The sequence below is a fragment of the Sturnus vulgaris genome, chromosome 9 (assembly GCF_052056855.1).
Source record: "Sturnus vulgaris isolate bStuVul1 chromosome 9, bStuVul1.hap1, whole genome shotgun sequence".
Lineage (NCBI taxonomy): Eukaryota > Metazoa > Chordata > Aves > Passeriformes > Sturnidae > Sturnus > Sturnus vulgaris.
In genome coordinates this window covers 8,343,133-8,406,911 of record NC_142251.1, presented here as the reverse complement: position 1 = coordinate 8,406,911, position 63,779 = coordinate 8,343,133, and the positions used below count along the sequence as shown (strand labels likewise).

Here is a 63,779-nt window from a genome sequence, read left to right as displayed (position 1 = left end):
CTAATTTTTGCTTGTGAAATCTTGTGAAAGGGACTTTCCTACTGCACCCAGCAAGGAAGTGTCACAACAGGGCCCCATAATTAGGCCCTGTAAAACAATCTGATGATATTACAGAGGAAAAGGAATGTCTTGTGGATAAGAAAAAGCGAGAGTGAACTTTGTGCTCCCCAAGACCTGCTTCCACATTGTCTGGGAAAGCGTGCAGAGCTCGTCGTGTTTGCTGCCTCCCTGTTGCTTTTCTCTTTGCAAAAGCCCAGCCAAAGCAGCCCGGGTGTTTGGAGCAGGAGGCTTTATCAGCAGATCAGAAGTCCTAGAGAAGCTGCTGCCCCTGGGAAATTCAAGGTCTGAGACATCGTGCTATTGCTGTCCACTCCCTGTCAGCCTGGGGCTGGCTCCTGAGCTTCCTTCTCACGTACTCTGGGTTCTGTTATCACCCCGGGGCTCTGCCCAGCACAGCTCCAGGGACTTTGGGCTGATGTCCCCAAGACAGGGAGGTCTCAAGGATCCACCCACATGCTCTGGTGTGTTGGGGTGATAGGACATGACAGACCAGGCCCTGGGTGAAGGCAGGGTTCCGTGCCTTTCAGACACTGCTCTTGCTGTCATGCTCCAATTGCAAGTTCCCACACACTGACATGAAATTTAAGACAATTCAGTGATTTAATCGTTTGATTAAACGATTGATGAGGCCAGGGAATCACTCAGTGCTTATCTCAAATCTCCCCTGTGCTCCAAAGCATGTTTAGCCCCTGCAGCTATTAGGAAAGTCCCTGCTTTTGTGACAAAGCTCCCGTGGCACCTCCTTGATTGCAAATCCCTGGGTCTGGCCTGGGAGGGGGGGTGAGAAGCTGCAAGACACTGTGGCAGCCTCACTGCAGGGGCAAAGTCTGAATTTTCAACAAATTATTTGCCAGCCAGGTTTTCCTTTTGTCATCCTGGCCGTGGCTTGGGACCTGCAATAACAAACTGTGTTTTATATATTGAAAAAATTATATTTATATTTATATTTATATTTATATTTATATTTATTTTTATATTTATTTTTATATTTATTTTTATTTTTATTTTTATTTTTATTTTTATTTTTTAATATTTATTGTATATTTATAACTTTATATATAAATAAAATTTATATATTTATGCATAAACTATGTATGCTTGTTTGCAAATAAACAAACAATAATAACTGTGTGTTTCTGCTGCAGGGTGCTGGAAATGTTGCTGTCTCTCTCATTTAAGCCTCCAGCATCACCCAGCATGGTGAGACAAAGCCCTACTGGTCCATTTTAGAGCTGAGGGAAACCGAGGCACAGAAGGATAAATCACCCTGGCAGCATTTAGTCAAAGCCAAGTGGGGCCAGAGCCAGCTCAATGCTCTTTCAAGGACCCATGTGAGCAGTTGCTTGTATAACAGATTTTACACAGGGCAGGGATTGGAATTTCAGGCTTCACACTCATATACTCCAAAAATTCGTGATTATTTCCCCTAAAAAATACATAAGTTTTAGGAAAAATTAGTATTTGCTCAAAGCAACATTTCTGGATGTTACATCTCAACACACAGATGCCAGTTTCTCTTTGAAAAACATTGTGAGATTTTGTGTTTTAATGGAAATTCTTTTCTTTCTTCTTCATCTCCTTCACTTCCTTCCTTCCTTCCTTCCTCCTTCCCTCTTTCATCCTCTCCATTTCCTCCCTGTCTCCCAGACAGAGCCATAAAAATAAAAACCTGACAATTCCCTAAAGAAGAGACTGTATTTTTCATAGAACAGTAATTATAAATGTATTACATTTCAATAGCTGCTAAGAAACATTAAAAAATCCACACCAAAAAAAAAAAACCAAAACCAAAACAAAACAAAAAAACCCCAAACAAACAAACAAACAAAAGCATAAATCAAATTTATAATTTCTTGTTTCTTTTGACATCTACTATCCAAACCAAATTTTTTGCTTGTGCCAGAGTTCTCTCATTCCCTGTTGACACTTGTCTCTCAAATCCTGCCTGCTCTGGATGCTGCCAGGAGAGAACCAGGAGCTACGACCACTGTGAAAAGGGCATTTTCTTGGCTCAGTGTGCCAATGTGGGTAAAAGACAGCAGAAAAAGGCAGCTCCTGCTCTGGGTTTTCATCTATCACAGCTCTGTACCCCACTTCTCCTCTTCAAAAATGCCTTTAAACTGACATATATTTTCTTATTTATGTCCTGTTGAAAACCCCAGTGTCAATGGTTTGGCAAAAGGCATCCATGGCCTTCATTTGCCCTTAAGGTCAGCTCAGCAGCACCACTGCTGTATTTCTGTATTGGCCCATGAGTATTTCATGGGGCATTCTGGATGATGTTTTTTACACCAGTTGATTTTAGGATGGATCTCTGGGCAGCGTTCACTCCCTTCACTCCCTGATGCTGCTGCTCCTACACCCAAGGGCAGCTCTGGGGTCTCTCCTCTGTCCATTGTCCCCTCTGAGCTCCCTGCTCCTCTGTCCCTGATGTCAGGGCTCTGACAGCACATTCACATCAGCCTCAGGCACCACAGCCTTGGAAAATTAGGCAGAGAAAACACCTACGTGGTCTGCCCTGCCTTGCCCTGGGCTGGGAGGAATCAAACTAAAAACCCCTGAAACAAGAAGAAACCTCACCTGCCTCTTCTTTGCCTTATTGTTGGGGGATGAGCCTGCATCTGTGATTCCCCCTGGCTTTTCCATCTGCTCAGAGGGAATATTGCACCCCTAATCTCCTCTGAGTGTGGGGGGAAAGCTCTGCTGCCTTGCTGGAGTGGCAGATAGGAAGGTTCCCAATGTGTGATGCTCAGAAAGGGAGAAAGGAGCTGACTTTGCTCTGGATATTCCCTCCTGCCCAGAGATATCGAATGGAATGAATAATTTGCTATCCGATCATCTCTAATCTTCATCCCATAAAATCAGCAGCAAGCTGGGAGGGTTTTTGAAGCCTCCAGCTGCATTTGCTGATAAGACATGAGGCAGGAAAGATTGGAAGCCCATAAAAATGATAATCTCAGGCTTCAGTGTAACTTGGTGGAAGGGTTTTCTCCTGTCCTTTCATTAGGGATGGATTTCATGATCTCCCTTAAATAACAACAAGCCTTCTCACGAGGAATCCCCCACCCGAAAACTGATTGCATCGTCATTAGGAAATAGGAGACCAAGAAGCCACGAAAAAATAGATGGTGCACGGCTGAGCTCAAGGCTAAGGCCAAGGGGTAGGAGGAAAAGAGGGAATTGGAAGTAATTTCTGAGCACAGAGAGAATCTTTAGGCATTGGGGCTCTGCCTCGGAGAGTCAGGCACTGGCACCATGTCAAGCTGCTGGGCACAAGCCTGACCATGAGCCTGGATGTGGAGCAAAGACTCCTCCTCATCTTTCACCTCTTTGATATGAACAGAAATATCACATTTCATTTCAGTGTGATTTAATACAACATCCTCTACACCAGCCCCAAATTCAGTGAATCTGGAGAGAAGAAGGGAAAGGAAAAAAACCCACCTCATCAACCATTTACATGTGAATTTCAACTGTGATGGACAAAAGGAGGAGAAAGGAAAGGCGGCTGGTTTGGTGAGGATGGAAAGTTTCAGGAAATAATTACCTCAGATGCCAGAAAATTAGGAAAAAATATAGGAGAAATAGGAGAAAATTAAAAGTGTAAACTATAATCAGATGTTAAATTGCTTTTCTTCAGCTAATTGAAATTATGTTTTCTCTGCTACCCACCACTCTACCTCTTTCAGATGCTAATCCCTATCAAACATGGACTTACAATTACAAATTCATAGGCATTTTTCCCAGGAGCAGAAATTGCTTTGCCCTGTAACCTCTAAGATGAGGTCTTAATAGGAATTCACGAGCAGTCTCTGGTAAAGCTTCATTAGCTGGAGAGAATAGACAAGGGCAAGTTGCAGCGCTCCCTAACCACTCTAGGGAAAAATTAATTTAAATTACTTTGTAAAGTAACAAGGCCAGATTATGTGTTTCCTTCTTGGATTATTGTTTTCCAACACCCTAATATGCGGGCAGATTAGGTTACTTTGTCTGTCTTGATGGTGGTCCACGCTAAATTGTAATTTATGGAGTGTAGGAGCCTTTGGAAACACTGACCCCTTGGGCCAGAGCTGGATGGAGCCGGGGCACGGAGCTGGCTGGATCTCACCAGGTGCTTGGGGGCTGTTGGGAGACGGGGGAAGTCACCTCCAACACAATTTCAACACAGCCTGGAAGACAATCTCAGCTATTAAAGGTGGCACTCCAGCGTTTCCCTGCTTGAAAACTGATCCAAGAATCTTGCTGCCTTGGGGCAGCTTTAGTTTTGTTTCCTGGGGGCAATACCCTAAGCAATGCCGAGTTCTGTGTTTCCAAGTGCTGGACCAGCATGGAAAACCTCTTCCAGAAGTCCCTCAGCAAAGCTGCTGCATGGGATTGATTCCCAATCAGCTAAAAACTAAAGTGCACCAAAATATGCTGAAAATCAAGCCTGTAGCCCCAGGAGGGGGAGGCTGTGAATTCATACACCCCCTCCAGCCCTTGCCAAGCCTTCCCAAAAAGAGCTATAATTCTCTTCCCCTGGCACCAGGCTGGGTGCTCTTCATGCTGGTGTGGGTTTATGGAGCTTTGCAGAGAGCCAAACGAGGGGCCATGGGAAGATGTGGTGATAAAGCCTTGGCAGAGAGGCTGTGACTCTCCTCAGCACCCTGGGCTGGCAGCTGGACTTCAAGAGGCACTGCCAGCTCCAGGCATTATTCACCTGAGGCTTGTCACACAGAATGGGCCAGTCTGGCTAAACCCTCATGGGATTCGAGCATCATTCAGGGGGGAGACAAAGGGTTCAAAGGGCCTTTGGGCAATAAACAGCACAGATCATCTCAGCTGATTAAATAGGTTCCCAACTGATGTGGGAGTCCTAGGAGACCAGCCTGAAGCTGGGAAGATTTATGGACAGCTACCTGAATTGGAGAGGGAATGTATTGATTTTATTCCTGGCATCTGAAAGGGATCGCTGCTGTTTCTCAGAGCAAAGAGGGCTGGTGAGAGATGCACCAAGACAGAAGGATAGATAGGTAGGTAGAGGGAACCAGGAACAGAATTCCAACCCACCGAATCATTTTCTTGTCCCCACTTACCTGGGGGAAGATAAAAACCCCATTGCACTACTTTCTGCCATTCTCCCATCCAAAACTGCAACACTTCAAAACAAGACTATAAGCCCCAAGGATGCAGGTTTATATCATCCCAGCTGCTGCAGTCACTTGAATTTTTCTCCTCCCCATCAGCAACGCATTGCTGTCCAAGCTCTGACGAATTCTGGACTACCTTTGCTGGTGACAAGTCCTGTGTTTTGATAGCTCAAGGCACAATTAAATGTCTTAAATTGAGTCTTCTTAACTTTGCTGCCTCACAGCAGGCAGGACCAAGCATCCTGGAAGGTAGAGGAGCATCAGGAAAGGCTATGTCCCATGAGCAGGATGCCCTTGCATGCCTGTCTATGTCCCCAAGGGGTAGAGAAGAGCCTGCATTCAGTGGGGCACCCCTGCTCAGCACCATCTGAGGGAAGTGATTTCCTTCTTCCAGTCCCACAGCCTCACTGGGAAAAAGAAAGGGCCCTGGGCAGAGTGAGGAGCATCCCCAATACAGGAGACCAGCCTGAGCATCCTTGAGCTCTGTGCTGCAATCAACCAGAACTCCGCAGCAGGCACCAGCCCTATCTATTTCCATGGTCAGCAGCAGAGGCAGCAGATTTTGAGGTCCTCTTCCTTCTCAGAACCAGGGCTTTTGCCTGGAACATGAAGGGGCAAAAATAGCAGGACCATCGGCAGTAAATGAAAGGAATCTAATAACCTCCACTTCTTTTCAACGAGCTCCAGTTGTTGCTTTACAAGTGTACTCCAATGCCAAACAAAAGCTCCCCTCTCCTTCTCCCTGCCTGCTAAACAGCCTTTTTTATTTCAGCGAGCTGCATCTGCTGGGTGGCAGCCGTGATTACCATAACACAGGGGTAGGATTTGGCCGGGATGCTTCCCCCTCGACTCTACAACAGGCGAGAGCCTTGGGCTGGTAGAAAAATAAAATGAAAAATAAAGGGCAGGGGAAAAAAGATTGAACGCATGAAGTCACTTTTCTGGCTGCCACCCAAGCAAACAGATGCAGGTAATGGAGGAGAGGGGGAAAATCATGTCCTCATCTCCTCAGAGCACTGACTTCTGTTGCTGGGGAAGGGAGTGGGAGGGACATGGAAAGGCCAGAGGGATTTCATGGGAGTCCAAGACCTGAAAAGGGTATTTCTCAGGGTATATTGAAGTCAGGAGAGCTTTTTGGGAACCTTAACAAGTTCCTGAAGCTTTGGAGGCTGCTGGGGCCCCCAGGATGGTGCTGCAGACACACTGAGTACCGTGAGATGGGGACAGGGATCCAGAGCTCCTCCAAGAGGGACAGGATTGATAAGAATGGGCTGAACCATTCCCAACTGTGACAATGTGCTCCAAACAGGCTCCTTTTGGATCCAGCCCTGAACAGGTTTTGAGGACAAAAGGTGAAGACCCCTGATAGATGGCTTTGCCTGGAACTGAGGAGAAGAGGTTGTTTCCAGGACTAGTGGGACATTAATTAGAACTCAATTAATAGCAGGGCATCGGCACAGCCACCAGTGCTCCACTGGGAAGTGTGAGCCTTCACAGGGTCACCTCACCTCTGCTGAAATCCCAGGAGACTCGGCTGCCTGTGCTCCTCTGGCAGAGCCAATGTGGAGCTGGTGACCACAGGCACAGAACCCACTGTCCCCACGTTCCAGGGAGTGGGAACCTGCAGACAGCACAGAGACCTGCAGGGCCTGGCTGAGCTGGGGGGAGCAGCAGCTGTCCCGAGCTGTCTCTCTACCCTTCTACCGCAGAATACAAAATTCTTCAGGAAAATAGCTGCAGTGTTCAAATATAGCGGGTTTAACACAGCGATTGTCGGTCTGCGGTAGCCCCAGGAAGATCTGTAAAGAAGATCTTCTGGTGGAAGAGGGGAAAAGGAGGGAGAGGAATGGACAAGGGGAGAAAGAGAGAAAGGGAGAATGGGGATAGGAGAGAGGAGAGGAGAAAGGAGAAGGACAAGGCAAAAGGAAGAGTGGAAAGGACAGTCTTTAACACACTTTATTTGGAAAACACCGAGAAAACATTTTTATTTATATTATTATTATTAACGAGCCCCGGGGCGGGCGCTGCTCCCGCGGGGCCTCTCGGGGCGGGTGGCAGCGCCCTCTGGCGGCAGCGGCGGGGACGGCCGGGGTGCGTCCGGTCCGGCCGCGGCTCCGCTTCGGAACCGCCCCGGTGCCGCTCCGGTTCCGGCTCCGATTCAGAACTGCCCCGGTTCCGCTCCGGTTCCGGTTCTGCTCCGGCCGTGACTCCGATTCGGAACCTCCCCGGCTCCGCTCCGGTTCTGCCCCGGCTGGGTCTGGGCCCGGCCCGCGGGCAGGAAGCGTGGTGCTGCGGTGGGTTTGATGTGCTGTTTATCTGCGAGCGAGGCTTCCCCCAGAGCTGTTCAAAGGAGGCGGCGCGGGGAGCGCAGCGCCCGCCCGGGCTCGGTGCGGGGCTCGGGTGGGACCCGCCTGGGACCCGCTGCGGGTTCCCCACGGGACGCGGCACTGGGAAGGCATCGGCTGCGAGCTCCTGCTGGAGAGCGGAGCAGCGAGCAGGGCGTTGGCGTTGGCATTGCCAGCGAGGGGACAGTGTCCCCACTGGAGGGGACAGACACGCTCCCGCTCACACCGCCTTTCTGCCTGTCCCTTGGGGTGTGCGGGTGTAGGGCCTTATCCCCATCCCGCGGCACCTGCACGCAGCGATAGAGAGGAGCAGCTCGGAGCGGGATGGAGCAGCTGGAGGGTGGTCCCAGGGACGGGCAGAGAGCCGAGATAGGAGCAACGGGTGCCGCGGCTCAGCTCAGCCTTGCTGCTGCCCTGGAAACACCCCGGGAAAAACATCCAGTACCGGCTTTAAGTGGTTTGGTGCCACCTGACCCAGAAAGGAAAAAATAGCTCAGGGTTTGCAAGGATGAGGCAGGGAGCAGCTTGTGAGTGATTTCTGCGGATGGCAGCCAAAAGCAAAACCACTCTGGAGTTTTGTCTGATGGGGGCAGCAAGCAGGGCGGCGTGCGAGGGGGGGACACATGTGTGAGCATGTCACGGGCTTGGGTGGCTTGAAGACACATGCCTGCATGTCCACATCCATCCCAACGTGTATTTAGGACTGTCTGCAAATGTGCATCCATGAATGTGCCCACGGAAACGGGATGTGCAAAAAGGAGGGTTTGTGTTTGTGCACCGTTACAGTGCTGTGCATTCGTGAGCAAGTCAGTGCACACTCACCTGTCCTGTGCATGGGCAGGTGTTTGTGGAGTGAGTGTCTGTGAGTCCTTGTCACACAGGTGGCTGTGCCGATGTGTCACTGCTAACCCACCTCAGCGATGTCCCACTCTGGAGCCTCATCCAGGCTTGTTCCTCACCTGCTCCCTGCCTCAGCACCAGTTCACCAATTGCACTCCCGGCAAGCACAGAGCCTTCCCCGCCCGGAGCAGGCACTTCCCACCCACAGCATCCACAGTGGCACACTGCTGACTCCATCCAGGATACCCCGCCAGCCTCCAGCTCCCGTTTCAATGCCATTCCTGGGGATGGAGCAGACTGGATGCTCGGAGCAGTGGTGCTGCAATGCTGGATGGTTGCAAGACACGACTGGGACGGTGTTGATGGGTTTTGTTTCAGCTACAGAGGCGTGTGAAGGGATATTTCAGAGCAAGCAAAGTGCTGTGGAGCTGGGACCGTTTTTGTAAAGCATCCTCTTGCTCCCAATTCCCCCCGGGAGCCTTGGATGGGCAGTAGGTGAGACCATGGCTGAACATTTCAGATATGCAGGATGACTTCTCCTCTGGTTTCTGTAGGCTCTGAGCAAGCCCTGGGCAGCAGGGTCCTATTCCTGCCCTAGGGGCAGGTGCTGACAGTGGTGGAAACAGAACAGCTGCAAGATTGGACACATTCCCTTCCCTTCCCTGGGCTTTGGCCATCTTCCCAGCTATACATCTGGAATGGGGCTCTGTTGTTCCTTGCCACAAACACAGGGTGAACACGGCATGCAGGCAGCCACGCTGCTCTAGCCACTCTAGGCTGTGATGCTTGGCATTCTTGGAACCACTCACTCCCGACAAGCCCAGGTCCCACATGAGGAAGGACCACGGTTTGACAGCCCCTCTCACGAAGACCTGCCAACTCCAGCCTGCTTATTTCACGTGATGCAAGCCAGGATGCTCTGCCATGCCCTTCCTGGACATCCTTGGGCATGTCCTCAAACCTCTCCTAGCCCAGTCACCTCCTTCCCCTCTTTCCAGCATTCCCTGAGCTACACCCCGCCAGCAGAAAGCTGCCTGAGCTGAGGAGCACTTTGCGGCTTTGCCGGCCCCTTTGCCAAAAGCCCTTTGCTGCAGGACTCGTTGCCACCTTGGCACGGCCAGATGAAGCTGGTGCCAGGCGGGATTTACCAGAGGGATGGGCAGGGAGAGAAGCCCCCGACCCCACCGCGTGCTGCCGGTCGGGTTCGGCCACGGCACATCAAAGCTCCGGGGCAGCTTTAACCATGCTCCAGACGCTCCCTCCCATTTCCTGCTGGATTCCCGTCTCGCTCCCTGTGCCCGCATCAGCAAAACAGAGTGTAAAAATAGAGGCTGGGCTTCACCAAAACACAATAGTAAATTGTTCCCCGGAAAGGTCATTGGGGCGGCTGAGAATAGCTCCAAGAGCAGGGGAAAAGGAATGTCTACCGGGGGGACAAGTTTGAAAGTGCCTGTTGGAGCCGCCCCCGGGAGGTTTCCTGGATCCCCATCAGTGGTGCAGGTCCTCGCTGTGGCCCCTGTGGTGTCAAAGCATCCTCATCTTCTCCCATCCACCGCTAGCCCTGCTCTCTCATCCCAGTTTTGGGATGGAAACAAAAAAAAAAGAGGAGTGAGGAATAAGGTGAAAGGAGAGGCAGGAGGACCAGAGAGAAAAAACAGGACTGGGAGGAGAGAAAGGATCCTGCTCGCTGCTCATCTCCTTGCTGCGTGTGACAGCGCAGTGTCCCCTGGGCACCGCTGGCCGGCTGCAGCCTTTGTGTGGCGGTGGGAATGGCAGGGATGAGCCCCGGGATGAAGAGCAGAACGAGCAGTCCCAGAGAGCCATAAATTACTCCCTCCTGTTGTCACTTCGCCTGTCACAGTGAACAGGAGAAGCGTTCTCATCGGCTGCCGGGGTGGGAATGTTTGGGTCCCGTCTTTTCCCTGAGCATATTTGATTCAATTATGTGGGAATGCCCTTAATGAAGCAGGTCCTTGCTCCTGGCTTCGACGGTGTTCCCAGGCAGGGCTGCCAGTGCAGGCTGCCCTCAGCATGGCTTTGTCAGAAAAGATGTAATTAAAAACAGATAATGAGGCTGGAAAATAGTAGCTGCTCAAATTTGTACTGATTTTGGGATTTTGTGTTTCTTGTTTCATCAGTTTGGATTAATGCAATCCTCCCACCTTCTCTCTGGTTTTTAATTCAATTTTATCTCAGTGTCAGTCCCTGCTGTTCTCACTCCCCAATGTCATCCATGCACTTGTGAGGGAAATTTTCTGCCCCTGGAAGCCTGAATGTCACTGAGTTCCTGGAACACATTACAAAACTGGATGAACAAAACACCTTTAAATGCACGTGTTTCAAGTTCATGAAGAAACTGCTATTTGCCAGGAAATTTCCTACCCTACAGACCAGAACGCTCAACACCTTGTAGTGCCACCAGTGAGAGCTGAGCCCCAGCACTGTCCCAGCTGAGGGCAATGCCACCCATGACACCCAGGCTGTTTCTCTCCTGCTGCACCAGTCCCTTCCGTGCAGTGACAACCAGGACTTTAGGGTGCTTTCCCCAGCTTTCTTTTCTGTTTTGCATGAACAGAGAAAGAAACGGGTTGGGTTGTGTTTTTTCCCCATATATTTGAATCCACAGAGCATTGCACATCACCCTTTGAAACACGATTGTGAAAAGAAATTACCATTTGATGAGAAATGAATTAAATTTGCCATTGGAAGACAAGAATGGGAAGGGCTTTCAAAAATTACTTTTCAAAAGAAACATAATGATGAATTATGAATGTCAGCAGGTGAATGTCTGCTACCTTCTGTGACATTTGCATTCTGGTGGCCAAGCAGCAACAAGGTCCAGATGCTCAGGAGAAAAAGATGCTGAAAGAGAGATACTTCTTCCAGCATGGCCAACATGAAGCCACCACCTGGGGACACAACCCTGGAGCCTGTCCCAGCAGAGCAGCACCCAGGGTCTCCCCACCACCGGGGTCAATCAGGAGTGATGCACATTGACCATCCCACATGGAGCAGGTGCCACTGGAAGCGTCTCAGCCCTTTCCATAGATTATAGAACCTATAAATGTGCACAGAGTTGTTTGAAGCCTTCACCCTGCAGGTGTTTTTCCCTTAAGAATGTTTTTTCCTTTGCTGGTTGCAAAATACGTGTGGCCATCAAGGATGTTTTACTCGAAGAAAGCAAAAAAAGCAGAAGGTGAAAGGAGAATTGTCTGGGCAATGGAAGGAGGAAGGGAGAGAGGCAGGAGGTGGGAGCCAGAGATAACCGGTGAGTGAGCTATCAGCTCTTGCTGGGCTGGCAGCAGAACAGGAGACAGGGGTTAAACCAGATGTACAGCCATGATCTCCCAACTCCAGATAAACACCCAGCAGCCACACACTGCTCACTTTGCCCCACGCCTTGTCCCAGTGCCTGGGATGAAACCAGCCCAGTGCTGGCTATGGAGGGGACACCCCCATGTCTCTCCTCTGGTGGAGACCTGGGTGGACAGGGCTCCCTGCACCCCCAGGGTGGAGCCTGAGAAAGGGTCCCCTCTTCCATCTGGGGGAAATTCCACCCAGAAACCTTAAAAGCAAGCATTGGCTCCCAGGCTGCTGGGGAGGAGGGGTTAGCAGCTAAACTCTTGTGGGGAGGCTTTAAAAAACCAAGAGATACTTGAAAGGGTTTGTTTAAATATCAGCAATGACTCTGTAATTAATAGAAATTACAGACAAGAAAATACTTGTGGTACCATTCCTGCTCATCTGCTCTATGCTCTGTATGGTGTCAGCCACCATCAGCAGTACAGTGCTGTTTATATAAATGATATAAATAAGAGATATAGATATGTATAAGATATATATAAACATAAGATAGATAGATAGATAGATAGATAGATAGATAGATAGATAGATAGATAGATAGATAGATAGATAGATATTTAAAAACATACATATGTTCAGGGAATCACTTAGCCTGTTAACACTTCCTAATTAGTGCTGTGTATTTTTAAAAGCACTTATGCACGTGGCTGTGATAATTTCTTTCTAAAAAAAAGAGGAATTACTCTCACTGCCTGTTAAATCATGGCCAAATGCCTGCCATGGTGCAAAGGGAAGTAGCATGGCCCCCAGCAGCCCCTTCCTTTCACAGCCAGCCTCGCCAAAAGAAGGGAAAAGGCCACTGGAGCTTTTGGGGGGACCTGCAAATGACACGGGGGGTACGGTGGGGGTGGCTGGTAACGCTCGCCTGCGGCGGGGCATTGCTTCATCGCCCGCCTTCCTTCCTGCCGGCCCCGAGCCCTTCCTCCCGCCCAGGCTGGACGGTGTGAGTCAAGCAAGAAAAAAAAATACATTAGCAGATCCTTTTGCAACGTTTTTTGCTGCCCGTTTATGTTTTTGGCTGGTTGGGAATGGGCCACCCTGGCTTCTTGCCCCCACAACCCTCAGGGATAAAAAAGCACACTAATGATGGATGCAAGTGGTGAGGTGGGACAGAGGCAGACAGCGAGTGGAGGCTGCTTTGTAAAACTTTATTTAGAAATATTCTTGATATATTCATTATATATATATATTTATATATACACACACATTACAACAAATGTGTTTTCTAAATAGCACATCCACAGTGGGTTGAGACTCAGGGTACCAGGTCTGGTTACTTCATTTCTGCAGAAAAAATGCAGAAATCCAAGGGGAGTGTGGCAGAGAAAGGGATGGGGCCGAAAAAACCAAAATTCGTAAGGCAGGAATTCACTCACACGGTACAACATTGCCCCAGCGCGCTGTTTCCAACAGGAATGATGGTGATGGTCCACACAGCGAGAGATGAAGCAGGCAGGAGGAGAGGTGGGCAGAGGAAATGTACCATTCAAATCACAATTAAAGTACAACTGTACATAGCCCGGGGGACCTGCAGCACTCCCTGCAGGAGTGTGTTTGCCTGGGGGTGTTTGGGGGTGCTGACAAGGTTGTACCATTTTCCCAACTGTTCAACTACTGAGAAGATATAAACAAGAAGTAATGGATATGTGTGGAATGAGGAATTTCTGAGTATCGGTGAATTTTTATTTTTTTCCATGTGACAGTTTAATAGCAAGGGTGTAAAACCCCCACATTCCCCATGCAGGGTTATTTGGGAACCAGGAACGGCTTTATCTGTGTGACAGCACCCCCTTACCCCCCCCGAGGCCCCCCTGGCAGCTCCCTCTGCTTTCCTCTCCTACCCCTGGCACCAGTACCAGTCCAAACCTCTTCCTCAGCATCGCTTCCTCACCTGCCAGCTCCTTCCCTGGCCCAGCCCTCCAGGTACCCCCCTCTAGTAAAAACCCCCGTGCACAGGCAAATCAGACTCAAGAATGTTCCTCCTTTTCCCCAATTTAAGATGAGGGAGATTGGTGCTTTCCAAAAATTTGGGGGCTATGCTGGAAATCCTTGCATGGGCCAGGATCCCTTCCCAGGCGACTAATTCCGCCTAACATGCCAAGCCACATGCCAGACTCTTACCTAATATTTACAAAGAGGCATCAAAACCAAGCAGGGATGGAAATGACAGGGCTCTGAATTAAGCCTGGATGGGCTTGCAGACACCCACTCAAATTCTCTGTGTTCCCTTGTACCTCAGCATCCTTGGGAAGGCACGAGTGTGGTGGAAGATGTGCCCACTCAGAAAGATTTATTCCCTTCCAAAGGATGTTTGTGTGTGGGTTTGGGGGTTTTTCCTACTGTATCACGGTAGAGATTTCTGTGCCTTGGCATCTCTGCAGAGGGAGAGGATGGGTTTGGGGCAGTGTCTCCATCAGGCCTCAGGAGATGGGGTGGTGGGAGGTGGGTCTGACGCAGCAGTGATGGCACAGTGTGGATCTCAGCTCCCAGCCACCACAGCAGCAGCCTCCTGCTCCCCTGTCCTCCTGTTTCCCAAACATCCTCCTGGGGGGCAGCAGGAGCAGAGCATCAGCTCAGTCACAGAGCTCGGTTTTGCAGCAGTTTGAGCACTCAGGAATGGAGGCTAATCCCACCTCTGGTTTTACTGCTTCCCCACAAGATTCAGAGAGGCTGTGGACTCCCACCAGCCTTGACAGGTGAGGGCCTTCCTAACACCAGAATAAATCCAGCACTATTGTCCACACTGTGGGCATTGGCACAGCTGAACCACCATTTTCACACAATAAAACAAAAAAATTCAAAGCATACCATCAAAAAACCTTTTTATAACCCTATGTACACGCACACTGTTGATACATCATTGACTCCTTTTGCCCTTTTTTTTTTTGATTTTTTGAATTTAAAAATCCCCCAGTCCAAAGAGATACTTCACTAGCAAATATTTTCTTCCCTTATCAACTCTGAAATTCATCTTTCTTGAGAGAAGCTCTGGCCCCACAGAAATCACTGGAAAAACTCTAGGCGATCACAGCAGGTTTGAAATTCGCCTGCTGAGTGTTACCAGCAGAAGGATCAGGGACTGGGAGGGTGGTAGAAAACACCTATGTACCTTTTCATTCAGTGGATACTGCATGACAGTGTTAAACAGAAGTAATCCCATGTCATAAATACAAAAAGCCCAAACAATCCAAAATTAGATAGAAGAGAAAGGAAGAAAGGGAAGGGAAAAAAAAAAAGAAAGAAAAAAAGAAAGAAGGAGAGAAAAAAGAAATAGTCTAAATCCTTTTAATAGTTCTTTTGCTGAGGGTATTTTTTCACCTCTTTAAGAAGATACAGTCAAAAGCTCTCAGACAACAGGAATGTGTGGCCAAGCTCCTGCTCAGACCAGCTGGATGTGCCACAGGCTGGAGAAGTGCTGCAGCACTGGTGTGATGCAGCAGCTTCCAGCAACACGTGGAGCTGGAAAGCGCCGGTGGCCTCCGTGGGCAGTGAAAGAGGAGTTCCATGCCTCACCCAGATGACTGTTTGAAAAGAGACGGTCACCAAGTGGTCTGAAAACCCTCTAAACGCTGGAGAGGCGCCAGCCACGTCTCCTTCCCCTCCTCAGAGTCCCATCCCGAGCAGTTCTGTACAACGAAGATGACTTCAGCGCTCTTCTTCTTTGTACGGTCACGTACCTAAACCCCGAACGTCCATCTGGGCTGGTCTTGTCCTCAGCCAGCGGGGCTGGGGAGGGTGGGCAAGGCAGAGTCACAAACCCCACAAGTTCCAGCAGCGGCACAGCCAGCCTGGCCTCTGCCCCGTGGCGCCTCGGGGGCAGTGTGAGGGTCATCACCGCTGTGCCGTGCCTTCTACGGGCAGCATGGCGTGGTGCAGGCTCCGCGTGTGCTTCGAATCCAGAGCCTCGTGCTCTTCCGTGAAGCTGTCCGGGCTCGCCGCTCCGTCCAAAGAGCTTCCACAGCTGGAGTTGGGAGACAACATGTCCTGCAGGAGGTCTTCCTGGACTATCCCCGAGTCTTTGTTCACTTTGCCCCTTTGGTTTCCTTCTTCCTCCTGGTCGTTGAGCAGCTTGGCCAGGAAGTTGATGTATTTCATAGCCAGGCGCAGGATCTCGTTCTTGCTGAGTTTTTTGTCGGGCGGGTGTGTGGGGATGAGCTTGCGCAGCTCTGCGAAGGCCCCGTTGACGTTCTGCTGCCTCCACCTCTCCCGGCTGTTGGTGAAAATGCGACGGACCACTTTCGTGTGAGGACCTGCAATTCCAACCACGCAGAATTAGGAGCTGGGCTCAACAGGCCAGGTATTACTTTGCTGGATAGGTCAGTGCCTTGCAAATTAACGAACTGACTAATTTTAGTGAGGTTTAATCTGCAAGGCAGTGAAACAAAAGTTTCCAGCTAAGTGGAAGCTGACCCCAGGAGCTGAGAAAGCTGTAACTTCTGTTCAATCCAGTGGAAGGGAAAAATGGAGTTGCATCTCTTTGGATATCTCCTCAGATATCTACATTCACCTCTCCAAGGAAGAAGGCCATAATATGTGTGCAGAAGGCTGCTATAATTTTAGGGTATCTCAACTCATTAAGGGTAACTCAGCAACAATGATCCTATTAAAAGTTTATCTCACTACATGGCTTTATTTTCTACCCCAAAATTGTCTAAAGGACACACCATTGGGACGGGAAGAAATTAGCTTGAGCAGAGGCTTTGACAACCCTGAGATTCAGAGGTCTTCCCTGTTGAGAGAAACCATTTCATTCAGCCCTCTGAATGAAATGGAGTGGTGGGATTTGTCCCATAGCAATGAGGACAGGACTGAGCCACAGAGGGAAGGCAGTGTTCTGATGGAAGGCTGATCACAGGTGAGGATGGAACAGTTTCACAGCTGGCCTGAGGGCTGCCTGCTCTCTCTCCTCGTCACTGCCACAGGCCAAAAACTCCCTCTGACACTAATTGGAGAAGAGACTCCAAATTGCTAGAAGTGTCCATTTGACCTAATTACATGTAATCTCCAATTACACCTTGAAAATTTACAGCCTTGAAATTTTGCAGTTTCTGAGAGGGGAATGCTACACAGGATGAAGGCACAAAACACACCAATTCTCCTTTCAGCACATCAGGGCAGCTCCTGGTGTACATGAGGAACGCTTTTCTCTGTGCCAGAAGAGACCCAAAAGCACTTCTACTGAAAAGTACTGTTCTGCAGGAGCAACAGTGCTGCAAATCAGGATTGCAGTCCTGGGGTCCATGGAAACCAGCTCACATGAGGGAACACTACCCTAATATGCTTTTAATATTACATCCTTCCCATCATCTCCTCCAGGAGACACGAACAATGGAAGGTCACATCAATCTCATGAAAGTCTGGAAGAATGACCAGGGTAGAAACTCCCGTGGGATAGGAAGCATCACATACAATGAAAACCATCACAGAGTGGGAAGCAAAGGCTTGCTTCTCATATTGGTGAGATTGATCCCGAAGGACTGTGGAATTCCCATTCTCCCCATGTCTCTCCTGTATTCTCCACTCTGAGACACCTGCCTAACTTCTCCCTCCAGGTGGAAACAGGTCCCTGGCTTTGGTGAGCAGTGTAAATCACAGTTTTAACGTTACCCAGTGGAACCAGCAACCCAGGGCACAATTAAACACCTTTATTCTTTTCTAGAAAAACTCTTGGCTGCCTTGGCTGTGGCACAGGAACCAAAAGGTGTGACTTTTTATAAGTACCCCTGTCGGGCTGTACCACAGCAAATCCCACTTTGCACAACAGGAGAAGTGGAATCCCTTGCTCCAGCTGATCAGATACCATCAAGCTCTCCTCCTTCAGGGGAAGCTGAGTCCCTTCAGGCCAGCACACCACACAGAACACCCTGCACTGCAGGGTTTGCATGGGGACACACTCTCAAGCAGCCAGATTAAAGCTGCCAGCTTCTCCAGTGTGTGAGCAGCCACACAACTCACTCCTCCTCACGGTGTGCTCAGAGATAGGAGTCCCCTAAAACCACAAACAGCCCCTGGGACAAGCTGGGGGATGTAGAAATGACAAACACCTCTCTGACCTCTAAGATTCCAGTGTGATGCTTTAGTAAAGGCAATATTCACCCTTAAACAGCACCTAATTCCCTTTGTATGAATTAATGTGCCAGAGCTCATGCAAAGGGAAGGTTCCTTGTCCCTGATGTGCACAGCCTAGCTATGCCAAGGACTGTGGGGAAGGTGACAGGGACCAAAGGGACCTCAGCAGCATTGCTAATTAAGCAGTGAAGAGTGTGCTACCTCCTACTAAAATACTATGACATTTTTAACACTTTACTGATTTTTGTGCTCTTTCCAGACAAGACAAAGCAACTGGTCTTAAATCCAGAGAGAGATGGAGCTTAAGAGCTATTTACTCCCATAAGGGTATGAGAAATAACCCCATCTTGGACAATGCTCATTAAAAAAAAATCCTCAAGAGACTTTCATTCTTCAAACATGTGTCTCTGTTCACTGAAAGTTGATGACTAAAAGGCATCTATTCATAAATTGGTTAGAAATCAGAAAAAAAACCCAAACCTGTTCATTTTCATCCACGGGCACCCAAATTAAGCTTCAGTATATAAAACAAATTCTTACACCGCTCAAATTCTTGATATCTGCACCAACTGAATTAAACATATCTTCTAGAAAGAGATCAGGTTTTGGCCAAAACATGTCAAGCAATGGAGGAAATTAAAATGCCCCATAGCTGTGTTATAATAGAAAATCTATTTCTCATAAAAATACTTGCACCATAATTAATTCAAGCAATCGGATGAGAATATTTGCCTAGGTTTTGTTCTAATAAATTGACTGATGCTTTTAAAATTGTAATTAGAAATATGAGGAAAATTAATAAAAATATTATCTTCCAAAGTTCCAGGACATACTTTTTTAGAGATACTTTTTTGCATTTTTATCTACACTTCCAACTATTTTTAAATAAGATATTAAATGGGAAAAAATTTCCATAAAATAGATAAAGAACTACTTCCAAAAACCCCACCACTTATTCTCTCACAGAAAAAAACACAAAGTGTCTGACAAGACTTTCCTGCCCTTGTGTAGCCCCCAAGAGCTGAGGACCCTCAAGAGTGATGCTCCTGTGTGCCATGGATGTCACTCAGCAGGTGACATTTAGAGCAATAAGCAAAGTCCCTCAGACCACACAGATGCCTCAGCATGGGATGTACACCCCTACAAATTGTTCCTGTTTAGAAAACACAATCTCATACCCTTTTTCCCCCTAAAAAATTTTGAGTCCAATCCTGGAAATTCACATGAACCAGAACCTGCAAGATTGGGCCCAATCTGTACACCTGCTTCAAACCACATGTTCAAGAACTTGGTTCAACCAAGTATTTCTGTAATCTTTAATACTTAATTTAATAGCAAGTCCAAAGCTTTAGTCAGGCACGGAGGTTTGATGGACTTTTCCCAGTCACTGCTAAGCCTCAGAATCAAAACCCAGACAAAAAGCCCTTCTTGTGCAGGGCTGTAACATCCCCTGTCCCACGGGGCTGCAGTCTGAAAGGACCAGGGGGGCAGACAGTGGGGAGAGACGGGCTGATTAATGCAGATAATACCCTGCCATTTCGGGATGCTGCTTTAGACCGATGCAGGTTATGATTTGATCTTAGATTAGCTGGGTAGAAGGAAAGGGACAGCTAGCTGGAAAAAAGGAAAATTAATTGTCCAGCAATTGAAATACAGTGTTTACAATTGCTAAAGAGAAAACACATTTCAGTGAATCTCATGGGTACAGGCTATCCACTCCAGAGATAAACAGGCCGACCTTGCACGTGCAAATTGTTCTTGCAAGTGTCCCTTTGGGTGGGCAGCATCCAGTGGGCAAATACCCCCTTGCAAATATCCCACACCCCAAGCCTGCTGCCAGGAACAGGCAGCAGATCCTACCCTGCTCTCTCCCTGCCTTCCATTCTCCAAAATCATCCTGCGGCTCCAACAGGGATGCCCGCACCGGGGATCTCTGCTGAAACAACAGAATGCCGCCTTCCACATCTCCTCCCCGGCTGTGCCACGGGATATTTCTCCAGGGCAGACGGGAACAGTGTGTGGATGTATACGGAATTAAGGGACTCGCCACGATCCCCCCGTGCCGCTGCAGAGCTCAGCACAGGGTTAGGTCTTTGCTGCTAGGCGGTTTAAAGGCAAGGTTATCCTTTCTGCCCAAGGCTGTGGTCTGCAGTGCGAACACCTCCTGGCTGAAAGGGTTTATAGATGAGACATCTCATTGCAACGGCCCTGATCTGCACTTCAACAAAGGCTTATATTTATTGTCTTCTTTCGGATTTAATCTCTAAGCAATTTGCAGAATGGGGATGTAATTAGCCGCAGGCTGAACTGCATCACTGGGTGCTGGGTGAAGGCAAACTCACCGAGCACGCTGCTGGGGACTGCTGTGGGCTCCGCTTACCGGAGAGCCGCCCTGACTCCCTGGACATCCTACTCGCGTTTTACGGTTTGGGGGTTTAGTCCTTTTATAATTTGGGGGTTTAGTACCATAGTGTGGCATAGTGCAGGAACTCTCCCTTCTCGGCAGATGGAGACCACCACCCCCCCAAAAGGCGGCGCAGAGGCGAAATTCTCTCACCGTCGGTGATCTCCATCTCGTACGGAGAGGGTCTCCGCTTCACCCGGTTGCTGCCGTACATGGAGAAGGAGTCCGGTTCGCCGAAAAACCCGCTGCAAAGAAAGGCAGACAGGCCGTGAGGACACACCGACATCCCCCCGGCCCTGCCCATCAGGGGGGCTGCGTCCGGGGCCGGAGGGAAGCGGAGCTGCTCCGTGACCTCGCAGCGAGCTCACGGCTCACGAAGCCGAGCCGAGGTCGTGCGGTGACACCACACGCAGCCAGCCGGGGACACGCAGCAAGAGACGCCAGCCCTGTGTGGGCAGGGGAATGTGAGAGGCGTGAGGCGTCCCGACTTGCGGCTTAGGGCAAAATCCCCCCTACTCCCACGACTTTGTGCTCCCCCACAGGTACACCCGGCACGTCGCCCCGGGCTGGGTCCGTAGCGCAGCTTTCCCTGGAGGCGAGGCGGGGTCCGTCCTCGCACACCTCCCGGGCTGGCTCAACCCCTGTCAGAGCCTCTGCTGGCCCTTTCGCTAATTTGCTGGACTCGTCGTGAACAGAGAGAGCCCGGGGAGCTCGGAAGAGCTGAACCGGTTCTCGTCCGTTTATTGTCCTTCGCTCTGCCCAGGACTTTACCACCGCAATTTTTTTTTTTCCTTCGAGGAACGAGTTTTTCGTTTCTTTTTTTGACTTCTCCCCCCGCCTCCCTTTCTCTCTTTGCAAAGTTGCGCGCAAAAACCTGCGATGATTGAGCGACGAGCCCCGCGCAGAGGAAGGGATACTGCTGCTTCTGCCCCCGAATCTGCGCGGGACAGCCCTGGGGGAACTGCTCCGGGATGGGATAGGATGGGATGGGATGGGATGGGATGGGATGGGATGGGATGGGATGGGATGGGATGGGATGGGATGGGATGGCACGGGGGAGACACGGACCTGTTGATGGTGGCCAGCGGCTGGCCCAGGTTGTAGAGCATGGCCCTGCCGGGGGGCTGCAGCGGGAGTGCGGGGGGGCTCAGCTGCACCATGCGGGCCTCGCAGGCGGCCTCGGCGGCGCGGCACGGCTCGGCTCCCGGCGCTCTCTGCATCGCCTCCCCCGCCGCCTCACGGCTTTTTATGTCCAGGGAGCCCCCCCGGCGCACCAGCTCGATGACGGGCACAGGGGCGGCGGGGGGCCCGGGGGAGGGCCGGCCCGCCTCCTTGGCCGCCCCGTTGAGCAGCAGCTGGGGGTCTGCCGGCGCCTCCATGCCCCCGCGGCTGCTCTCCGGCTCGCTCGTGGTCTCCGTTTCCGAGTCGTGCCGCCGGGCGGGGCGGGCATCGCGGGGGTCACTGGGGGGCGGCGGGGCGGGCGGCCTGTCCATCGTCCTGCGGAGAGAGACAGCGCTCAGGGGGGCCCCGCATGGGGACCCGGGGGGGTTTCACCCCTCCGCGAGCACCGTCCCGACGGGGAGAGGGGGGTGGCTTCGGGGCTTAGACCTCGTCGGTGAGAAACGGGGGAGTTCCTGATCACCCCAAATAATTTCGAGTTTGCTGGCGGGACCGGGGTGGGTCTGTGGGTCCACCCTGCCGAGCCGTGCGGTGTCGTGACGTCACGGGGCGCCCCGGCCCTGCCGTGACGTCACGGAGCCTGGCGGAGCGGCGCTTTGACGTCTCCCAGCGCCCCGGTCCCGCATGGTGGGGACGGGACGAACCCCCCCAGGCTCCCGGAGCCTCGTGGGGATTCACATCGGCACCGTCGGCGCGGCTGAGCAGCGAGGGGGCTCGGGTAGCGCCGCCGAGGGCGCGGATTACATCGTGCGGCCAAAATACGGCGGAGGCTCAGCGCACAGCCCCGCTTTTCTCGGGGTGTTTATCCCCGTTTTGGGATCCCCGGCGGTGTTTGCTACCCGGCGGAGCCAGCCCTGTCTCGGCCCGGCCTGCCTGTAGCGGCCTTAGCCTCATGGGCGGCCCCTTCACCTCCTATGATTATCTTTTATTGTTATTTATAAGCTATCGAAATATACCTGAAACCGCTTTTTGGGGGAGAGGGGGTTAAACCAGCCCCTAACGGAGTCAATTCCCTGCGCATTCGCTACCGCAGGAAGGAGGAAGGGGCCCGGCCGCGGCCGCACACAGCATTGTCCCCTTCTCCCACAGAACAAATGCTGTCGCGACAGGGCACCTCGCGCCGAGGGCAGACTGCTACATCGCGATTATTTCTATGCTTTATCTCCCACATATAGCCTCGTTTGTTTTCGGATTTTTTATTTTTGGTTGATTGATTATTCTTTTCTATATAAATAAGGAGCTTAACGGAGCAGAGAGCTGCCACCCATCCTTCTTGCTCCCTTTTTTATTTCATTTTTGATAGGCTGAGTGGCGAGAAAAAAAAAAAAAACCAACATTTTTTTGGGGCCATATCTCACTATCTCGCTGGAAAATAAAATTTAAAAAATTACAACCACCCAACCTAAAGCACAAATTCTCTGCCTTCCCTCCGGCCCCCTTCCCGCCAGTCCTCTAGAAAGAAAAATCGAATTGCCTATTCCGATATTGTATAGGAAGAGATTACTCACATGTGTCATATTTAAGTAGGGACACCGCAAGTCTCTCCTGTTTCAACAAAAGCGCTCTCAGTGTCAGGCTGAATTTACTCCTCCCACCTCAAGGTACTTACGACTTTACAGAGAGGAAGGACACCCGCATCGGGATAAAACTGCTAAATCCTGGGAGGAAGAGAAGGGGGGGAGAAAAAAAAAAAAAAAGGAGAGGGTGGATCTCGTGGGTCCGGATTGCCAGAGATCAGTGGAGGGAGAAAGCTACAGGGGAGAGGGAAGGAGGGGACAGCACCCCGGGGAGGCCCCTGTGAGAGGGGACAGCGGCCACCCCCGGGTCCCCCCCCGCCGCCGCCGGGAGCCGCCGCCTCGCACATGGGGCCACAACGAGCGACGGCCATGGCCTGGCGTGGAAAAATAAATAAACACAGAAAAAAAGGCGTGAAAAAAAGCGCCCTATATTTGGGGCGAATTGGGCGGTTTTTGGACACATTGCAAGCCCGGTCTTCCCGGGAGGAAATCACAGACGGGGCAGGACACGGGGTTGTTTTTCTCCCGATGGGCTCGCACGAAGCGGCGGCGGCGGCGGCGTTTCTCCCACGTCCGGCTGGAAAATTTAATTCCTAAAGGGGCAAATTAAATTCCTCAAGGGGCCGGTTACCGGCCGTGCTCCCGGCCGAGAAATCGCGACAGCGGCACAGGGCCGGCGGCCGAGTGAGCCCGCTCCCCGCCGCCCAGCGACGAGAAGGGGAGGCCGGTTAACCCCGCCAACGAAATCACGAAAAATTAGGTTTTCCCCTTCGTGAAAAAAAAAATAATCCCGATGGTGTCTGTTCCCGTATTTGTTAAAAACGAAATACGCAAAACCGCGAAGATATCAGCAGAATTTTGCCTTAAATTGGGGTGGTTTCGTTTAGAAAAAATGGAGGGGGGGCATTAAATCCCCGCCCGCTGGTTTCTGCTCCGCAAAATCCTTTTGTTTTCCAGCAGCCGATCGGCAGGAAATTTCCAACCCGAAAGTGCACCTTTGCCGCCGGCCCTTTGTAGGGAAATCGCCCCAAAGCGAAGGGGCGGCAGGGAGCGGGATATCGGGGATCCCCTCTCAGGGAGAAGCGCTCAGGTTCTGGCTGTCGGCCGGGCCGTGTGCTGGTGTTTGTCCCTGGGGAGGGGCCGGGGGAGCGGGGCCCGGTGGGCGCTTCGTCCCCAGCGCCCCACAGCCCGTCCCGGCCGCCGCCTCGCTGCCGCAGCCCGAGGGTCCCGGGGCGGCGGGGGTGCCACACCCCACAATTTCAAAGAGTAAAGTGTATTTTCCTCCTCACCGACCCCGCATCAAAGAATAAAAAAGATTAAAACCCAACCGCGGAAAAGATTTTGTGTTTCTTCCCCTGTCTCTCATGTGGGGCAGAAGCCCCCCAGAGCTCGCTCCCTGCCCTCCGGAGCCCCCCAAAACCACATCCTGCCGTCCCCAGCGCCCAGACTTCTGCAGAGCCGATTCCTCTTTACTCACCATTTGCTTTTCATTGGGAAAAGTGAGTGGAGCCATTTTGTGGCCTACGCATCGCGGCTATATTTGTAGTAAGTGTTGGGTGGCTTCAGCTGGGTAGGCTCTAATTCCACATCACGTCCAGTTTCCTATTTAGTATGGAGAGCGGAACACTACTGCAATGTGGCCGAGAGAGATAAAACCCCAGCAGTGGCCCGCCTGCCCTGATAAGCTTCTAAACCCATTATTTATGAAATGATTCATTATTATTTGGCAATTTTATCGAAGGAAAGCGGAAAATTATTGCAGGGATATGCATAGGAATAACTCCGGAATGCATGCCTTCTAGCTTTTTATGTGTGTGTGCTTAGATGCTCTTAAAAAGACACTGCAAAAAAAAAAAAAAAAAAAAAAGTAATAAAAAATTGCACTGTGGCTGCTTGCATCTGAATAGCGATTCTTTATTTTAGTCCTCTTGGAGGTTATTATGCCCCTGGTTGTTGTTTTTTTTTTTTCTTCTTTTTTTTTTTTTTATCATTATTAAATATGGAACACCTACTCCGTTCTTAATTAAATTTAATGAGCCAAAATAAATTGTTGGAGATGTTGAGAGAGGGGGAAAGGGTGTGGGCTGCTTTGGGACAAGAGGAGGTAAATAAAGCACACCGAAAGGAGATGTTTTGGAAAAAAATGGCCCCATCCCCAGCCTTTCTCCCCCGACACTGTGTATTTTTGCTGAAGGGCTGAATTGGGGCGAGCTCCCTGTCTCGTCTCCCGTTCTGGGCTGGGAGGAGACCGAGCATCCCTGCCGAGCTGAGGGATGCTGGGGACTGTGAGCAGAGCGGGTACCGAGCCGGCACCTCTCGTCCTCGAGAAATGTGGGATGTGAGCGGCGGGCCCTGGAGGAGAGAGGCTTGGGGGAGGCAGAAAAGGGCCTTGGCTCGCCCCATAGCAATGCGGGGCAGCCAGCGGGGCTGGAGCTCGGGATCGGATGCGCGCCCCGTCGGGGCAGGAGCTCAGCCAGGCCGTGGCGAGCTCGGGACCGGGCGGACCGGGACGCCCGGCCTGGCCAGAGCCGCCTGCCCCCGGGGCGGATCGTGGGGACGGCAGCGGGCGGTTGCGGGGGTCGCGGTGCCCTGAGCGGGGATCGCAAAGCGACGGGACGCGTGAAACCCTCCCCGAAATGCCAGTGGCTCCCGGCATGCGAAGGGGAGGCAGGAGCCGCTGGAGGGTCCCAGATCCGCTCCTCCGGGCATCCACGGGTAGCGCGGCCCTAAAGGCAGCGGCGGGAGCGGGTTTGGAGAGCTCGGGGATCGGCCAGTGCGGGAACCCGAAAATCAACGAAATCACCCCCGGCATGGAGCGGGATGGAAGGGGCCCGGGTTGAGCTCCTCCCTGGACACCCCCGGTCCCCTCTGCGGGGCTTGGGCCAGGCGGCGGCCCCGGGGCTTGGGGAACAAGCGGCAGCGAGGCCCGGCAGCACCTGCCGTGGAGTGGGGGGACGAGCCGGGGTGCGGGGGTCGCTATTGTCTCCCCGCCACCTGCGCGCCCTCCCGCAGGGGGAAATGCCGGAGCTGTTATTCTTCCTTTCACTCCTTCCCGCTCTGGACGCGGCCGTGGGAGAGGTTTCCACAAGTGCCGGGCGCTGCCCGCGGCGCACGGCCGGGGCCGGGGCCGTGTCCCGGGCGGCAGGAGCCCGCACGATGCCGGCAGCGTGCGTGGGGCGGCGGGGCACGGACGGTCACGACGCGCCGGAGAGCCCGCCGTGCCTCCCGCCAGGAAACACGACCATTTTCGAGCCGGCTCCTCTCACCAACAGGAAGCGTTAAAGATAGAACAGCCGGGGCTGGGCGGGGGAGATTAGGAAGCCGAGCATCTTCTGAGCACCGAGGGCTGCTGCGGGGCCATTCCCAGCCGTGCCTGTGCCCGCTGCGGTGGGAGCCGGGGCCGTGCTCAACCCACCTCCAGCCCGCATTTTTACTTTACTGAAAAGGGATCAAAGCCTTCAGTCAGGGTGGGGAGCACCAAAATGATCCAAAGTAAAGGGGTCAGTGATGCTCTGAGCAGGCCCAGCACCTTTTCAGCTAGCACTATAAATATCTATCCTTAATTGTAATAAAGAATAGCTAGTAACAGTAGAAGAAAAAAAAAAAGCCCCAAAACCCCATCGATAAAGCCTTAATATTGCCCCATTACCCATTTTATCACCTGACAAGCCAGCTCTGAGCTTGGTCCTGCTCAGTTAACAAAGCCAGGCCTGGCTTTACATGTTGTTTTTTTTTTAACCTCAAATTGCAGTACATGCTTCAGGGAACAAAAAAAAAAAAAAAAAAAAATCCAGACATCTTGAAATTACTCAGCACCATACTATGAAAGGAAAACGCTGCTTAAAGGGAAGGGTGTTTTTTATTGTTTTGGTCCAGTAAATTAACATTTTGTTTGCTTGGACGCTGCTGTCCAGGATTATATGCTTTGTGTAACTTATTATAACACCACACCCTTGTCCTGAGCTGTGTGCAAGTAGTTTGGCTTTTGTTTGCAAATTGTTTCTAGGCCTTAAGCATTTGAAGAAAGTCTTTAAAATATTAACCAATACAACTGTCATCTTCCTGTGTTTCCAGACATTTTACAATAGGAAACAAAGAACAAAACCCTGCAACAATAGCTCAGAGGTATGAATTGCCTCATTCATCTCACTGGAATGTTCAAAAACATTAACTATTTTTTGACTGATTCAGCAGAAAATGTGCTGGCAGATTATAAGCTTATGCCTGATCCAGGGGAGATTTGGGGACTGAAAATGGTTTTATTTTTCAGCACAGTAAAGTAGGACCTTTCCTGAAAGGAAGCAAATATCCTTGTTGATGGAAGAGGCTGCGTGAGAAGAGAAATTCTGGCTTAAAAGGAGCTGCTGCCTTCCTCTCTCTGTACTGGCTTCAAAACAGCACATAGTTTATCTCAGCCCAATTCTGTAATTAATTAGCAACGAGTGCCCACTCAAACATACCAAGAACTAACACTTGCAGTCCTTAGGATTTGACTGGGAAAGGCCCAATACTTCAGTGTGGGGTGTTTTAATCTCTGGTTTAACACTCAGAACAGGAAAGGCAAGGTCAGCACCACTGGCTGAACTGCTGTTGAGACAATGCCATCACTAAAACAAAGTTTGTTCCAGCGCTGGTGAGAGAATGCTGATGCACTAAAAGGCCTGTGAGAAAACACATGGCTCCACCATCATTCCATTGTGCTCCCACCAGGAATGGTGGGAATAGGAATGAATCACCACTTCCAAATTCACCTTGTGCAATATTATCATCACAAGGTTATGGAAAGGAGCTGCTTCTTTAATTGACTAGAGTGCTTGGTGACAGAATATTTATGTGTTAATTCAGAACAAAGTAAATTATTATTTCTGCTTACCCCACCACCCAGTATCAGATTCCTGAGGTGTCCAGTAGCAGGCGAACGAGGGAACTTCAGGTTAACCATTCTAACAATGACTGGGAAGCCACATGTGTCTTAAATAAAGGCAGCATTAGAAAAGTGAAGATTAATTTTTTTTAATGGAACCTTTGACCTTTATGAGCAGGTATGTAATTTTAAATAAATAGAAAACATAGAGGTGAAAAAAAAAATTACAAGTTTTAAAAGTGCCAGCTTTCCCCCTTTTCCTTCAAAGATTTCATGATACAGAGAGTTACATGTGCCATTTTGGCTGAATTCAAAATAATTTTATGGAAAGTAAAGCCAAAGTTATATTTCCCTTCCCCACAAACACAACCCACATACAGTAATCCAACCATTTCAGCAAACTTCTAGAAATTAGTGCTTTAGCTCTGTTACTCCTGCTCTGCCACACACATTCAGTGGCTCACAGTTGGCACAAACATGGAAAAGTCTGTTTTTAAAAGTCAACAGAACACTTAAGTAATCACCACTGTTAAAATTATATTAAAAGTACATCTTGGGCTCAGGTTGATTCACCTTCAGTATGCTTTAAAAATCACACCTAACTGTAAACAAAAGTGCACACATATGTTTGTGCAGATCAGCACCTGCCTCAGCCAGGCACTTTGAGGTGGTTGTCCCTGAGCTGGGCTGAAAACTCAGTTCTGCAAGTTTTACATTGCTACAACAGAGTGACCTCTTCAAAGACGGCTCAATCCGTGGTTTCCTGTAGTCTTTCACAGAGAGGTCCCTCTGATTTGAAGCAGTGGTTGCAGCCATCTCAGGGGATGTTCAGAACAGCTTTGGTAATTGTCTGAGTTGTGTCACATCAAGAATGGTGCCAACAGAATTTATGCTGTTTGACTGGTTTAACATTTCAAGAGTTGGAGGATGGAGATTTCCATGGAAGGCCTGAGTAGCTCCTTCGTCTTTCCTGACAGGTTGTTGAGTGAATTCAACCCTCCCAGGTAACAATCTTGTTTTTGATTTTAAATCCTTTAGGAACTGAAGTGAGTTTTCATCTGCTTGATTTGTTCTAGGAGGAAAAATTTCATTTGTAATATTTCTTAACACAGGGCTGTTTAATTCTGGTGGAGAAGCATTAGTAGTCGACTCTCTGCTGTGACTTTTCAGGTGAATGGGAAGTCTTCCATCCATTATTTTGGGTAATTCAGTCTGGTGGCTGAAGCTGTCCAACGCAGGGGTACAGTTTTTGTCTGGTTTGCTTTTGCTTTTGATAGTGCCAAAATTGCCATCTTGAGCCTGCAGTTCCTCCTCATCTTCACTGCTGTCACTGCCCTGTATCAGTCCATATCTCTTCATGTACTTCTTGGTTGCAAAGGACATATTGCTGGGTGAAATTAAACTCAGACCCACCATGCTCTTGTCCGTATTCGTTTGCAAGATGTCTTGGAAGGAGAAATCTGTGGGAGGATTTTGGCCTGAGCGACTGAGTGACAGTCGGGATAACTGATTCTCACTGAGATACTTGAGTGCTATGGCATTTGCTTCCATGCTCAGATCAACAATGTTGGGACACATGCTGACATTGGCAAGTGACATGGAATTTAATCCAGGCACCACTGCTTCAGGACTTATGCACGCCAAGATGCTGAAATAAAGCATCGAAAAGTTACCTTAGCATTACAGGAAAAGCATCCATTTCACAATTTTGCTCGCTGTACTGATTTCTCCTTTCTTCTGAACAGAGATCATATTATCTGCACATACTGAAAACCAGCTACTCACCCCCACAGTATCCAAACACTGCCAGAGGATGGATGATATTCCCTTCTCCTTAAATACACAGTACCCTCATATGAAGAGCCACCCATGTCTAGCAGGTTACAGAGCTGGTTTTAGTTTTAAAGCAGGTTTGAGCTCTTGGTCTTTTGTCACCAGTGAATGTAATATTATGTGTGTCTGATCCTACAACTCTGAATTGTACCATTCAGCCCAAATTTTATAGCTAGAAATAAAAGCCCAATGACTGAGACCAAGAACATCTTTTCCAATGCATGGTAATTCCAGGATTTTTTACAGAAACTGACACAGCATCTGTTTCCAGAAGCCTACAAGGTTCTCATTTTTGAAGTATCTTCAAATGGGAAATGTTCAATTGTTCTGGTGCAGCAATTTCTTGTATATATATATCAAGTGTTTAAAGATTGAAAGAACAAGCTGTGGTACACCAGTAATGGTTGTAAACCACTGCATTTAGTTCACACATCATATACTAGTTCACAAACCCAAGCTCCTCATATTAAGAATTAAGAGGCTTCCTATTTCACTGAGCACAAATTCTGAAGTTTGCCCAGGGAGAATAAACTGGCTCAGAACAACAACAACCACTTATTATGCTATGGAGCTGCACTGTTGTTTCCTTCTCTACTGAGCTGTAGACCTTTTCTCAGAATTGTTTATCAGTCTTGAAAGTGGCAGAAGGAAGAACTCCACCCCACTCCCCAAGTTTGAAGAAAAAAACCCCAAGAGTTCCAGTTTTGCCTTATGGGTTCATATGTTAGCATGTTATTGACATTAAAAAACACTGACAGACTCCAGCCAGGAAGGCAGTCCAGAAATTCCAGAATAACACCCAATAATATATAAGGAGAGAAAAGAGGTTAGAAACTGTATGACTGGAAACAGCTTTTGACACATGGCTGAAGTGAAGATTAATTAGGAGGTGGTTAGATTTTTTGTTTACATAACAGCTACACACTAGAATCAAGAAGACAATAAGGATGAAAGTGAAGCTGTACCAGGCAGGCAGCCTATGCCTACACAGCTACAGAAGCAAATTCCTGTGCCTATAAACCCTCCTTCAGAAGTTACTTCTCTGTTCCTTCCTCTGTTTCAACAAGGCTGTTCCCCTCCCCAGCACTTTCTCTGCTTAAGGCACAGCACCCACAATAACAAACAATTAGGACAGAACCAGTTTTGATTAGATACCAAAGCCACAATAACAATTTCACATATATTGGTAAAGTGCAAGACAAAGTTAAGAAACAATGACAAAATACACAGCTGCTTAATGTTAGTCTCCCAAGTCCAGAGTTGCTCTGGAATACTTTGACACAGACCAAAGAATTTCCCATAGCTTCCTTGTTATTCTAGGGGAATTGCATGCACAATACTTTAAGAATCACCAGATGCTCTAACAACAAGAGCTGCTTGCGTTATACTTAAATAATCTGATTTTTGCTAGCAGAGCACTTAAACCTCTCTGAAATGCCCATAGCATGAGCCAGCATCTCAGTTTTGCAGGAAATGTGGATTTGGGTGCACCTTGATCTCAGTGGCAGTGAACAGAGTCTTCTCTTGACTCATTGAGCCAAATTTTCATTTTCAGTTGGATGTACACATTACTACTCAAAACCACCAGCATTTTACCTGGCACTCTCCACTTTGTGTGTATTTTCCTTCATATTGCCAGGTGAGTCCACTGTCACTCCAAGATTCCTCAGCTGTTTGAGTGTGGCACTAATGACACTCTCTTTGTCCACCCCTCCTGTGTCAGTCTCTGAAGCCACTTCTGCTGTACCATCAATATCCTGATATGTAGGACCATCACCAATAACAAATCCTGATTTTAAAGGCAAGTGATCTTGCTGTTCTGAGGTTTTTAAGAGGTGATTTACTTGGCCCTACAGAAAAAGGGAGCACATGGCAAAAACATAATGACATAAAGGGACTGTCAAGTACCAAAATCCTGACTTATTCTTACACAACTTCAAATACAACTTAATGGATTAATAGCTTATTCTGACAAAGAAGGCAAATTCAGATACAGCTCAGATGCAATCACTTTAACTCACAGCAGTGTAGTCAAACACTGGAACATCTTACACTTCAAGCTTTTTATAAGAGTCTGTCCTGAATTTAAACACATCACATACTGATATTCTTCAAGATGAAGATATCTGCCCTTTAAGGCACTTGAAGGTAAAATGCTGTGTTATTTTAAAGGCCACTAATTTGGGAAATTATCAGCTGATGTCCATGAACTAAATAATTAGTATTTTTTAGATAATAGAAAGTACTCCACCTATGCATGAAAAAGAAGTACAAAATAACCACTTAAGCATTTAAAAAAAATTGAAGAACCACAAACTTGGAGCCTTCTGTAGAGCACAATGTGAATCTGAAAACCACACGCAGCTTTCATTCACGCCAATACCACATCATAATTTCAGCAAGGTGCTGTTCTGACTGCTGCAGTCAGTGCAGAATATAAAATGTGCATGAGTTACCAGTAAGTCCTTGTAAAGCTTCTGCTCCTCTGAGGGGTGCTGAGGCAGCAGCGAGGTGGGTGGCTCCGAGCTCTGCTCGCTTGTTACCACCACCTGGCTCCTGGCTCCCTCCGATGGCTCTTTCTGTAAAGACACACTGACACTTTCTTCCAAGGATAAGCCACAAATAAGTGCTTGAGAAACGTTTCCAGTTCTGGAAGAGAACACCAAGATAGCTACATACTTCCTTGAAACAGCAAAAGCATCATTATAATTATAGATACTTTATTTTTTCACAAACATGAGAGGAGGAAAACAATTAAGTACAGCAAACAGAACCTAACAAGTTTTAGTTTTGCCTGCTGCTCAAGGCTTTGCTCCTTTCTACAGTCACAAAAGTCATTTGAGGACTGAGGAAATAGACCTCCAAGTGTGCAACTACAACAGCCCAACTAGTTTTTCAAAAGATTATTTGAAAGTGGCAATGGCATCTCTGGACTAGTTGAAACTCAAGTGACACTCCATGACTTAAACCAGATGAAAGGAAAGTTATTGACAATTTGGAATTTATGTTTTCAGCATTTCACTTACAAGCCTTTAGGAGCAAGTATCTTCTGTATTCTCTGACACATGATTTATTCAAAAAGCTGCTTTTACCAATGTACGTAACTTATCATGGGATTCCTGTAGCAGTTTAAAAACTTCTCAAAGACAGTTACAAGTACACACATAGACACTGAGTATCACAAACTGAGAACAAACACGTAGTTGAAATACTGTTCAATAAGAGATGTGAAAGAAACTATAAAGGCCAAAAAGGGTAAACACTGAATGAGTTGTAACAATGCTCTGCACCCCCCTCAGCTGGTGTGTGCATTGCATAAGCCTTTGGAGACCAGACATATCAATACTGCTATCATCCCACGAAGATCCTCAAGCGACCCTCCTCCCCCTTCCTGTTCCTCCTGAGGAGACAAGTGTTAGATAAGGGAATTTCAGAACTCAACTGATCAATTGCCTGTGTTGAAAGCGATAAGATTTAAACCACGTGACATACCAGATAGTCAATGTAGGTTATCAGCTACTGTTACACTAGCAATTATTCATCATTCCCAAAAATGTTCCCCTCCTCCTCCAAGAAATCTGGGTGATGCTCTACATTCTCACTATAAGATACTTTACAGCTATTTTACTGGTTTATGAATCCAAACTGAAGAGAACCTTAAGATGGCATTGTCCTAAATTACAATGTTCATAAGATTGAGATCAATCTATAATATTTCTGGTAGCAGTACACGTTTGCAGACAGTACTTTAATCAAGGTTTATGAATAGTTAAGTTACAGCTCAATTACCATCATTTTTCCCAATATGAGTATTTTAGGAACCTAATTTAACTGGAAGGGTATTCCCCCTCCTTTGGCTTTTTATACTTAGACAATATTAGATCACTAAAGTGCTACATTGTTGAGCTATTCCTACGTAGAAATAGCATCCATATAGATAATTAAAAATGATTTTAAAACCACTTCTCATATTAGTCTGAGATTAGTCACCACACTACAAAGAAACTAAGCTTAAAAATAATTAAATTAACAGCAGTGATATCTGCATGCACCACACACAAAGTAATCAGGCATAAAATAAAGAGAAATTCAGGGAACAGCCACATAATCATAAACTTCTCATCCAAAGCCCCTCAGAACTGGTTCTGAATGGTGACAAGGAAAAGCCACTGTAGGAAAACAACTGAGTACAGCAGCACCCCCTTTTCCAGTCAGGATTTAAGGTAAGAAAAGGAATGCTTCCAGCACAGTACATGCTTTTGCAAATTAAAGGCTTTTGCCATCAGCTGCTGATGATAGGTAGGTAAGCTAAACCTGCATGACTGATAAATGCAGACTCTAAAGGCAGCTGTGTGTTGGTGAGCTGTACAATTCAAAGCATAATTAAAAAATAAAGAAGGGAGAGAACACAACAGCTGAGGTCAGACTATTTATAACTCCTGAAGAAAAAAATATAACAGAAGTAATAACTTACATAAGGCAGTTCAGGACATTATGTGAGCACAGGGTGTTTCTGTTACTTACTGGGGAGTGTTCTGATTAGTTCCTTCTTCCACAAGGTGAATACTCTCTACAAAGCTGGGCATGTCAACCACCCTTAAGGAAGAAGCAATACTTGTATTACTTGCATCTTGTTCGGCATTAATCGAAATGCTTATATCCTCCTTAGAAATCTCTTCATCTTCTTTTTTCCCACGTGGTATGGAGTTGCCTTGTTTTTCTGAGGCTATATTCCAAAATAAACTAGCACCTAGGACAAAATTAGAGATTTAACTATTTAGGAAGAGTCATTAATTTCTTCTGAGACCCTTTGGCTTTGTATAGCTAGAGGAATAATTTTGTATCTTTCATGTTTCTTTCACCATTTAAAAAAGTGATTTACAGTTCAAATCAGCTAAAAGTTGCCAAAACATTACTCGAGTCCTAGTTTCTTCCAAAGTATACTTGATGAAAAGAAATGGTTGTATTAAATAATTTTAATGCATTGACCTTGAGCCTTTTTCAAAGTTTCCTCCAGACTAACCAAAACATTTCCATGGATTTAACAGGAACCAATATGTTAATATGCAGCTGTACAGATACAGCTGCATAACTTGCCTAAATTAAAGCAAATACAATCTCTTCTTCATGCATGATTTACAAGCAACATCAATAATATATTTATTGGAACACTGTATGGCATAGAAGCTATTACTTTTCAAAACAGCATATTAAATAAAGAAGATGTGGAGTTATGAGTCAACAAGACACCATTTTAAATAGAACACCTTTCTAAAGATATTGGAAAAACAATTATTTCAGTGATGGCAATCAAAAACAAAAGTAACTCCCAGCCTAAACTTGCAAATAACACCTCAACAACTCAGGTGTTTTTTGGATCTAGGCGCATGTTTGCACAGCTTCAGCATTTCTGCAAAACATTTCCTCTATGCCCAAACACACCACAGAAACGTCCAGAAGTGGTGCCAGTCTGTTTTAAGAGAATGAAGCGTTACCTGTGCTCACGGCAACGCTGACACTTTTCCTCTGGTGTGCTGGCGGTGAGGTCTGTGTTTCCATGGAAACAAGGTCCCCTGGCTTCTCCGGCGGCACAGCCTGGCTGGATGCCGCCGCCTCCGAGGAACCCGCCCGGCCGGCCTGCGCTTCCAGTAAGCGCTGGATCTGTAACAGCCATCACAGAGTTAGGAGCTGCACAATCAAATGTAAGCTACAACAGGCAAAAGTGAATTAATTGGGTTCTGCTAAGATCTGGATTCAAACACAGGCTGCACTGCCACAGCATTCTGAACACCTTCCAGTTCTCAGCAGTGCACACAGCATAAATCAAAACACCAATTTTGATGTTGGCAGAGCTAGCAAATAAGATCTTTAAGCACATTGGCAGAGGCAGCACCAAGACAACTCGGGTAAAGCCTATTTGCACCACGCTTGCTGGAAGTATTCCTTCCCTTTCATTCACATACAAAGCCTATTAACCGACTTACCAGCCAAGCATTTTTATGCCAACTGTCCCTACACCAACTTTGTATTAATTACAAAGCTAAGCAATTAAATGATAAAATTTAGGTTGCCAGGCAATCTTCTCTCTAGGATTTTCATCCACCCTGTTCACCGATTAGCTTGCAGCTCCAGGGGGAAACAGTGACAATGAAGGCTGCAGTAAGGAGGGGTTTCCCTCATGCACAACCCATGCTTTGGGAGTTTGACTTTACATACAGGAACTGTACCAAAACCAAATTCCAGCTGTAACTTTCTAGTTCAAGTGCTGTAAACTTTCCTGTTTGCATTGCTCATCACCAGCAGCAAAATTAAGACTCTGGCTCTTCAGTCTCAAATCATACCCTGTAAAACAGGGCCAGCAGCTTGATCAAGAGGCTGGTATTTTGAAGGAGATTCATCTTATAAGGCAACAGAACACAGCAAGGCCCCCAAAGTCCAGTTTTATAGCACAGCAATGACCAGATGAATCAGGAATCAATGCAGACAACTGAAGTTTTCAAAGCAACAGCTCAGGGAGCTGCAGGCTTGAAGGTGGAAAAAGCAACATATGAGAACATTCTGTGCTTCATCTGTATGTTTACAATAATTCCAAAGCCTATAGCCTATGCAATAATTTTTTTTTTTACACAGACAAGCATGTAAAAGTAGAAAATCATTTATACAGAAAGTACAGTGTGCATTACAGTCTACTAGAAAGAAACCTTCATGTTATGGAAATACCACAAAAATAAATGCAAAATTTAATTAGATATAAGTCAAATAATTTTAAAAGGGACACCAATTGCTGGAGCTATTGAACCCCTCTCCATTCCCAGACTGCAGCTGGTATGATAGGCTCCTTTGTTCCAACATGGATAGACAACAGTTAATTTAATTCCTGTGGCAGGGGAACTATCAAAGCTTAATCACTGAGGGGGCAGAGGAGAAAGCTGACATTTCCACAAACCTGAGCTTGAAGTAATTTGAGTTGTCTGTCTTGCTCAGTAAGAAGGCGGTATGCATCTGGAGATAATCCCATCATTCCATTATCTGATGCTGCTGCAGGAGCAGGCGTGTGCAGGCACGGCGAGTGGGCTGCACAGCACTGCGGACTCGAGGGGCTCCCACTCGATGGCATCCTTATTCCAGGTGATAAGCCACTGTCAAGAGAACAGCTCCCTGTTTTCCCAGGATATCTCATGTTTATAGGGCTGCTTGTGGCATATCCTGGGTTGCAGCAAACATTTGGACAAATGATATTTTGATGGAACGCTGCACAAGGATTTTGCTGAGCCATCTCCAATTGGATTTCCGCTCCGTGTTTGGGGCTCATTTTACCAATTCCTTGCCATGAGTCTATGGGATTATACTGGAGAGAAGCAGGACACTGACAACTGCATGCTGGACAGGAAGGTGGCACTTGAACTGGCACCTGCAGGTCTGGTGGCTGTCTGCAGCTCTGTGGTGACAAAGCAGAGTTGTGGAGGACTGGCTGTGTAACAGCAGGAAGCTGCTTGGAACCAGATATTGACATTCTCCTAACCGGAGGCTCTCCCTGTGGTGTGACACTTTCAGGATTTAATACAAGTTTTTCCAGTGGCTTTCTGGGGTGGTGCACAGATGTATCTGGGGAAGGCCCACTACAAGGGGTTGAAGGAGAAGACGATCCTGAACTTTTTCTTGATTGAAGGGAAGCCTTCTTACACTGCACCTGCTGCTGTAGTACAGCATGATTTCCTCTACAAGGTATTGAAGCTGGAATTCTCTGGTTTATAGGATTCGGTAATCGTCTCAAAGAGGGATCTCCCACATTAGCAGGAAAGTTCTGCCTGTCTTCAGAGTGCTGGCTGGGGTGACACGTAGTTCTCATGCACCACTTCTGTTTAATAGGTTGATTTGGCACTGTGGGTAGACTTTTAGAACCTGAAGTGCCCGTAGGCTTAGATGATTGTCCTGATTCTATGAAACTCCCATCCAAAATAAGCGACAGCTCTGGCACTGAAGGAAAAATTCTGGTAACCTGAAGGGACAATTACACACATGTATGATAATTTAAAAATATTGTCTGCTCTCTGAATGCAAAAATTTCTCAAGACTGAGGAACCCAGAAAAAGAAGCAAGATCTCTAGGATGACTCTTACAGGAAAAATTGCTTTCGTATAGTGCAATAGCCACATCTGACAAATGAATGCTCCTTGTCATTTGGGAGTACATTTCAGAATATAGATATTGCCTTTCTAGAGGTGGACTATGTTCCTCTTTATTGTTAGATCCAGGAGACAGCTCCAATAGAACATATTTAATACACAATTACCACATCCTTCTGCATCTATTCTGTACAAGGGCTGGTATTTATTGTATTTGTACTCACTTCAGTAGAAAAAGGACAGAGTAGCTGCTCTTTTGGGTAAATGAAATTAAAAAAAAAACAAACACAAGAGCTTGCTGTTTGTCTCAGACACTACAGCTCTTCCATTCGACAACAATGAGATTCTTGAAGTAGAAACTATTCTCTCTGTTCCCAGATCATAGCATGTACAGGAATTAGAGTCTAGAATCCTGGAAAAATGGCAGGTTAACTAGAGAAGGAGTGGGACTCCTGGTTCATTTCTTCAATTCCGTTTTTCCCTGCTAGCAATTTGAGAGAGAGGCTTTACACTCTCTAGTTCCCTTACAATGAGTTTTGCTGCTCTAAGTGTCACATCTGAGATACCCAAAGCAACTATTTATTTAGTTACCTGTTGACTCACTGGGTGAGGACTTGGAATTGGTCTGGGGGATAAATCCTCATCTTCCACACCAGAGTCATGATCACTTGCTGACAACTTGCTGGGTGAAGAGCCTTGGGGAGGACTAAAACAAAAATAAATGAAAGTAAAAGTGTTTGCTTGTCAGATTTGGCAGCAGTAACATGAAACTTCATGTTTTTCAATGTGCCATCCACAGTGCATCATTTTTCTAAGAAGCAGTTGCTATCCATCTTCTCCTTGGTTAGCTGGGGAGTTCACCCAGCAAACAGTTCTAAGATCAAACAATGAAAATACAAATGCTGCTTTTGGACAAGAAGTCACAAACCCTCCCTCTCCAAAGCATCACACAAACACACCTTTTAAATGACATTCCAACAGCAAAGCAGTGATTTATTGTAAAAAGATAGGAGGTGTTACAGTAAAGATTCTAACGTTTGAAGGAAAATAAAGGCCAGCTTCTAGTCATAGATAAAAATTTGATGGATAAGGCAGGTTCTTAAAAATCACTAAGTTTCAACCTATCGAGGTCTTGGAGCTCTGAAAAGTGGGAAGAAAAAAAGGAATTTTTTCCGACTTAAGTAGATTTCAATTAGAGATTTGCTTCAAAGGACAGATCTCACTTAAAGGTTAATACAGTGAACTAAGCCTCATCAGTGCGGAAGCCTTTTTGGAAACATCCACTGTATAAATTAAAATCACCAGTACCACATAGGTTTTTTTGGGACACAGTCAGCTTGACCATCTTACTTGAAAAATATTAACTCTAGGAATAAACAAAAGCACACAGATTTTAATGTAAGAGAATGTATGCACAGTTAAACTGATACATAGCACAGAACAGATCAAAAACCTCACCCAATAAATATTTCATTTTTCCACATAAATAGCATCTGAGAGATTTACCTTTTGATTGGAAGTTTCTTGCAAATTCTGCTGAAGAACTCAGTTTCTGCATTTTGGTTTTCTCCACTCAACTCAAACTGGACAGGACTCTTGTCTGAAGGTTCAACATTCTGGAATGATATGTTTCATATTTGTGAAGCACAAAATCTCCAAACTTTCAATCACTGAGGTACTACTCCCAAAGAAACAGCTTTAAGGACATTTATATGATTATTTGCTGCTTGTCCTCTACTTTCAAAATTTTCACCACTACAAGGAAGCAGGCAGCTTCCCTTCCTGTTTAACACTGCTCCCCTGCTACTCTGTAAAGTAGTTGGGCTAATTATAGTCATGAGCAGATGCTTCCTCACTCTAACTGCTCAGATACTCCTCCAGGGCTGTCACCACTACAGGAAAGAGCAAACGTTCCTATACTGTTTCACACACCACAGCTGGGCAATTCCTCAAGACAACAGAAATGAGATTCTGTGGAGAGATGTGTCATCTTCAGAAAGCTAAGCTGTCCCTAGGCTAAAGGTAAAAGGCAGCCTTGAACAAGGAAATTCAGTTGGGAAGAGAACCGAGTACACAGCATAGCACACACATTACATACACTGCTTCTCTGACACAGCATAGCAGCATTTACTGAGCAAATTAACAACTCAATTTCAGGTTCTGCACAAGCCTAGGAAAATACATAAGGAACTGAGATTTCCTGGAACTTCCTCAAACCTTACAGGCCATCTCCCAGACTTGTATCATCAAATTCTTTCAGAGTGACTTTGCACAAAGAAAAAATTTGCCATTGATAAAAACTTTGATGAAATAGGTAACCTCTGAATTCCTTTTTGCATTCAACTTCAAGCAAAGCACAACACTCAGCTTTGCTCTCCAGCAAGCATCACCCAGAGCAGCTGTTAGATGTGGCCAAGGTGAACACAGCACACCAGAGTTACAAATGCTGTAGGAAGTCTGATTCTCTGCTCATAAGGCCAGAAGGTCACTAGCAGGAAGGAACACTAACCAAGTTGAACACAGTACAGTATACTTACAAGACAGATGCTTAATGCTATTAAAAAAGTGAGCAGTGCTGACTTTGGAAGTAATTTCTCAATTTGAGGGACAAACTGAATTTACAATAGTCTCTAAGAAAAAGCAGCTTTATAGAGCTACATCATTCTCACACACTGCAGATCCATTTGGGTCACATCATAATGACTCTTTTGGCAAATATTGAAATACCACAATGCAGAAGGAAAGCAAGACACTTACTTTGAAGAGGTGAACTGTTTCATGACAAGTTAGGATCTGAAACCCCAGCTCAGTCTGTCCACTGCATGGAACACACTCATAGAACTCTGGTTCCTTGTGCGTCAATGAATACAGCACAATAAGAAAACTCCCAGATTCTGAAGAAACCCTAAAATAGAAGAAAAAACACATCTTTAAAAATTTAAACATGAAGAAGGCCATGAGATTTTCAATACAGTGAGAGAATTTGCACACAATTTAGCAAACTGGTGAATCACAGCATTCTGAGCGGTACTGAGCTATAGATAGTGCAGATGGATTTATGACTGTAGCCACACACAAGAAACAAAGAAAAGCAGAGAAATGGAAATAATTCATCTCCTTTGTATTTCAAACCTTTACGATCACTTTGTACTTTAAATCAATTCCTGGAAGAGGAAAATAACACAGAAAAAAAACATCTGTAAGAATGATATTGTGTTTTATTTTCTTTTTAGTTTTCAGTTGAAGATGCACTATAAAGACACTTAGTGACCCGGTTATCCCTAAACATTCAGAAAACATTCATTAGCAAAAAGTTTTTTTTTTTTAAGGAAAATTATATTGAAGGGTTTTTTTTCTACAGGTTGAGAATAGCAAGTAGCAACAACCAGCATTTAACACAAGTTCAAAGATTATGACAACAACGTGTTTCCAGGAAAAGGTAGTATACTACTTTCAGAACAGTTTTTCTTTTTATAGCACTTGTAATATGCTTGTTTGTGGGGGTTTTTTATTTGTTTGCTTTTTCATTAAATAATATACATGATAGAAAAAGCAGTAGAAACAGGATGCTTGAAAAAGACATCCATGCAACTTCAAAGTTGTACTTACAACCGAAAGAGTTAAAAATGTATGATGCACAGATTAAGCAGTTAGCCTGCAGAGGTTAATGCTATTTACATGGTTCATCAAATCTCCCTAATCCACTTCCATGATGGCATCAGTGAAAGTTAATGAGAGTCAAGCATCCAACTTGCCTATCTAATAATCTAATTGGTCTCTTATCTGTGTTTGGACAGATTTCGGTGGTTAAGGGGAAGAAGTCTATTTTGTAATTGCAGACATCTGTTCACCAAACGTGGTTGTATTTCATAATTTTAAAAAAAGTGTAGTCAATCAGAAGTGCTTATGCATACAGCATATTTTAGAGTCTCGTTTACTTGAGGTGCAGTTTCAAACTATAAACACCTGAACTCTCTCCCAGCTCCATACAAATAGAACTCAGCATATGTTGTAAGTGAAAAGATGTAGACTATCAGGAATGACTATCCACTAACATCACAATGAAAAAATATCCCAGAATGTACCCTTAGAAAACCTGAACTTTTAACAGGAAGTCGTAACATGACAGCAAAGGCTGCAAATCAATATGCTTAATATGTTGGTCAGGCACAAGCAGGAAGAAAACTTCTCAAAGAAAATACCCCTAAGAAAAGTTCAAAAACAAAACCCCACCACTGTTTAAACTACTGTTTCCTGCTTGTGGCTTCCTATTTAAACTAAAATATAGTGACCTTAATCTTAATGATATTAATGTTTACCCTCTTCTGACTGAGATATCAGCTCAGCTTTCCAACATTTCAGTCACAGAAAATTTTTGTGCAGAAGCCAAAACCAAAAAGAGTATTTAAATTAGACAGCCTTACCTCTATACAACATATAAATCACAGAATTTCCTCAAATATCTTTGAGCAGAGTCCATACATTTCTGTGGAATACTTTTTTAGGTAACCAACAGCTTCTATGTTTTACCTATAAAAGTGACTTGCCTTTCTTGAATTGAAGAACTGAACAAATATCGCAAGCAACAGGCCCAGACTTGAGGACTACAGATATGAGTAACTCCACTCAGCCAACTAGAAACAAGAAAACATCTAATTAGAGACAGCTATGTTACCAATTTTTTGCCATATAATCCCTCAGATACATCTCAAATCAATGTGTGTATTAACCTGGACAAACACTTACACTCCAACTAATGGCAGAGCATAAGCCTTGGGATCAGACTCCAGCAACAAAAGCAATTTCCGTGTTTGATCCATAGTGAGGTAGCTGAAAGAAAGCAAAAGTTGGGTTTGATTGTATTTTGGAAGGCAGTTTTTCAGAATAAAAAAGTCCTGAAGAAACAAGTACAAGTTTAGAAAACACGGTAAAATAAATTTAAGGAAAAAAAAAATAATAAAAAAAATCAAAACTACTCTTACTCCACACCCTTAACAGCAACTCCCCAGCCTTTCAGCAATTCCCTATGTATGAAAGAGTTATCAAAGACAAAATTTACATAGTACTATTTGTACTTTATTTTACTTTGTATTTTAGTGAATACTAGAATTAGTATTTATAACAAATCCTGAAGTACAAATCATTTAAATTTGAAGAGTAACTTTCAGAGAGGCATTCATAGAATCCACGTCCAAATAAAATGACATTCAGTTGCTTCAAATTATTTCCCTGATCTATCCTTAGTTCATCCTACTAAATTAGTTACCAGTCAAAATGATGACTCCCCAGTACCGTCTCAGAAGCACAATGGAAAAAAAAAAAGTTTTTGTTTGCATTCACCTGATTTTCACTGTAGGGCAAGCACTGATGATATTTAAAAAGCTGGAAGCTGTTTATATTTATTATGCTAAAGAGAGATGTGTTCTCCTGCCCCAGTAGGAAGATCCTTTCACTGAAGCCAAAAGCAAGAACTCCTACTCAACTAGTTAATGTTTTTGCTCCACCCCATTTCCTGTTTCTTTCAAAAACATTTATTATGTAACTTTTAATACATTTCAAAGGCCAGAAGACATGCCATTCTTATGCTGATCATTTTTAGTAAAAACAAAAGTACAGTTGAGATCTCTCCTACCCACCTCCTTTAGGAAAGGCAAGAAACTGACAGGCAACTTTAGCACCACCCTTTACTCACCCACATTTGTAAGTTCCTTGAACTTGTGCAATATTCATAGGACTGTTCAGATTTCTTGCTAGGGCTGTTGGAATAATTGGGACAGACTTCACAGGGGTGTATTCCAAAACATTCGCCACAGTAAGAGAAGCCCAGCGAAAATTAAAGTGGAGATTATCCAGGTTTTCTGTGAAAACAATGTGAGCTCTAACAGTGAGCAGTTTAGAAAGATCCAGAGATTCTTTACTGCACAGACTCTGTTGCAGACCCTACAAGTAAGGAAAAAAAAAAAAGAGTTAAATACACTAAATTATTTTCATATGATTACTAAGAACTCAAATAATTCATCACAGCTACTATTGCAGAAGGTACTATACAAAAAGCCATTAATCCAGGTCTCCAAAGATCACTGCTCTACTGAATATAATGAATAATGCAGAATACACTCAAAAATTAGCTATGCACTCCTTAGCATTTTTTTATGATGTATTAGAAAACCTGGGCTTACTTCAGTTATATAAAAATTAATATAAAAACAGACAACTAAAAGGCTCAAAATTTGTCAAAATTTTCTTACTTGCATTCAAGAAATACATAATTTAACACTATCATCATAATATATTATCATATTATGTATCACCATGAGAAAGTTCAGATGTAAAGCAGGTTTAATTTGTATTACAGAATACACACTACAAAATCTACAGGGAAAAGTCTACCAGAATGGAAAGTGTATTTAGTAGATAACATGTCTACAGTAGAGCACATTTTTCAGCTATGGCTGCTAACCTACACGTTTTGGGCGGGTCACTTGCCTAGCAACACCTCAGCAACAACTGCTCAAATGCTGCAACTGATTAATGAGAGTTTTGAGGGGGGAAAAAAAAGTAAAAAAAGCTGTTTTCTCTTGTTTAAGTAAGTTTGCTGCAATCACTTTTGTTTTGCTAGTTTAGGTGGTTAGACCAGCTGAAAAACTTTGGTCAGTCAGCAAGATTTTTGTCCAAGATTAAAGACTGTGTGATCCTTAAACACCTGCAAGGATTAACTGATTTTAACAGTTCCAATACACTTTTCAATGACACTCAAGCAGCTCCTTTCACACAGGTAACTGCATAGTCTTGCTTCAGCCATAACCTTGCTGTGCTGGAAATCAAGCTCTGTGCATAGTCCAGTGTCCTGCCTGGCAGACAGTTCACTGTTGAAGAGACACAAAAGTTGCTAAGAGCTGCATACCTTGAAAGCCAAGGTGATATCTTCAACACTGTGCACTATTATATTTTCTGAACAAGGTCCCCAGGCATTAACTGTACATGGAATCAAAAAGTCTCCAGGAAGAGATGCAGTTGGAATTTTGCCCGATCCACCAGCAACTTCTCGGCCAGGATCAAAACGATCTATTGTTAGCGTTATGCCTTCCCCATCTTCAAAATAAAGAAATCAAGTTAGAGTCCAAGAGCAACAATTCAGGGTCCTTAACAACAGCTTACTGAACCAATCAATACTACTCAATGTAGAAGTAATTCTAAATTAATCAATTAATTCTAAATTACCTTCATCTACTGCCAGGGTCCCAAGCAAAAAACAGGAAAATGATTTCTTTTCATTCTGCTTAGCATGACGATAGGCAAGCCGCAAGGTTTTCTCCACCAGAGATAGTCTGGGGTTTCTAAAAAGAGACAATAAGCAAGTTTAAGTCACAAATTCTTTCTAATGCTTGTTTTTAAAAAGTATCACTTATCCATATGGGAAGGAAGCGGAAAGAAATTTTAAGTTATTTTAGATTGATGCACCTTCAAGCCACTGGACTGCGTTACATAAAGGAATGGAAACTGAAATATTTCCAATTAAAATCCCTATATTCTTATAACAAACACACTGCTTCCTTTTCCTTTGGGCCTTGTCACAAAACAGAATCAAAAGACAAAATAAGGCTTCGCATGACACAATCCATAATTTATTTTAACCTCTAGCTTCCTCGAAAAGGTTATCAATACCTGTAGTAGGTGATGTGTGCGCCAATGACATCGCCCATGGGGACGGGGTCCCAAAGTGCACACTTGGACAGGGGGAAACTGAAAGGGACCATCCTTTTGGGAACAAATCTGGGAAGATCACAGAGATAAAAGCAACGGATTAAGGTGAATTGTTATCTTACAATGTTTAAGAGAAGAAACAAAGGCATGACACAGTAAGAAAACCAAGAAATAGGATACATAAACTGTTGGTACTTTTTTTGTTTTGAGTCCAGGCCAACAAAGCAGAAACTTTGTCCTATGAAGTTGTCAGAACTCAACATAAAACCTTTATTGTCCACCTGACAGTTTCTCTGTTGAACCTTGGAAGATGTGTGGGCCAAAATACAAGCTTGCAGATAAAGCTTAAGGAAAAGCTGCATGGATATAGTTCAGGGAGAAAAAGAGTTATCACGAATTAGAAACTCCCACGGCACAAAAAAAGTGATTTAGCAAATTTAACACTAGATCAGCTTCCCCCAAGCCCTGTTTTAGCCTTCGTATTTCAAGTGAGCATTCAAACCACTTAAACTTTGAAGATTTCCGAAATAAAGCCTTGGCTTAACTCAAATAGTATGGTGCAAAACTTGCAGTCAGACTTCAAAGAGCCCTGAAGAAATTAGTATGTAATCACATTAACTTATTTACACGAGCAGGATTAGATTTTTTACGTTCTTAAACGAAGTAACATACAGAACAACTGGCAGCCCACATAATTTGGCAAATGCCTCAATACCTTTTAACAAATAAGCAAGAAGTCTCTTTATAGTTATCTCAAGCATGAAACTTTGCCAAGCAAAGGTGCTTCCTCTGCATTCCAACTTGCCAGGAAAGAACTTTATTTAGGCAGTCCTCCAAGGAGCTCAGCCACCTCTGATGCTTCCAGCGGCAGTTAATTAATTCCCCTTAAAAGCCAAATAAGCCTCAAATTTAAGTTTGTAAAAAGGGATTTTTTTTTTTTTAAAGCCCCAGCATTTCAACTTGACAAGCACGAAGCAGAAGCTCAGCCACCCGCTCCTCCCACAGTTCTTTACACCCAGAGCCGCAGTCGCAGAGGGGCACGGGGCGCGGTGTGCCTGGCGGGGCTGGGACGATGTGGGCCCTCCCGGTGCCTGCGGGTACCTCAGATCCGTGCCGGGCCGAACGGAGTCTAGGCAGGGCCGCAACTCTCCCCTCTACCTCTTGCCCCTCTCCCCGGCGCGGGCCCCAGCCGCTGCAGCCCCCAGCTCGGCCGGGCACCGGCTGTAAGGGAGAAGCGGCACCGGTGACGCCTCGGGCTCCAACTCTGGCACCCGCACTCCCGCCGCGTCCCGCCCGCCCCGGCGCCTTCTGCGGCCCCGGCCGGCCCTCTGTCACGCTGACCAATCAGAGCACAGGACACGCCCCCTCCACCCAACTCGCCCCAATCAGCGCGCGGCGGGGAAACGGCTCACTCGGCCAATCAGAGCGAGCCCCGGGGAAACCAACCGCCAGCGCGCGCGCAGGGGGTTTAAAAATGCCAGGGAGGCGGAGAGCGCGCAGGCGCAGTGCGGTGATGCGGCGGCGTTGCCATGGCAGCGAGGTCGCTGCCGTCGGCCGAGGCCAGGCCAGGCCATGCCGGAAATGGCGGTGGTGGGGCTAACAATAAACCAATATGTCTGGTCCCGCTGGAGCACCGGGCCGGCCTCGGCCTTACCCAGCGGGGGCCCGGGACCGTGAGTCCCAGCAGAGCCGCGGCCGTCAGCCCCGCGCCCACATGCCCGCCCCGCCCCTCCCGGGACCCGGAAGCACTTTCCCTCCGCGGAGACAGCGCGGCGGCAGCGGTGCCACAGTCACAGCCCCGGTCACAGTCCCGGCCTCGGCCCCGCCGCTCCCCGCCCGCCCTTCGGCCGCCCCACGGCCGCCGCCCCGCCGCCGCTGTCCTGCTGCTGCAACGCCGCCGCCTCCTTCTCCTCATGAAGCCCGTCGTCGTCTTCGTCCTCGGCGGGCCCGGGGCGGGCAAGGGGACGCAGTGCGCTCGCATCGTGGAGGTGAGATAGAAGGGGTGCGGGACCGCGCGGCCTGGCGACCCGCGACACCCCGGCCGCGGGGGGCGCTGGGAGTTGTGGGATCCCCCTGTGGGGTCCGTGACCCTCTTTGGGGTGCTCGCTTGGTGGTCGTGTCCCGCTCTGCTCAGTGGCGGGACCCCCATCTGCCTTTCGGTCTGGTCTCTTGTCGAGCCTTCACCCATTCCTCGCCCCTTCGAGGCGATAAATAAAAATAACTAACCCACATCTCCCCTTTGGTGGGTGAAGTGGTGGGGCAGCCCCCACTCCAGCTTCTCCATTCCCCTTCCAGCCCCTGTCAGGCCTCCTGGTCTTTTCCCTTCTCCTGCCTTTTCCCTCAGCCCCGCGGGATCACAGTCCACTGGTGGGTCTGCCTGCGCTGGCGTCCACCCTGGGAACACCACTGGGGTTTTTGCATCCACTTTGGGGACACCCGCTGGTGGTCTGGAGGCTGCCCCAGTTTGGGCAGCGAGCACCGGTGCCCCGCTGTGCCGTGGCGGAGGGGCAGGACAGCGGCCCCACAGAGCTCCGGGCTGCCCGGGCGGTGCTGCCTTGTCAGGCCAGTCCCGAGTGGGTGGCTCCGTACACGTCTGCACGGCCACGTCGGTGGCTCCGGGTCTGCCACCCGGATACTCGGGCAGCTGGGAGAGGAGGTGAAGTGTCACCTCGTAGCCATTGGGAATACGTGCACTTCAAATGGATCAAGGTCCATGTCTCCTGAGGCCTGTCCCATAAATGTTACAGCTGGTACAGCAGACATGGCAGGGTGTTGGCTTTTTTTACCCAGTGCCATCTCAGTAAGTTGTGGAAGTAATATGTTAAAAATAGAACAAATTTTTATTTTCTGTGTGACAGAAAATTTTTATTTATTGTGACACAATATGATAGAGGTCAAAGCATATCCTGATCCCATAGATCATTCATCTTGTTCCTTCTATTTAAAGAGCCTAAAACTGACAGTATAATTTGACTAAACTTTCAGTTTTATTATAAAATTTTCAGTTTTCCAAGTACATTTTTTCTAGCCTTTTGAGACAACAAATATCTAAGAAAGAATGGTGGATGATACATGGTGTAGAACTGTCCTTTTAAACACCAAAAACCACAGGGGTAATTACAGTATATCCAGGTGGATAATTACAGAAGTAGTTAGGGCTGAATGCTTCCAAACATGTGTGTATGTTGGATTTGACACCACTCTTTTTTTTTTTTTTTTTTTTTTTTTTTTTTTTTTTTTTTTTTTTCCCCCTGAGCAGTTGTATGTACTTTTCTTATTAAAAGCCATATAGGATCAAAGCTTATCCATAACTTCACTGAAAGAAATGGCTAAGAACTGTAGTGATACCCATGTTCCTGAAACTATTGGTGGGAAATAACCCCAAAACTCCTGGAACATACATTGCGTGTGTCCTCTGTTCTGGTGGTGCCCTGGGAGTGCTGTTACAGTTTATCCACGCTGCTGTTAAATTCCAGACCTTAGTTTTGTATAACTAAGTTAAGTGAATTTGGTCCAGACTAAAAAATGCCGTTATGACTTTAGTTCTGAAAGATTTAAACCTCAAATTACAGACTCACATTCAAACCAGCATATTCATTAAATTAAATTGTGGGATGGAAGGTTCACAGTGCTCATAAAGCCTTTTTGGTAAGGTCAAATTCAGCCCTTGGCATGTAGCAAAGAAATGAGCTCAAACTATAGGGGAACCTTGTAGGCTGTCGTTAATGGCTTTCAGCAAACCATTAGTGTAAGCCTCAGGGCTGAAGTACCTTGTGTGGCTGCTGGCCTGTGTTTAGGAGGATAAATGCCCATGACTGGATAGGCTGATATAATTGGATAAAGACCACTTTATTAGGAGGAGTTCAAATGAGCCATTGCTATTCAAATCGTATTTCCAGCTAGAAAGGGAAAAAGAAAAACCTTGCTTGTGCAGTATTTATTTTCTTCTCTAAGACTGGAAAGGGAAATCCAAATTCGAATAAATGCAAATTTGCTTTAATTCTGCTAATCCTGTTCACTACATGGAAAGAAGTTTATTGAAGTCAGTGAACTGACAGTAGAAGTCACTCAGACCTGTTGAAAGCAAAGCACAACTTTCCCGCTGGCTCACACACCTCCATGAGAGTCACTGGCCAAACTGGGAGGCAGAGAGGGTCAGGGGCATTTTTAAGAACAGTTAGAATGATGCAAGTGTGCTGGAAAACTTTAGAAAAAGGGCACATGAACAGGGAAGTGTGGGTGAAACACAGCAGAGGTACTGGAGAGCAGCAGCTTTGCTAAGCACAAATCCTCAGTGTGGCTCCTGGCAGCCCCCAGAGAGCCCTGCTGCAGGCGAGTGAGCAGCCTGTGTGCAGTCAATGCTGCCTTTAGGTTGAAAACGTATTTTTATTTGTATTTTAAACCCTGTTGGCAGTTTGCCACAGAGAAAAATGGGCTGTAGCTGAGTAATAATAAACCTCATTCATCATTGTTGTAAATTGGCGAAATAATATTAGTTTACATTTGGAATGAATCTTACCCAGTATCTTGCTGTAGAGCTGAAGGTTGTGCTGAACAAAAAGTCAGTATGAGTTATAAATATGTCTTGGTTGCTATTCATACTGGAGATTTGGGCCAGAGCACATCACATGTGGAAGAAGTCTCACTTGGCTGAGGTGAGCTCTTGTATGAATTTAACATCAAACCATTTTCATTAAAAACCAAGGGTGTCTGTGTTTTGTAGAGTAAAGGGGATATTATGTACTTACTACCTGGAAACGATTTCTCAAAGAAGTGTTGTGATTTTTTTGCTGACTTTGCTTTATGTTCTTAAAAAAGGGAGGTGGGTGTCCCATGTTGTGGGTGAAATACGTATTTGTTAACTACTAGCCTAAATCATAACTGCTCAATATGTGTGTGCTGGAGTTCCTGAATATGGAAGACAGCATGTATTCATGCCAAATTTGGACACAAATGGAGAAATGATTTGAAGGAAGAAGACCTAATAACAAGTGGAAATGGGTATTGACACAATGTAAGAAAGGGAACAGTGGGTAAGTGATTAGGATTCTTTATCTCCACAGATAAGGTTGGATGAGACAGCTGAACCAGGCTGGTTTTCTCTGATATGGAGGGAAGACTCGACTCCTGTATGTTCCACAGGCACAGAATTGTCAGGGAAATGCAAATGCAGCAGAACTGCTGCTGTTCTGGAGCAGTTCCTCCTATTTAGAGAGGGATGAAGCAGAATTCCCTCTTAAGTTCTTATCCTCTCTCTTCCAGCTCTGCAGATTAACTCCTGAAACCTTCCTCATCTTTGTTAGGTGGAGCTTGCCATCATCTGGGACTGTTGCGTAGCTGCCATGTGAGGCAGAATATTTGAGCTATAGTTGAATGATGTCATTTGAATGCAGGTTCTTGCAATAACCTTCATGCTTTCCACAGTGACTGTGAGATAATGAAATGTGCTTTATTGCTGACTTCTGATCTTTGCATATAAAATCATTACAGTAAAGTCAAGGAAAAAGAAAGCATTCAGCAAATCTGCACAAAATATGCTTTCTTGTGCTTAAATTTTAAATCCCTATAACCTCTGCCTGAGATGCAAAGCTCTTTGGTTGGTGGAAAGAATAATAACTAAATCAGTTGTCTTTATTCTAAGCAAGATTTGAGTTGTACTTTTTTGTTTGTTTGTTTTGGCAAGGTGATCTGTAGAGATTTGTGATATGCAAGACATTGCTCTCTGCCTAAAATATAATTCACCTCCACCACAGCCCTATCCTCTGTGTTTGTGGTTAAATCTAAAATTAATTCCACAAAGTGGGATGCTGAGCCTTCTCTTTTTATAAGAGCATAAGTTAATATCCAAATGGAAAAAGCTGTTAAGTTGCTTTGGGGTATATGATAAGGAGATTTCCTAGGGTGAAGGAAACAATGCAAAGAAGAATTCATTGTATCAGAAGTGCTCCTCTGAAAGTAGCAGAGGATTTAGGTTTTGCTGTCATGTGTTAATTGTCTTCTAGAAGTCTGCTGAGATACACTGTTAACTTCCTTGAAATAAAAACGAGGTATAAATTGTTTGCTTTAAACTCAGCTTCTGAAATCTCTTTAATGAGTGTCATGTATTAGTATTCTACTTAGCCTTAAGTTCTCATAGTTGATTTTTAAAATATAAATTTGTATTTCTAAACTTTGGAGCTTTTTTTAAACAACATGGTAAGTGTGTTTAAATCTACCTCCTGAAGATTTATCCCTGAACATTTCCATTTTGCAGAACACTAGGCATTAAATTTTAGACTTTCCTAAACATACTGAGTGCCTTGTATTGAGCAAGTGCTCCTGAAGCACCCAGGGTGCTCTGATTGCCTCTCTCTCTCGGAGGCACTGGCAGTAGGATCTCCATTGTGTGTTTTGGTTTGTTAAGGTGGAGTTTTGTTTGTTTTTATTTCCCAGAGAGAAGAACGTATTTCAAACTAAGAACATTTCTTCATTTTTTAAAATTGGAATAAACAGACATAAGGTCTATTACTGCATTATAGTCTGTACTCTAAAGATTTAATTCCAATTGCTAGTAGGACAAACAAAAGCTTTCTAGGTTAAAAAAACCCGAAAGACTGCAGGCTTTTCACAGTTCTGTTTCTATTTTAACTAGTTCATGAATGGTGTATGTAGCAAATTTTGCTTGTTTATTAAGGTTGACCAAGATATGACAGGTCAGAACTAGGGCAATAAAAGTTTGTATTTTATTTGTTTAAATCTTAAGCTCTGTGACTTTCATTTTCAAACTAACAATGATAAGCCAAGATAGGAGTCAAGGTCAAAGCAGTAATTTGTGTTTCTCTTGCTTCTTGGCTTCTGCTTTCTTAAGGAAGTCTCAAGCTGTGTGTTTAGTGGGGAGATGTGTTGCAGGACCACCAGGGCTGGATCAGAAATAAACCCCGTGCCCCTCGGAAAGGGCTGAGGAAAGTCTCAGTGCCGGGCACCTCCGCTCCCTCCCGGCCACCTCCGCTCCCTCCCGGCCACCTCCGCTCCCTCCCGGTCACCTCCACTCTCTCCCGGGCACCTCCGTTCCCTCCCGGTCACCTCCGCTCCCTCCCGGGCACCTCCGTTCCCTCCCGGGCACCTCCGCTCCGTCCCGGGCACCTCCGCTCCTCCCTGACCGCCCCACATTGCTGGGGCAGACTCCGCCTGGTTCCAGCGTGACACAGATGTGACTCATGGATTTCCAGTTCTTTGCATCTGTTTATTGTATTTACTGAAAACAAAGCGTGTTCTGTCTGCAGAGTGAAAGTTGCAAATCCCGGCTGACAGAAGGGAGCTGGAAGGGCTGGAGGACAGGGCAGGGAAGGGCATCCCAGGGGTGCTGCAGTTTCGGGTTGGAATTTGGAGATTTGGAGCACACAGCTTGTGTATCCCGGTTTGTCCTGCTGTGATGGGACTGACTGACCAGGCAGAGGCAAGCAGCAAGCGGTGTTCTGATCTGCTCTATCCCTGCTCCTGTGATAGGATTGGTGGAAACTTGAGCTCGCCTTTCAATTTTACTGGGATTTAAAAAAAAAAATATTTTTAAAGCAAAAGAGGATGATGTCTCGAGTGGTGCAGCACTTTTTCATTCACATTTGATTTTTTAAAGTTATATTTGGAGGCCTGTACTTCCAAAAAATGTTTTTAAAACCAATGAGAACTTGTGTAATGAGATGTGGTGCTCACACTACTCATGCCAGTTTTAATCCAGGTGTTTGGGGCACAGCATTTTCTTTTATTTTAGGTGAGAGAAACCCTCAGCGAGTGTCCTGAATGGGAGCAAATCATCACAGCACCAAGGGCTTGCACTACTTGTGTAATAATGAGAACTTGTGTAATAGTGACTTATCAATTTAATTTTTTTTTCTTCTTCTGGATCACGCCAGTCTGACCACATAGCAGAAAACATTATCTCTGAAATACATTTTAGAATAATTAATTCTATATTTTCTTTTTTCTTCTCTGTAATACCAAAATCTCACCAGATTTTAGGTGCTTGGCATCCAAGTATTTGGAAATTTTTTGGACCTAATTTTTCTTTCCAAGTTGTCCTTTCAGTCTGACCTTATGTGTCTAGTAAGAGCTGGGGAAACTTCTTTTTCATTGTTTGGCAACCACAGTCCTGCTCCCTTTTTGATTGCAGAGAAGGATTAGGAGGGAGTGGCAAAGAGTCACATTCTGAGATTGCATCAAGATGTGCTTGGCACTGCTGGAAAGTCCTGCTGCCACAAGGCAGACCTTGTCAAGACCTGAGAGTGTTTTGACCCATGTTTTGTGCTGTTACATCACAGTCTCTTCTCCTCTTGCTCCAGTTCAGGATGCTTCCTGAGGGTTTCTATGACCTAAAATGAAAGAAAACTTTGTGCCCTGAATGCTTTGATTAAAACTGGCAAGAGTAGCACGAGCACCACATCTCTGAAGCCTTCTGTGCGTGGAGCAGCAGCCAAGCTGTTCTCCCCCTTTGTTTGCATTGTTTAAACCCACGTGTTTTCTTTGGCTCTTGGCTCAGTACAGTTAACAAATAGATGTTTTGCCCCTGAAGGAGAGGTTTGTTTTTCTTATTGCCTGGTTAAGCCATTCTGAGGGTAAGTCTTGAATATAATTTATTATTATCTCAAACAAGTCTATTTGTACAACAGCACTTTAAAACACTTCTGTCTTTTACTTTCCAGTTCAGCCGTTAAAAACTGCTTTAGTTTGCTGTTGCAAAAGACAGAGAATTCCAAAAAATTGTCTGACTCAATTTTATTTTCATGCATGAAAAGGGAAATGCCAAGGAAAATTAAATGGTTTGGTAATCCTCTAAAACCTAAGGGATTATATTTTCCTCCTGTTTTCTCCTTTGTAGAAACCTGATGTTAAAAAAATCATCATTCTATAACTTGAGCAAGAAGAACTATGTGTTAATTTAGCATTTAGCAGAATAATGTTTCTTGCTTATGAGAAACAATTTATTCTGGTTTGTGGCTTCTGTAGGTTATAAATATTTAGATTTGCAATTAGTTAGGCATTTCCAAATGCAATGTACATTAAAGGAAGAGTACAGTGAGCTTACAGAGGACGTCTGTGAAGCTTTTCCTTCACACTTACAGAAAAATCTTGCTTGTTTTTTGCCAACTGTGTACAGTTTTGGAGATTTAGGTAATTATATCCCTTCTTAAATTATGACTATGGCATAAGTAACTTTCCATGCCTTTGTGGGTGAAATTGGAAAGCCACTGAAATGTTTTAAAGTCACTTAGTGGGTTGTGTAATATTTCTGTTGTACTTAGTTCAGTAGCCAGGTTTTTAAATCCTAAGTTCACAGCCTCACCAAGTGTGTAGTCATATTATTATGCCTCTCAGACACCTTGTTTTAAATCTGCTGTGGATGTTGCTGCCGCCAGACTGATAACCCTGAAATTTTTTGCTGCTGCTTTTGTTTTGTGTAAAAACTTTCACATGAGAATGTATGTGTGTGCTGTGTTTTGGATGTATAGCTAGCCTTAGGTAATCACCAAGGAGATGTCTTTAGTGCCTGTTTTGATGGACCTGTATTTGGTTGAGGTGCATAGTGCACTTTGTTAATTTTCTTGCAGTGTTAAATGAGCTGAGAAAATTATTATTTTGAGGTGTGAAATTTCCTTTATAACAATGCATTTCTCTTTGGTAGGAATGTGTGTGTGTTTGCACTAGGTATCTATTTACAATGATAAATGCCTGAGAAATTCACGTGTACTAAACAATTCCATCAGTATTTTTCATAAGTGACTATTTTAGCTGTGATTTGAGTTGAAAGAGCAATGGCATTTTGCCGTTTTCCTGCACACTGCTATCAGCTTGCTAGATCTGAACCTGATCTCTCTGCTCTGTTTACTCTGTGCAGTGTGACAAAGGGTGGCACCAGTGTAGCTATTTACCTTCACCTACCACGTCACCCTTCGAAGTCACTGGCTTTCCCCAAGGGCTGGTCATCCCAGGGAAGGAGGTAGCAGGGGCAGGAGGACTGTTTGTGCAGCTGCTGTGTTATAGGTGATTTGTAGGGGAGGAAGTTGGTGCCAGAACCACACCATGAACACAGGGATTTCTGACTTACCTTGTGCTTGGGATATTCCTCCAGCTCCAAAGGACCTGCAGCCACCCTATGTGTTTTCTTTAAGTAGGTAATGAAACAAAATGTTTGTCTTGTCTTGTTTCCAAACGTAACAAAATTGCTTTTGAAAACTGTACTTAGATACCTGACCAAAACCCTGTTGAGAATTTTACCCAAGGATGTCCAGTTCTGGGCCCCTCACCTCAAAAAGACATTGAGGTGCTGGAGTGTGTCCAGAGAAGGGTAATGGAGCAGGTGAAGGGTCTGGAGAGTGAGTGCTGTGAGCAGCAGCTGAGGAAGCTGGGGGTGTGTAGCCTGAAGAAAAGGAGGCTTACAGGAAACCTTGTCATTCATAAGTCCCTGAAAGGAGTTTGTACTAAGACAAGAGTCAGCCTCTTCTCCCAGGCAACCGATAACAGGACAAGAGGAAATGGCCTCGAGGTGCACCAGAGGAGGTTCAGGTTGGACATCTGGAGGAATTTCCTCACTGAAATGGGTGTCAGTCACTGGAACAGGCTATCCAGGGAGGTGATGGAGTCACCATTCATAGGAGCATTCAAGAAACAACTGCATGTGGCACTTAATCTTTGGTTTACGTGTCACATTGGTGTTTGGTCAAAGGCTGGATGTGACGATCCTGGAAGTCTTTTCCATCATCAGTCATTCTGATTCTTACTGCGTGTGTTGTGTGCAGAGTGTGCTCTATTGTCAGCTTGCACACTGAAGATGGAACAGGTCTATCACTAGCAAAGTGCTGATCCCTGGGTTTTTCTGTTGCAATGCAAGGATAAATAGGGCTGACACTGTCAACTGATGTTAGGTTTGCACAAATGCTGTGTCTGAAGGGAGCCTGTGTTTGTTTTGCCTGTTGCAGAAATACGGCTACACGCACCTTTCTGCCGGTGACCTTCTCCGGGATGAGCGGAAAAGGCCGGGCTCCCAGTATGGAGAACTCATTGAGAACTACATTAAGGAGGGGGAGATCGTGCCAGTTGAAATAACAATCAGCTTGCTGAAGAGGGTAAGGAAAGGGCTATTTCCTTGCAGGGTCACTCCTGAAGGCTAAGCAACAAAGCAGTGGCTGTGTTCTGACAGAACTGCCTTTCCTCCAGGCTGAGCGGTATGAATGGGCAGACACTGCCCATGGGAGCTGCTTCTCTCAGCAATCACTTTTGTTTCTTTCTGATGCTGGAGAGCTGATGGCTTCTCATACCTGGGGATCTGTGAAAATGGGTTCTTTTTATTTCCCTTTATTTTTTAGTAGTGCTAGGAAAATCAGTGAAACTGTATTTCTTATTTTCCTGCACTAGCTTTTGGACCTCTTGGTCCATTCAGTCGCATTTGATTGGAGGTTGGAGGCATTAAAGGCATTGAGATTTATAAGTTTTATCAAAATAGATAGTCAGGTGAAGGAGAAGAGCACCTACTGATGTTCTTGTGAAAGGAAAAGCTTTTGCCTCTATTGGATGTCCATGAAAACAATATGAGTATATCCTTTGTCCATGAAAACAATGGGAGAATCTTTTTCAAGTCAAAAAAAGGCTGCTATTCATGGCACTAAATTTATCTGGAGCTTTTCCCTTCAAATTAACTCTAGATCAGGGGTGTTCTGATGTCTTATTGTGTAAAGACACTTCTCAGTATCTTGTAGAAAATAAGCTTTAAAGCTGGGATTTATTGCAAGATTTGTTTGTTACGAGATTTTTGAGCTTTGTGAAATAATTAATTCAATTTGAACAATAGCTCTGTTGGTACATCAGTGAATTAACCAGCATGCATTGAAAGTGAAACAAAAGCACATTTTGTAAATCTGCAATAATCCTAAAATAAATGCTTCTCAACTTACCATGTCAACATCTTGGGGGTAAATTAATAAGTAGATAAATCAGTGTATGTGCAGGAGATTGTGAATTGAATTATCTTTTATCAGGCTATGGATCAAACAATGGCTGCCAATTCCCAGAAGAACAAGTTTTTGATTGATGGATTTCCCAGGAATGAAGATAATCTTCAAGGCTGGAATAAGACTATGGATGGAAAAGCGGATGTTTCCTTTGTTCTCTTTTTTGATTGTGACAATGAGGTAATGAAGTGTGTAATTCTGTAACTTCCTTTCTTGCAATATTGTGGGAATCATTCAAGAAGAACAATTAAACTCTGACAGGGAGAATGGACTAATGTAAGAGTAGAAGGAAAACTTGGCCTGGGCGTTTGACGGATTCTTTGGCAACTTGTTTTAGCAGATGAAAAGCTGCCTGTTTATTGAAATAGACAGCTAATGACATTTGGTGTAATTACATGTGAATAAATTACATTGAGGAAGTACTCAAGGCAATTACATTCTTAAAGAAAATTTATCAAAACTTTAAACACATTTTACAAAATTATTTGCTTACTTTTCAGAAAATACTACTCTGTTTACTCTTAGTAACTTGTTGCTTAGTCCAAAATTAACTTGGTACAATATCTGCTTTAATTCTGAAGTGCAGTAGCAATCTGTATTTTCATAGTTATGAGCTGTGCTATAGGATAGTCAGTAATCAACATTTTATTCAGCAAGTTATTAAATTACAAGGGCATTTTGACAGTGATGCATCACATTCATTTAACAAGTGCCATGATGTGCTGTCTTTTTAATTTGTCAGTGCCCTTGAGCATAAAAACTGTTATGAGTATCCCAGCACCTTAATCTGACTTTTTTCCTTTTACCCCTTTCCTCAACTTCCTGAGATTTTGTTATATATATATGTGTTTACTAATTTGCAATTAATTTGGAATCTTACAGAGCACATGAGAGATTATTATTTTTCTATTAAAACCTTAAATAAGACTAAATTAATTTTTTCACTTGAGGGGGTGTTAATTTTTGTGATTCTGATTTTTTTAAATTAGATCTGAAAATACACAATGCCTAAATGCTCTTTACCATGATTGTGCAGTGTAGGAAAAAATAATTTTTAACCATTGTCGTCTTGCATGATTAGGATAAATGTATTAATGGAGTGTACATGTGTCAGCTTTGCTTATTTAATTAAAGGTTTAAAAAACTTAATTCATTCAGACACTCCTAGTTATGGTTAGTTCTTCATTTTTTATTTAGATTTTGAAGACTTCATTATAGCAATGTTAGGCAAGAACATTTTAACTGACAAGAACTTAATATTGTCAGTTTGCCTTACAAAATTTTTGAGAGAACGTACAGTGACTTTCCTTTAGTGCAGACATATATTAATAGTCCCATTTGACATGCTGCTTTTCAGAAAGCCTGAACACATCCCTGAAAGTCAGATAATTTTCTTTTTTAATGTCTCAGGTTGAGGATCCAGTCAAATCAGAGAGCTTGGTGCTGCTTTTACTTCCTCTGATCCCAGTCTCATTTTCATAAACTGGATTGTAAACCATCATCCTTCTTCTCTAGAAAAAACTAACTTCTCGTGTGAGTTGTGGTTATAACCACCAGGTCTGGACTGGATTTTGTGTGCCAGGCCAATTTAGATTTACAAGATTTTTGTTTGTTCCTGCTCTGAGGATGACAGCTTGTGTTCCTGGCTGTAGTCACCCTTTTGATGTTTTTTTTGTAGATTTGTGTTGGCCGCTGTCTTGAAAGAGGCAAGAGCAGTGGTAGGAGTGATGATAACCGGGAGAGCCTGGAGAAGAGGTACTGTCTTCAAAACTTTTCACTTCACTTCTCTTTATACTTTTTACTATGTAACATGTTTTTTTTTCTCCTTGTGCTTTCTCTTAGAATTCATACATATCTGCAGTCTACTAAGCCTATCATAGATTTGTATGAGAGAATGGGAAAAGTCAGAAAAGTGGATGCCTCTAAATCTGTTGATGAAGTAAGTATCTAAGCCAAAAAACCATGGGGATGAGAGGGTGGCAGGGTGCATATTTTTGGCATTCTCCTGAGATGTGTGTGTGTGATTAGCCTGCTAATTAAGCACTGATGTTATTACTCAGGGATATTGTGGAACTCTTGATTTGACTCTTGAAGGACAAGTAAGATGTGAATAACTTGAGGAAATTGATTTGTTCTGCTTGAGTGTGAGCTGGACTAAACACATTTCCAGTGTTTCTGTGTTTAACAGGGTCTTTCCTTTTTCATTTTCATGAGCTTTTGCTCTTCTGAATTAGTGTTGCTCTTCTGTCCGCTTTCCAAAATTGATGCCAATTTCACTGTTAAAGAATTACTGTGAATGTTTTAAAAAACTATATATTTCTAAAAGTACTGCCAAATACTGTTTATGTTGGTGTAACTTGGAGTAACTGTTTGATGAATGCTTCATAAAATTCTTCTTTATCTTTTTAGGTTTTCGAAAAAGTTGTACAAATTTTCGACAAAGAAGGCTAATTCCCAGCTTGAAACTTCATTTAAACTTGTGCTTGAATCTTGCTTGAATAGCTGCTACTGCAGTCCACTCTTTGTAATTGTTTTAAAAGATTTTTTTATTTTTTTTCACATATCTAATGATGATTGGTAAAACAGTTGATTAGAAATGGATCTGTTTTTTAAATAGGAAGTAATTTCTTGTGGCTATTGCATACAAGTTTCAGGGTTCTCCATTAGTGCAAGTTCAGTTACTCACATGGCAGAATCACATCTTTCTGAAGAAACTTTTTATTATGTCACAGTTCTGTGCCTGTCATGGGCAGTCCTTCTTCTTCTTTATTGCTGTATGCCTACTTTCTTTTTAAGGATCAACTGAACAGCAGCATTTAGCAATGAAGGAGCCATATACCTTGTTTTTTTTGGATGCTTGGACCAAATTTTGCCGGTTTTTTTCTCAAAGTATAATTTTGCCCAATATTCCCTTATATCCCCAGACCTGAATTCTCTAAGTCAAGCTGCAGTTAGTGTGAGACTCTGTTTTAGCAGTTCTCACAAAACTATTAAATATGCTTTTCAGGAGCAGACATACAAAGTACTTTATTGAAAGTGGTGCTTCCTTTTTGACTCTGGATGTAAACTGTCTTGCAAGTTCTTGGATGACATGGCCCCGGATTTTTCCTTGTTTTCATTTGCAAAAGATTAAGAAAGTCAGTTTAGTATTTCAATACTCATTTATCTTAAATGATAGTTATGTTCTTAACTACAGCATGGTCTTCACAAGATGGCAAAACTGTTAAATAATGTATAGTAAGCAAAATCTTCTGACAGTTCTGACTTTTGTATCAAGTGGAAGGGTTTTTCCTTATTATTATTATTATTATTATTATTATTGAAATACTGTGTTACCAAATGCTTTAAGGTTTGTTACCTGGGGAAATATTTTTATGGTTAAACTAGTGAATATGTTTCCCTAAAAATGTGTAATTTTAACAGGTGTTCGTTTGAGAAGTTTGTAAGTTATTGCACTTTTGTTACAATGTGATCAGCTAAGGGGAAGATAATTGCATAAAAAAGTTTAATTCCCTGAAACAGTCCTCCTTCCTTATGTTCTCTTGAATAAGCCAAGTGAAGTCAGCAGGAGGAGCTGGGGTGGGCAGAGAGCTGGTTGAAACAACCTGGTTGAAATGTTTGCACAGATGTGGTGCAATTTTGTCTTTTGTTTAAGCTTTTCTGTCCCCTGTATAGTATGCATAGGTCTGGGGGGGCCCAACCATGCATTCCTTTCGTGCCCTAAGCTTCCACTGACAGCTTGAAGATGAGAGCTTGAACTGATTTGAGTGCTAGAGTGGTTGTTCCTATATTAACTGATGCTCTAATTGGTTCGTGACGTGCTAAGTACACAGAATTGCAATTTGGAAATCTTGATGCTCAGCTTTTCTTTAGTCATGACTTTCTCTGTTTAGGAAAAGGTTTAAATTAAGCTTAGCTTTTAGTTAGAATCGGATGTGTGGTCCTCCTCCTGCAGTCAGATTTGTATTTTCAGGAATTCTCATCTTGCTGAGGTTGTTGAGGCTCCTGGACTGGGGAAGAGATGAGTGCAGAAACAAGGATGAGTGCAGCAGCTTTTTCAGTCTGGTAGGAGTTCAGGCAATGGACTGGCCACAAATAGCTGTTTACTACTGCAGAATATATGGACCATGACTGCTTTTGTGAGTGTGGGAGGCCAATGCTCTCACTTCATGAATTTCTCCTTAAAAAAACAAAAAATATAACCTGGAATTTAGCTCTTACTTGTATAAGTATGCTGACATGGATAGGATCCAGCAAAACTGCATGTTTTAGTATGAAGGTTAGAATCAGGGTTTTTCAAAAAATACTTCAAACTGGATTCTTTAATGCAATTAGAGAGATTTAATGAACTCTTGCTTCTAAGTTATTGGTTTTTACAAGTTCTGTTCAGAATTTTCTCTCATCATATACTTTTCTGTGTATTTAAGTGCTGAAACAGCAAAAAAAAAACCTGAAGCAAGTTTTAGAAAAACATCCAACAATGTTTTGGCAATATTGAATTTGGAGTGGATTGTAATGTGTCTGTGCAAGGACTAGATTTTTGTCATTTTATTTATTAAAGATGCCATTAAAAGTGTTACCACTTATTTCAAGATGGACTTATGATTGAAATAAAAATTAAAGGCAATATGCCAATGTGTTGTGTCCATTTAGCAGCAAAACTGTATAAAGAATTTGAGGAGATCAAATAAATTTTGTTCTGTGGCTTAATGGGTGCTTGCCTTACAGTTATCTGTCACAAGGGATATTTTTCATATATATCCATCTATATAAAGTGAGTATGTATTAGAGTTAAGTACTTCACATGGCCACATGCACAGGTATATGTATAAAAGTTCAGTTTTCATCATCAAAACTGAAGTCCTGAAGATCCTTTTAGGCACAGGAAAAGATCAAGCCATTGCCTGTGGAATTGGTACCTTTTCTTGATTTTACAGGTTTGTCAAATGACTGTATTCATATAGTTGTGCAATGATAATTCATTTGGCACATGTGTGAAAGAAAAGTGACTTGGAGTGGTCTAGGAAACACAACCTGTTGTGCACCTGCTGTTGGAGACATTTTTGGTCTGGATTTCTCATGATTCCTTGCTCAATCAGCAGCTGATCTCCTGACTGCCATTCTTCTGGCTCTGCAGCACATGCCTACGTGCTGCACTCTAGGCTGTTCTTAAAGGAGATTGGCACAGCATAATATTCTCTATAAAAGAAACTGAGAGGCTGCCCGGCTCATTTCAAAATAACCCGTTTTGGGGAAAAGTCTGTTACAAAAGAGCTTGTTTTGTCACGTGTAGCTTCCCAGTAAACAATTTGTTGAACTTAAAATCATAGATTCATTTGGGTTGGAAAAGACCTTTAAGATATATTGAGACCACCCCTTCCAGCTTGAAACTTTACATTGGAAAGATTTGCAGAGCTGGTCTGAAAGGGGTGGGGAAAAGCAGGGGATTTTTCAGTAGTGGTAGGTGCCTTTCTACTGGTAAATCTGCAGAAACTAAAGTTTTGCTGAAACTCACCCTGAATTTGTAATATCTCTTTAGAACAGACTGAAAGGGGCAAAGCTGCCCATCGGATTTGCACCTTTTGGATAGAGTTTTTGAGTTAAGTCTCCCACTTTGGGAGTAGGAGCAAGCAGAGAAGACCATAAGCATACACTTGAGGATTGCCTCAATGTAAGATATCCCCGACTAGGAACAATTTATCCTTAATAAGAAGAGCTGGCTCATGAGGGAGTTCCAAGGTCTTGTGGAAAATTCTGTGTTTTACAGCAGTGGGGATATCTGTGTGCTGCTGCCCAGGCTGAACTGGGGAGAAGGGGAGAGTTAAATGGAAAAAACGCTCAGTTCAGCCCGGAGCTGCCAGCTGTTGTTACCGGTTGGCAGTTCTGGCTGCCAGCATTTAGGAAAGTTGCAGCTTAGGGGATTACTTTCCTCCTCTAGTGTGAGGTTCAGAACCAGTTCAGTTCCTGTTGTGGCACAGATGTCTCTGAAGGCTACGATCTGTGACAGCTCTGCTGGCCTTCTGCTCCAGGGGGCAACAGTTGGCTCCTTGGCACAAGCAGGTTTTTTCTTCAAGCCGTGGTGCAACGGGACTTGGAGACCTGGGACTGTGCCCTTGCCACAGTCCAAACAACCCCGGGTTAATGGCTGGTAATGAAAACTGCAAGACAATGTGAAGAGGATTTGCCTGATCAGGTAACAAAGGAGACAAAATGTTAGATAATATAAAAATATTAATATGGTTTCAGATAGCAGCAGTGTGCACACTCTTGTGATCTGCAGACCTTTATAAGACTTCCAGTGGAAATAGGGGAGCATGGAAGAATTTAATCTTGCATCTCTGCTATTTTTCATGGATTGCTTAGTTTAA

At 45.0% G+C, this 63,779-nt stretch overlaps 3 protein-coding genes across 7 annotated transcripts; 1 reads left to right on the top strand and 2 right to left on the bottom strand.

Moving 5' to 3' along the window:
• Positions 1-12,871: 12,871 nt before the first annotated feature.
• TAL1 (TAL bHLH transcription factor 1, erythroid differentiation factor) lies at positions 12,872-24,541 on the bottom strand. 3 transcript variants are annotated; one of them, XM_088169753.1, is made up of 5 exons: positions 24,384-24,541; positions 22,999-23,047; positions 21,279-21,707; positions 20,364-20,455; positions 12,872-15,987 (listed from the first exon to the last, which is right to left on the bottom strand). In XM_088169753.1, the coding sequence occupies exons 2-5, from the start codon at positions 23,025-23,027 to the stop codon at positions 15,569-15,571; spliced, it is 969 nt and encodes a 322-aa protein (XP_088025879.1). In that variant the 5' UTR covers positions 23,028-23,047; positions 24,384-24,541; the 3' UTR covers positions 12,872-15,568. The 3 variants fall into 3 exon arrangements, with proteins under 3 accessions (XP_088025879.1, XP_014727504.1, XP_088025880.1); XM_014872018.2 differs by having other exon boundaries at positions 22,898-23,047; positions 24,384-24,502; XM_088169754.1 differs by lacking the exon at positions 22,999-23,047 and having other exon boundaries at positions 24,384-24,535.
• A 3,362-nt stretch (positions 24,542-27,903) lies between these two features.
• On the bottom strand, positions 27,904-46,690 carry STIL (STIL centriolar assembly protein). 3 transcript variants are annotated; one of them, XM_014872017.2, is made up of 16 exons: positions 46,535-46,689; positions 45,395-45,502; positions 44,951-45,066; positions 44,634-44,821; positions 43,422-43,669; positions 42,476-42,559; positions 42,277-42,363; positions 40,487-40,634; positions 39,236-39,345; positions 38,321-38,435; positions 36,550-37,602; positions 35,099-35,264; positions 34,128-34,353; positions 32,060-32,252; positions 31,200-31,453; positions 27,904-29,418 (listed from the first exon to the last, which is right to left on the bottom strand). In XM_014872017.2, exons 2-16 carry the CDS (start codon positions 45,484-45,486, stop codon positions 28,599-28,601), a joined length of 3,900 nt encoding a protein of 1,299 aa, XP_014727503.2. In that variant the 5' UTR covers positions 45,487-45,502; positions 46,535-46,689; the 3' UTR covers positions 27,904-28,598. The 3 variants fall into 3 exon arrangements, with proteins under 3 accessions (XP_014727503.2, XP_088025877.1, XP_088025878.1); XM_088169751.1 differs by lacking the exon at positions 46,535-46,689 and adding an exon at positions 46,149-46,300; XM_088169752.1 differs by lacking the exons at positions 31,200-31,453; positions 32,060-32,252 and having other exon boundaries at positions 46,535-46,690.
• A 494-nt stretch (positions 46,691-47,184) lies between these two features.
• Positions 47,185-62,121, top strand: CMPK1 (cytidine/uridine monophosphate kinase 1). Its single transcript, XM_014872015.2, has 6 exons — positions 47,185-47,421; positions 56,383-56,529; positions 57,439-57,591; positions 59,090-59,166; positions 59,254-59,350; positions 59,821-62,121. The coding sequence occupies exons 1-6, from the start codon at positions 47,347-47,349 to the stop codon at positions 59,860-59,862; spliced, it is 591 nt and encodes a 196-aa protein (XP_014727501.1). The 5' UTR covers positions 47,185-47,346; the 3' UTR covers positions 59,863-62,121.
• The last annotated feature ends 1,658 nt before the right edge of the window (positions 62,122-63,779 follow it).

Bases quoted from the DNA above. Each gene is read 5' to 3' on its own strand.
- TAL1 (XM_088169753.1), bottom strand. From the start codon at position 23,027: ATGCGGGTGTCCTTCCTCTCTGTAAAGTC. The intron at 21,708-22,998 runs GTAAGTACCTTG...CTCTCTCCGCAG, and splicing joins TCCTTCCTCTCTGTAAAGTC to GACGATGGACAGGCCGCCCG. The intron at 20,456-21,278 runs GTCCGTGTCTCC...CTTTCTTTGCAG, and splicing joins CCGCTGGCCACCATCAACAG to CGGGTTTTTCGGCGAACCGG.
- STIL (XM_014872017.2), bottom strand. From the start codon at position 45,486: ATGGTCCCTTTCAGTTTCCCCCTGTCCAAGTGTGCACTTTGGGACCCC. The intron at 42,364-42,475 runs GTAAGTGTTTGT...TCTTGTTTCTAG, and splicing joins GCTCTGCCATTAGTTGGAGT to TTGGCTGAGTGGAGTTACTC. The intron at 29,419-31,199 runs GTAAAATGCTGG...GCTTTATTTCAG, and splicing joins CACAAAGTGGAGAGTGCCAG to CATCTTGGCGTGCATAAGTC.
- CMPK1 (XM_014872015.2), top strand. From the start codon at position 47,347: ATGAAGCCCGTCGTCGTCTTCGTCCTCGGCGGGCCCGGGGCGGGCAAG. The intron at 56,530-57,438 runs GTAAGGAAAGGG...ATCTTTTATCAG, and splicing joins CAATCAGCTTGCTGAAGAGG to GCTATGGATCAAACAATGGC. The intron at 59,351-59,820 runs GTAAGTATCTAA...TTATCTTTTTAG, and splicing joins CCTCTAAATCTGTTGATGAA to GTTTTCGAAAAAGTTGTACA.